Source organism: Toxotes jaculatrix, chromosome 7 (assembly GCF_017976425.1).
Source record: "Toxotes jaculatrix isolate fToxJac2 chromosome 7, fToxJac2.pri, whole genome shotgun sequence".
Taxonomy (NCBI): Eukaryota; Metazoa; Chordata; class Actinopteri; family Toxotidae; genus Toxotes; species Toxotes jaculatrix.
The window spans coordinates 27,335,549-27,407,637 of NC_054400.1; the positions used below are offsets into that span (position 1 = coordinate 27,335,549).

At 43.5% G+C, this 72,089-nt stretch overlaps 1 protein-coding gene across 1 annotated transcript; it reads right to left on the reverse strand.

The window, feature by feature from the left end:
- Positions 1 to 1,814: 1,814 nt before the first annotated feature.
- LOC121184486 (voltage-dependent N-type calcium channel subunit alpha-1B-like) lies at positions 1,815 to 57,189 on the reverse strand. The gene is given in 38 exon segments (XM_041042170.1): positions 1,815 to 2,457; positions 3,530 to 3,738; positions 5,870 to 6,098; positions 7,194 to 7,232; positions 10,117 to 10,236; positions 10,591 to 10,708; positions 13,868 to 14,049; positions 14,669 to 14,790; positions 16,867 to 16,974; positions 17,728 to 17,833; positions 19,981 to 20,077; positions 21,336 to 21,463; positions 22,025 to 22,175; positions 23,828 to 23,919; positions 24,077 to 24,129; positions 24,132 to 24,141; positions 24,367 to 24,483; positions 26,327 to 26,332; positions 26,936 to 27,019; positions 27,104 to 27,214; positions 27,723 to 27,887; positions 28,094 to 28,295; positions 29,936 to 30,073; positions 30,216 to 30,376; positions 31,732 to 31,828; positions 42,084 to 42,190; positions 44,304 to 44,363; positions 44,492 to 44,621; positions 45,248 to 45,368; positions 46,464 to 46,657; positions 47,677 to 48,425; positions 53,764 to 53,874; positions 55,035 to 55,102; positions 55,273 to 55,390; positions 55,491 to 55,563; positions 56,618 to 56,749; positions 56,835 to 56,947; positions 57,119 to 57,189. Coding segments are annotated over 38 exon segments (5,442 nt in total). The 5' UTR covers positions 57,185 to 57,189; the 3' UTR covers positions 1,815 to 1,902.
- Between the last annotated feature and the right edge of the window lie 14,900 nt (positions 57,190 to 72,089).

The window sequence follows — 72,089 nt, forward strand, 5'->3', positions numbered from 1 at the left end:
TTTTCTTTTTTTTTTGCCAGTTATACATGAGAGTATGAAAAAAATAAATAATTAAAGGAAGAAACAGAACGAAACAACAAACTGGATCCAGATATGTAAAATGTATCCACCAAAGCTGATGCTTACCAATGTTAATTTGAATCCACATACACGCACGTGCAAACACACATGCATGCACACACACATACACAGCGCCTGGTTTGACCCAAATACCCATCAAGAGTCAGACTACGTTACCCTTTGCTACTTTGGGTCCCAAATCAGACAATGCAGACTCTGTCACACCTCCCCACCACTCAGTCCCATCAGACCTCAGCTGACCAACGCACTCAGCAGCTCAAATAAGACGGGAGCTCACACTGGGACACCCTTTCAAAAAACAAATAAATAAATAAATCGAAAAGAAACTCTACACGGTGGTCATAGCAGGTAGCTGGCCAGGTCTACCATCTAAACATGCACAATGTGTTACTGGCATTAACGTAGCTGGACAAATATATTTATGCAGTTTTCATAGTGTTTCCACAACGTTTTTCATGGTTTATCAAAAACAAGAAAAATAATCAACTTTCATAAGGTCATTTTTTGATTCCTGTCGTTTAAGCGTACTGTAGGTATCATTTCTCTCCTTGCAGATAAGGCTTTCTGTACAACATGTTTTCCAGCAGAGCTACATACAGAATGAACCAAACACCTACTCCAAGTGTGGATGCATTAGAAAACAGCTGACATTGCATCTTTTTCTACAGTATATCTAAAAGGATAGGCACTTTGTCTTAAAACATCGCAAAGAAGTCTGTAAGAAACATTAGACCTGAAACGATGGCAAACCAGAAGCAGTTCACGTAAAACACACTGTGGTCTTTTTTTTTTTTTTTTTTTTAACGTCATACAAAAAAAAAAAAAAAAGACAAAGAAAAGAAAACATCTACAAGGACATATTTATAGAAAACAAATCAGTCAGTCAGGTACTTCTCACTACCACGGGCTGCTTCTCTCTTCAAGTTTGCAAGAAACATTTAACAGGTAAACAATCACCGCTGCCTGTGTGACAGCACTTCATCTGTTCGACTGACACAAAGGGAATGTCATAAAGGATTAGGCATAATCATAGAATGGTAGAGTCCTAAACTAAAGAACATCACAGCTATTTGTACAGTGTCATAATGTCTTTGAGGTTTTCCAACATTTGAAACTATCATTTCACTGAACTACAGAGCTGCTTTTTGTCCTGCTTCCATGACGTGCAGTGCCATCACTTTCTTTTGAAACTGCCATACTGACTCTCAAACGCACTTTCAGCTACTGTTTGATTCAATAACTGACTTCACGTACAGCTTAAAAATTAAATGGTCTGTTAGACTTTATGTTGCCCTGTTGGGTGTAATAATAATGTGGAAGAAGCAAGAGCGGCTGATAAAGAGAGCACGACTCATCTTGAGTCTGAAAAAAAAACTGATTTTGCATATGTGCCTCATCGAGATTTGACGGTACACAGAGTGGAGCGCTGTTGAACTCGTTTTATCATGTAGATCTTTGCAAAATATAGCTTGTGTATAGTCTGTGTTTCTGATGTAATGCAGTTTGAGGGTCGATATGGTGGTGTCAACAAAACACTGGTCAAAGCAAATCAAGGATAGCTACGGTAAGATATCTGATGTTGGCAAAAAGTCTACTTCATAACGCTATGTGCCCTTACAATTTGTTGTTCACATTCAAATATTACCCACTTCAAGTGTTCTCCCTGTTTAGATGTTCTCCCTAAACTTAGCTCTCCAAGTCAGGATTAAAATACAGCATTAAACACACACAGTGACAATGTAAACTAAAGCCTTCAAAGAAGATGATAAAACTCATCACAGTTCCTCAAAAATGCATTAAAAAGGTTGGTTTAAAGCCATGCTAGCACCATTCGTCCTCCTCTGCCTCCTGGTAATACCTGGGTGCCCTGACGCCAGAGCCTGGGCTGGTGTTGCCCCCGAAGCTGAAGTGGTACCCATTGGGCACCCCAAGGTTCTGCTGTGGAGCCGGAAGCAGGGCTCCCATCATGCGAGGCAGTGCGGTCCAAGATGAGCGTCCGGCACGGGGGCTGGGCGACAGTGACGCCACATCCTGGAAGACGTCTAGCTGGTCCCGGAGGCTGCCGTAGGGGCTGCCCAGGGCATCGCCATGGCCCCGGCCCAAGAAGGGCTCGGAGCTGATACGAGTGACAGGGCAGGGGAAGTGGCGGGAGCCGCTGTGCCGGAGGGCGTTGTGCTCCGACAGGCCGCGGCTCAGCCGGCCAGGACTCAGAGAGGCCTGGCTGGACACAAAGTGCACGGGGGAAGAATTGGCAGTCTTGTAGGCCACCCCTGGCCGTGGGGTGAGGGGGGTCTGGGGGAGCTGCCGACGTCCGCGGCTTGGCGTGCTAGAACTGGAACTCAGTGCCACTGGGCTGCCTTTAACCCAACCACTGCCCTAGATGAAAATTGAACAAGCAATTTGAAACGAGAGAACGATGAGCAAAATATATAAGAGAGGAAAGGTAAAGGGAAGGAAACAGGGACAGGGCCACCAGAGGGAGGAGAGGAGAGGAGAGGAAAGGAAAGACATCAAAATGTGATATGTGATGACACAGAACAAATGAGGGACAGAACAAAGGATGAAAGAACAAACACTAACGGAAAGGTAACGACAGACAGACAAAATGGATGGAAAATGATGAAAAGAGAAAGTGGGAAAAGAAGTGAAAGGCCATGAGAGGCTGCACTGAAGGCAGACAGAGGAGAAAGCAGTAATACGAGCATGCAGAGGGATCATCAGCCTTCAGTTTCCCTGCTTCTTCTCACTTTTTCCTGAACTGCCTCTCCTACACTCAACACGCTACCTGCACCATGCTGGTCTAAGGCCGCGCTGCTGCGTCAGTCATCATCAACATGCAGATGTATAGCAGACTGACAACGAGCTTGTATTAAGAAACACATCTGGTCAAAGCAGTTCACCTCTAGGACACATTTATGATGGAACTGATCCATTTACACACAGAGGCCTCTGAGGCCTCTAGTTTCACAGAGATAAAACTACTATGAAGTGGAAAGGTGGTGTGTGTCTTAATGGAGCTGCTCTTTAAGCTGGTTTACTTAAGCTGAAATCTCACATGGGTCATTAATATTCACAACAAAACGTACACACTGCAACATGTTTTGAAGGGGACCCTACCACACACCAACAAACAAACAAACACAAGCACCACCATGCCGTGTGTTAGCAATACAACATAGGCTGTGCCTGTGTAGCGGCTGGCCAGTTCCCTACATCGACATCTGCAGCCTGCAGGTAGATTTTAGCTGGTCTGGAGGTGGATGAACTGTAACAGTCACACTTCACACATCAGATATAACAGCATTAGTTTTAATCAGCCATCAAAACTGCTGTGAAAAGTATAAAGTATCATTTTGACCAATGGCTGAAACCACAGACCCTTTAGAAATCCTCTTCACCTGGTCTTAAGTCTCATCTGGCCCTACTCTACACGCCTGTGCCCTCCCACCTGCTTGTTGCTGGTTTCCTGCCCCTCGCTGGGGGAGGCGGCGCAGCTAGCGGTGGCAGATTTGGTGTGGCAGTGTTCCCGGCTGCAGAAGCGGTCGCAGGAGTAGTAGCGCTGCTTGTCCGCTGAGGAGTGGTGGTGTTTCCTCTCGTGGGAGCGTCCGCGATCGTGGGCTCGCTCTCTGGAGGCAGCTGGGTCAGACCCTGGCTCTCCTGGTGCAACCGGGGATTAGGAAAATATTACAGGGTGAAAGTGTACGTTTCTCTATTCTAGATAAAATTAGAGTTTTTGATGGATTTACTTTGGTTCTGGAGTGCCTGTCTACTTGTCATGGCATTTATTTCTGTTCAGTAAGAAATAAGAAGTTATTATTCTCAGCAGATATTTGTCACAGTAGGAAAAGCACAGGTTTCACTACTAACATGAACGATGGCTCTGTTCTGTTCCAGTGTCCCACTAAATCATGACAGTGTACCAGTATGGACAATACTAGGACCCTGAAACTGAAGCAGCTACATGGAATTCAGCCATTGTGCATTTGATCATTCACACACGTGCTTTTCCTGAGGTCACATGTCAAAATGAAAATGCAGCTGTGTGCTCTTGCAGGTGACGCAGGTGTATATTTGGGAAATCACTTACAAGACTGAGGTCCTGTTCAGACCTGGTATTAGCAAGAGTCTCAGGTGATCCGATCACAAGTGGACAGCTCTAAGTACAGGTGTGAATGCACCCAAGACACATTGAGATCCAATCAGTCAGACCATGTTTGGAGGCCACATTCTTTTTATATGAATGCGTCCTGTATGTAATCATTCATGTTCTCAAATCTCATAAGCTAACTTTGTCCACAACGAAATTTTCAAAAAAACTTGTCTGGAACATGCCAAGAAACAGATCCAGTCTGTATTGTAATTCTTTCTTGCCACTGGTTAAAAACAACAACAGTCCATGTTCTTACTTTTTCAGATGTTCGTCCACCCTCACAAGAACAACATTCTTTGTAAATGCTTAAAGTCTAATATAAAAAGAACCTAAAATGATAGAATACCAGATAAGAGGATCTTCAGTCCAACAATACTGGCCTCACTGTTTGCCTATAAACACCACTCTGTCTACACTCAGTGAGAAGCTGGTCCTTTGGACACTCTGTCCTCAGCTGAAGCAGAGAACTCTGCAGCAGCCTTAAGACAGACAGTGAAGGGTTTTTATCCCTTCTACTGACTGTTTTCCTTTCTCCACAGCTTCACCCTGCAGAGCAGCTACCTATTAATCAATGGGTCGTGGGGTCATGTCTTTCAGTCTCTTTTATCTGAGTGTGTGTCTGGAGCTGCCGTCTCACAGTCAGACCCAGAGAGACCACTGCTGATCTCTATCACAGCTGAGACCCTGCAGGGTCTCCACTCCACTTCTTTAACACCCTTACACATTTTTATAGATGGCTTATTACATGTGATCACATGTAGCATTGAATTTCATTTCTGAAACGCACCATAAACTGTGACTGTTAACAAAGGTTTAAACCAAAATGTACATTGCAGCAAACTGCACTGTGTCGTCAAAGTCAAGGACACTTATATAAAATGATTAATTTTGTCCAAAGGAAACATTTTGGGGAAATACACTTATTAACTTTCTGGCAGAGAGATGACAAGATTAATACCACTCTCATATCTATTCATTAAATTTAGAGCCACAGCCAGCAGCCCGTTAGCTTAGCATTAATACTGGAAAGAGCTAGCCTGGCTCTGTCCATAGGGGACAAACTCTGTCTCCCACCACTAAATAACATCTCCTTTACTTAACCTGTAAAAAATATTAAAAATGACAATTTACTGTTTGATGGGGATGATGTGCTGGACACTTGTTGCTTAGCAGTTGCCAGGCAACCAGCAGAGGCTCTCCACCAAAATGAGAGGGAGTGAATTTCCCAAAAAAGACCTTTGATAAAGTCTCTCAGGACTGACAACTGTTTCTCAACAACAAACAATAATGTAGGATTTGTCCAAGTATATTTGAATTCAGTACTAAATGCAGTATAACAGTTTATCAGCCCTGCTCACCTGTATAGTTACTTTACTATTTGACATTTTAGCATTTTCTTTTTTTATTGTATTTTAAGACTGGACTTTGGTTACAGGGCAGCCAGTGTGACTGTCCACTGACATTATTTCTGTTTCTTTTGTTTCTTCTATTATGTAACAACTGAACGATCAGCCACAACATTAAAACCAGTTACTGAGGAGACAGTCCTGAGGGTGTTTTGGAAGAAATATCCAACAAATGCGACTTTTGAATACACAGTGTGTTTGTGTGTTTGTGTGTGTGTGTGTGCTGACTAACCAGCAGAGGCTGGAGGTTGTCCACCTAGAGGTGTATCCAAAGACCTCTGCCTCTTCTCTCTGTCTTTATCCCTGTCTCTGCGGTGGTGGCAGCGGTGGTGGTGGTGATGGTGGTGGGGCCGCTCCTGGCTGGGTTTCTCCAGGGTGTAGTCCCTCAGGTTGACCTCCTGGGGTCGCTGTGGGGCCACAGTGGAGGCTGAGCGCCTCATGGGACTGGCATCAGGGACAGACTGAGGGAGGGAGGGAGGGAGGGAGGGGGGATAGAGGGACAGAGAGGGTCACTGAGCACTTGTAGTTTTCATATAGCTCCAGTTTCATACTAAGACTACACCTGATTCTTCTGAGTGCTCATTTGTTGACTCACTTACTGAACCCTCTGACACGCTCCACTGAGCAGGATCTGACTGTTCCCACTGCAGATGGTATGAATCCACATTAAAACACCAGAATTTTATTCACGATACCACGTGATTAAAGACAATTAAGGCGTGAAATGATATGAAAGTATACATAAAGTTTTAAAACAAATTGACTGTGCTGCCATATAGAAGAGTAAAGCTTTTAATAGCTTTATATAAGGACTGCAGCAGTGGGAACACCTGGTGCTCCTGCACCTACAGCTCTGACTTAACCACATTTCCACTGTACCGCTGAAGAATAAAGGAGCAGGTGTTTCATCCAAAGTGGAAGTTCCTTCATTAGCTAAAACAGACTCCCTTTGTTTACAAGGACTCGTTAGGAAACCATCTGAACTTGTTAATGTGTGATGAGATATATATACTGCACATACACATATATAATTAAGCTAAATATTAAGGAATTTGACATTAGATCCTCAACCAGAATTACATACCTGGTCAGAAATGTCGTAGGTAAGACTTAGATAAGAGTTCTGCTGGAGCAGTTTTAACTCATGACCTCAGGGTTTCAAAGATCCAGACTACAGCCCTGTCTGGATCCTATGTATTTTTGTGTCATGTTATTAGACACACAGAATCAACTGCATCAACAATGACAAGACCTATACAAATAGCTTAACATACGCTGGTAACAACAGATGCAGTGGCAAAAATGTCCTCTCAAATCCTGCCACTGGGGGGCGTCAAAGTTGGAAGTTTTCACATGCCACACAGAGGGGCTTTAAAGCTACGGGACCATACACGATTCAGGCTCATGATCCAGAATAATAGTGATTCTGGTTGTATGCTGGTGTTGGTCCATGTGAGTCCATGTGATCATCTGACATCACCATCTCAATACAATACACTCAATACAGGAACCATAAACAGGTATATACTGTAGGCTGTGTGACAGCATGTACGTACAGGTAGATGGATCCCTGGAGAGTGTCGTGAGTGGCCCCGCTGTTTCACAGGAGAGGAAGCAGAAAAAAACAGAACAGCAGAGAAAGAGAGGAGGGACATTAAGCAACATCAGCAGCAGCTACAGTTTTGTTCTGATGAAAGCGATCAAATCTTTCACTGACAGCCAACTTCTGTGCAGTTCTTATGTCATTAAAGTCGTTTTGTTTGTAGAAAAATGACACAATCCTGTTGAAAACTGATGCTTTACAGTTATTTAGGACAGAGGGGGGTAGTGGCAAGTATTACTGTCTGTCTTTTGTGATAGCAAGTGGTTACTTTACATATTTACATCTGGCATGTAAAATATGTAAAGTAACTAAAAATCATGGAGAAAAAACAAATAGGTATCAAGCTGCATTACCCAGAAACACTCAGGTACCTCAACACTGTATTTCAGTCAGCTACTTTACTGAACCATGTGCTGTTCTGTGATGTCTGTTGCAGGTTTCATCAGCTGCCAGAGAGAAAAAAAAATAAATAACGCACTGCACAGGATGAAACACAGACATTTTTCTGTGGGTTTCTGTCCAGTGCTCACTCTGTCTGCTTCTTTCAGCACATCCTGGACTCTGCCTCCGTGACTCTGTCAGATAACTCGGAGAACATACCAGTATCGATTCCCTCTGTTCTCGCCTGCCAGGCTTGTTATTTGGAGAGAGGTCGACCGGAGCATATCCTACAGATTAAAATGAGGGTTCGGCACATACTGTATTAAAAGGTGATGAAACTGCAAAAATCAGGATTGAATGTTCAGTATCACCTGGGTTAGAGGAACAGAGAGTGGGGCTTTGCTTTCTCAGCGACCTCACTGTGAACAGACAGGCCAGACTGACTGAGTCACTCAGGTTTCCCATGTCACCACAGCACAAAGAAGGATCTTAAAGAGCGCACAAAGAAGGATCTTAAAGAGCAGAACACGTCTTAACACATGTCACCTCCTGATCCTCAGCTCAAATTAAGCAAAAGAAATGCAATAGCAAGAATGACAGATAAACTCCTGCAACTGAGGAGCGGAGGCCCCAGAGTTCAGACTGCACGGTACAGTTCCCAGCACACTCCAGCAGCCGTAGGCAACTTCCAAAAGGCCAGCATTAATTGAATTGGCTAAAGGATTTCCTGCCCTCTGTTCCAAAAGGTGAGAAAAATAAGACAGCAAGTCAACAAGGCAACCTCCCGCCCCTGTTCTTTACATCCTTTCATTATTACTCTAGATTCTCTCACTTCTACAGTAACCCAATTACCGTCTTCCTCTCCCATGCATCTTGTGCCCAAAGCCATTTGGAGCCACTACCATCTTTTCAGTTGGCAGCAGGAGAAAAACAATAGTGGACAAACAGCTGGCGACCGGCCAGGATCTAATCAGATTACTGTAGACTTCTCCTCTGCAGCGAAAGTAGGATCAACAACAGCTCTTTCCAAATGGGCTGTGAGAGGAATGCACTTTAAATGCATGAATCGATCAATATCAACATCACTCAGGAAATGAGGGGCTTATTATATTTCTTAGGTTCTAGTGAAAGATTCATTTAGAGTTTTTCAGCCTTAACCGGATGAATAGTGAGTCCATGCTTCCATGCTGTTACAGAAGAAACGTTCTATGTGATGGTTCACTACACTGTTAGAAAAAAAAGCACTGACTGACTGTTGTTCTGGGTTATTTTCAGTAATGTAAGCACAGCACACTTTTCCTTCACTCACTGAAAATGTAGAGCTATGATAAGATGTGTTTAACAGCCCTCTCGCTAAAGAAAGAAAGTTCCAAACACTCTGGTGGTGGTAGAAGTTAACAGAAAGTTGTAGGTGTGGTACAGTGTTTCTTCAGTCAACAAAAACTGTGACAAAAAAAAAAGCAAATCGATTGACAACACTTTTTAAAAAGACAAACAAAGCAATAAACTGAAAAAAGTGACTTTTACAACAAAAACTATGAGGAATTTTATTACAAATTCTGTCTACAAATAAAACTGTGGGAGCAGATGAATGGACAAATGAACTAATCTATCAGTCATCATTCAATAAGCCATAACTGGCATTTCCCTTTGGAAATTAGCTTCAGCTTTATACACATGAACAGTACATCGGACACTGCTTCTGCAACTGAACCTGTTCCTAACAAATAAACTAAATACACTTAAAGACATAAATACATAATGAAGAACACATGAAGCTGCTGCAGACACCCTGCTAATGTGCTGCTCACAGCTCCTGTGTAATAAAGATGTGTAATATAACAGAAATATCACAATTGTACAGACTAAATGAATCTTTAGTCCCATTTAAAATTAGATAAAACATCTGAGGAAAAGGGCGAGAAAAAAAAGGACTGAGTGCTGGATTTAAGCAGGATGTTAAACATTTAAAACTTACTGCAGCTTTTCTCTAAAGGTATATTACTGCAAAAATGTTATCTGGCTGGCTTAAGTTGCTCATCTGAAGCTAAACCCAGACACTGAACAGTGCTTTAGTGAATATGTGAGTGAATCCAGCCTCTGCTCTGCAGACGAGAGGACAGGAGTGACTGGGCGACTCTGTTCAAGCAGCCAGAGTCTGGGAACGACAGGTGGATTTACTGAGGAGAGTCGATCTGTTGTATCACTGCAGAGCAGGATGACATGAGCACTGTGTGTGTGAGCCATTACATTCTGCTATGAAGAGGCACAGTGTTTTCTCTGCTAATCTCCCAACAGGCTAGAAAAACACAACATCAGAATTAAAAATGCAGGACAAAGATCTGACTAAAACTCTATAAAGATCTTTAGTTTTAGTTATTGACTGAAACAACTAAGATGTGACTATAAATAATATGCATCCTTGTCAGATGACTAAGACTAAAACTGAGTCTAATTAAGTTTTGAACACAAATGTGGAGCAGATGAGATGTTACCTGCAGCTCAGCAGTAAGGCGAGGCATAGAAGCAGCTCTGCCCTGGTTCTCCAGACCCGTGCCAGGGACTGGGATCGTACTGCTGGCACTGGTCTCCATCCTCCTCATCTCCACTGACTCCTGGACGGACACACAAACACAAGCCCATTAGCATCACTGGTGTGTGTAGGGGTAGGGTGGACTGAGAGTTACTTTTCCTCTTTACTTCTCCTTAAGCAGCAGATGTTAAACAGCCTGAACCCTGTGCTGATCAATGTTACTGTAATGTTCACACAAACTCTGAATCCTGCAAACTGCTGCACTTACACACAGGTAGGCTGGACTTAATATAATGACTCACTCAGTTAATTTACTATAGTGTACATTTCCACAGTACTAATTGCATCAGTACAACAACTAAGTCCTGTCACATTCAACAGGAGCAGATCAGAACATGTGTACAGTTTCACATACACACCACGTGTTGGACGGTACCTGAATGACGGCAGTGTCTGGTGTGTCCTCTGACGGGCCCCTGGATATGGTTCTCTTAGCCTTGGGTTTCTCCATCACCAAGGAAGGTGATGGCTTGATGTTGTGATCATGACCTGGCCTGTGTGTTATATCAGTCACAGCTCAGCATAATAATACTAATCATCATCATCATCATACAGTGTAAATCAGGTTACAGGGTTAACATTTTCACACTTAGATCTATATATATTCAATGTGTGAGCACAGTTCAGTGGTTTGAGTGAAACCTTTAATTGGATTTGAACCATCTATATAGCTATTATCCAATATTTGATACACACGGTTCTGTGAATATTATTTTGAATGAAAATGTGAGTGAAACAGTAAAAGCAAACCCACTCTTTGTTTAAGAAGCTCCTCTAGCATGGTAGGTTTTTCTGAGACCATGTTACATTGTGTTATATCATTATTACATTATCTGTATGATCTGCCTGTGTCTGTGGAGATTTACAGTTATCAATGTCACAGGATATCTAAGTCAAAGGCAAATGGTCTTTTTTTTGTACGTTTCACCTCCTGCGCCTTTATTTCTGACTGACTGACTGGTGCGGAGTCCAAGACACCACCACTCATCAGCCTCCATTCCTCCACCGGTGAGTTTAAAGCACAACACGTCGGCTGCATTGCATTATATTTTACAGATGCACTTCAAGCTGCTGCTGGCGTGTCAGCTTACACTGAAAATGATGGGTGTGGGTGTTCTGGTATATGTCAGACACTGTCGGTGTGTTGTTCTCATGAACAATGCACATCTTGATTTTTGCGACTCTGAATTCTCGGACACAAATACCAAGTGGCCTAATGACCCACGTTACCTCAACCACTCTCACTGGTTGTGTCCAACATCCCCTCCTTGTTTACTCACTCATTGTTCTCCATGTAGCAGACACTCAGATACTACTACTGCATACTACTTTTTGGTTTCATTGTGGGGAAAAATACATTTTATTTATAAAGCACTTTTCAAAACATAGTTACAAAGTGCTTTACTTAACAACAATAAGATAAGTAACATAAAATCTGATAATCTAGTGCATAGGGGGAGAGCAGCCAAAGCATGAACATCCCCACAGAGATTAAAGGCCTGGGACTCACCACCAGTCAGTCAGACCTGAAGCTTTTCAGATGAGAGGTGAAACGTCTCAGAGAATCTAAAGCAGCTGCCTCTGACTTAGCTCTCTTCCCCCGTTATACAGTACGCTCATTTATGTCTCTGAATGAAAAACATGTGAGCACTGCCAGAGAGAAAATACATACAGTACAGCAGACAAACTTGGATTCACATCCCCTGCAGTAAACCTTCTCATCTGAGCAGACGTAAGATCAGGATGGGAAATTAGCCTGAGCTGCTGGTTAAGAGCAGATCTGCTTCTCTCTCAAGGTTCAGTGGCCTTTAACACTCAGACTGATTTAAAGTTCAGAGTAGGAGTTACCCATCAACTCAACACTAAACACTGTGTGGATGAGTCATGAATTATCTGACAGTGTAGATTATAATCCTAAAGTAATCATGAGTCATTGACTTTGTACAGTGGCCCCTAAGGACAAAGCACATACAAATACAAAAAAAAACAAAAACGCTCCAGATATGAAAACACAGACAAAAGTGAAAACACAAACACTCAGGGAAACACGCTACAAATCCAGAAATGTGACAAATACAACAACACATGCAACACAGATCTGCTGCACCAGGAGTGCTCTGGAGTGATGGGCTTGATTTGGATAAATCCGACAGATTTATTTGCTTATGTCAATAACCTAACCCTTTACTAAAGTGGGATATTTTTTCCAGGAGAGGAAGTAACCATTTAGATTTCAAACATGCGGTCAGTTTATCCAAGTAATGTCCGTGTGATCTGACATTTTCAGACATTCGAGGAAAGGCCTTCTGGGTGAGACTAGCAAGACAGTCAGTGTCCTGTCTTATCTCTGCAAGTCCTCTGGTAATTTACAGCTGGCTCTGTTGTCCATAGCTTTTTGAAATACAATTGAATTCCTTTAGGATGATAAAATGTGGCCTCAGATTTAAATATAATATTTGTTGATGTCAGTTTATCTGAAGGTAAAGCTGAATACATAGTAAATATATGTGCTATTGGGCAGTTTAACAACATCTCTGTGGACTTTGGGGTTTTTATACAAACAAAATGAATAGAGGCAGTGTTTTCACTCATGGATGTCCTTTGTTCATAGGGGCCACAGTTACTGGAGAAGAGAATTTTACTGAGCCTTTACTGAGAGGTATCACAGTGGTCTCAGTGCAGCGGCCCTGACACGTACTGTAACAGGTTTAAGGAGGTGCACATTAGCTGCCTCTATGTAGCTAAGGAGTCTAAGCACAGCCGAGCAGAGAAGCATCAATCTGCATGTAGCACCCATCATACTTTCAAAAAGATCCAGTGGTAAATTGAACCTTACACCTGACCATGTACTTATGCTATATACTCCTGGTACACCAGGTTAAAGCAGTTGCAGGTTACAGTAGGTGCATAGTACCTTGTCTTAACTGTCAGTCTTGACACAGTAAACGTGAACGTAGGTTTTAGTTTTTATGTAGTAAATCCAGCTTAAATGTGTTGTATTCCTGTGCTAAATTACATCATACTGTTTGGTCTCCATGTGATAAACCTGATCTTAGATTTTTGTCTTGGTGTATTAAACACAAGACAAAAATGTACTTCAGTTCTCAGCCTCTGTAGATCAGGCACAAACAGTGCAGAGAGGATTTACAAGAGCCACGTGTCAGGATGGAGCAGCAGAAATATATATATATATATATATATATATATATGCATTAAATATAGAATTACAATGACGAAACATACAACTAAGCTTCTCTTTTTTCTGATATATTAAAGTGAGTGTGTTGCTGTATTTTACCTCATTACTAACATCAACACCATCTCCACCTCCTCCTGCCCCCAGCTGCTGGACCTGCACCCCCCCCCCCCCCTCGATGGCTGCAGTTTTTGTGTCTTTCCCATGAACATGCTTATCATTATGTCATCTGAATACACTCAGACTGTGACCCAAAAGTAAATATGTCCCTCAGTCTTTACATTTATATGGTAATTAAGAAGTGAAATTTTCAGCCTGGATGCAGTATTCTACACCAAAATCTAGTATTAATCTAAATGCTGGTACTTGGTTTGTACTCTGGATGCAGTGAACCCAACTGTAGGTTTTAAAATTCATGTGGAAAATGAAGTTTTAGTTCCTGAAGTGTTGAACTTACAGCGTGCCTCCATTGTTGAGGGAGTTGGAGCTAGGTCTGGTCTGTGGCTGGGACTTGGCATTGGATTTGGGCTGGGACTGAAGCATGCTGGGAGGCTCCACACTGTTTAACATCATAGGCAGGCCTTTCTCCTGCATGTGAGTCAGAGGCAGCAATGGCTTAAACAGAGCCCCGACCTTGCACTGTGGAGGAGAGATGGATGGCAACATGCTGAAGACATTCAGAGGCAGCAGGCAGAATATTGTCGGACCCAGATCTGACAGCGGGGGGCTCAGTGCCACCCAGATGTAGAGACTGGGGCCAGAATATTCATTTCTCGCAGTCATGCTTGTATGTAGCACTGTACAACTGTGTGCGTCTGTGTGAGTGTTTGTGTATGCAGAAACAAACGTACACCTGTACAGTAGATGTGCAAGGTTGCAAATAACTACCAACCAGCAGCCAAACGCAGATTCATCTTTGGCTGTGGCTTGTGAGTGCGCCTTCAATGCAAACTGGATCAATAGTAATGGGTAACCGATCACTGGGTGCTTTTACAGTGGAAATATTAAATTGGGGAAGCAGCTGATTGATTTTGTCATCCACCGCTGAACGGCTGGTGGATACAAAAGAATCTTCTTTGCATGTGTGTATGCATGCAGGCATACCGTCAAAGTGTGGGTCAGTGTGTGTGCATACACAGTGTAAGTGGGCGCATGCATCGGGTTTGCACTACTGCATCCAATGTGGGTGTGCTTCAGTGCATGTGTGTGTGTGTGTGTGTGTGTGCAGCTGCGGGTACGTGTGGTGTGCATGTTGTACCTGGGAGCCTGACGCGTTCTGCTGCTGCTGCTGCTGCAGCTGCAGCCTCCTCGCTCGATTCTGCTTGTAGTAGTCGAAGATCATCAGGGCTGCGTAAACCTTCCCTACCGTCAGTTCATTGGCTGAGGAGGTGAGGAGAGAGAGGAGAGAAGAAATGATGTGAGGAAGGAGGACAGTACAGGAAAGAAAGGAGGGAGCAGAGGAGGAAATTCTGCTGACTCATTCATCCCTCCCTCCTCAATTCATCTCTATTTGCCTGCTCGTCTCCCTAATGGTTTAGTTTTAAGAAAAGAAACTTCTTAATGAGTGTGATTTAATTAATTCACAGCAGGTAATTAAAATAGATTTTTAATGTAAACAAAAAGAGCATCATGAAAGAGCTGACTGAAAATGCCTCTGTGTAGTTAGGTGGTGAACACTTCTTACCAACAGGTGGCAGCAAAAGCAAAGCTCACAGCTGCACAGGAGGGTTCGTCTTTTAATGCACTCATGTGGAGGGACACATGCACAGGTACTCACTCACTGCACTGACCAAACTGTACTTTATCAAACCCTTTACTTTCACCTATACTCTTAATTTTAACTTAATTTATCAGAATTAACTATACTATACTACATCTTTAAGCCTTAACAGAAAATCTGCATTGAGACGGACTCTAGTAAACCTGGGCCTGGTGTCTGTGGTGTGTAGGTTTCTGACGTGGGTCTTTGGCTCTGAGTGGAACCCAGGAGAGCTGATTTGGCAGTGACATGGTACAAGACACAAAACAGGCTTGTGTTTAAGCCTTTGTAACTTCTTAGTCAGTAAACAAATGGCAAACAATTGACAAAAAAAATCTGTGGTATGGTAAGAAACTTTACTCCTCTGTAAATAAAAGACACTTGTAGTTGCTTTCTCAGTCGTGAGAGGCAACCTGAGATTTTGGACACTTGTTAATCATCATCATTTTGTCATCACTGACAGTTCCCACACAGCGTTTTGTCGTTTTGGACGTTTTGGTTGGACAATCGCTGATGTTGATCTCATAAGGAGAAATCAGTCAATCATCAGTGGTCTTCCTGGATTAACCCATTATTTTGGGCGGTGGAAGGGACAGACTACCAGTGGAAGCATTCACTACCTAATGGAGATTTACTTTATTCAACGTTCACTGTACATTTACTGAACATTTACCCAAAGTAACTGACACGTTAACTAATCCCAGCTTATCATTTTTACTATTTTTACTAGCTCATTCAGGCTAATAAGGCTGCCAGCTAGAGTGCACTCAGAGCACTGTGGCTGATTTAGTTAATCTTGAGCTCACGTGCAGATTTTTTTTTTCCCCTGAGACCAACTGAGTGGTTGAAGAGTAGGTACATTTTCAGGCAGCCAAGATTTTTTTTGGTTGACTGCATCTCTCCTCTACAGTAAGCAGGGAGTGATTTTAGACTCAGCTCTGGAATTTGTTCTGATGTTTGTTCTGAAACTTAATAAAGTTTTTCTAATTCTGATTAGTGCTGTACTGGATCTAATTTGTCTGAACATATGGAAAGTAAATCTCAGGAACATGCTTAAGCTTTCAGAGCGACCGATTAAAGAAAAGCTGAGTGAGAGTTTGCAGTGAGTTACAGCAGAGCAGAGACCACCTGCTGGAACAATACATCATGACTTCAACTCTCTATTGTATCTTGGCATCTCTGGGTTGGCTTCAGCCCTGAAGAGTGGGCTGTCACAGTCCATATCATATCAAATGTCACAGTCATTTGATATGATATATATATAAAAAAAAAAACATGAAAAAAATGTATAGGCGTGAGTATTTTTTTCCTGATTATCCATCAGGGGCTCTGACTGATGGTGAAGAGGACAAATCCAAAGCACGTCATGCAGAATAAAAACATCCACAACGCCTCATTACGTACTGTCACCATGGTAATAACCCTGAGACATCCAGGCTAATTACTTAATGATGAACTGTCCTTTATGAATGTGAGAAAAAAGATTAGATAAGGTGTGAAAAGTTACAGTTGAACTTTCACATAAAGACAGTTTTGTTTAATTAGTAAGTTAGTGCTCAGTGAAGAAAAGACATCATTTGTAGAGAAGTAAATGTCTCCCCAGATATAATTTATGTTACTCTACATTACGGAGAACGTCTTTTTAGGAGATCCAGATATTTAGGTGACTGTGATGGTGCTGATGGTGAAATGCTTACGTTTATGTGGCGTCACCAACAGGTCCATGGTCTTTTGTGAGAGGTTGGGCCACACTGTGGACAACTCCTTCTTTAACTCAGCGTCAGATAATCGCTGGGCTACCATACCTAAAAATCCAAAGAGAGAGAGAAAGAGAAAGAGACAGACCTTTAACCCCCTTTATCAAAGCACATAGTTGTGAAGGAGTTGTTCCTGAGACGAGGCATGAAGAGAAGTCAGTAAAAAAAAAAGCTGAGGCTTCAGAGGCAGTGAAGCCAGGAGAGAGAATCCAGCAGACACACCCAGCACAGCACAAAGACGTGTAATGAGCCCAAATGGGAGATTTGCAGCTCTGAGAACAATAAATAGCAGCTGGTTCTTGCACACATCTGTCACTGTGGTTGGGACTGGCTGGCTGCTAAAGGTGGCATTTCACATAACATCGCAGTGAGGCGCATTTTGGAGTTTGAGACATTTGAAGTCATTTGTTTTTTGCTATGACTTTATCAGTTATTTGGGAACATTTTAGGTGAACTGAAAAAAAAAACGGCATATTTAATAAAGTAGTTTAACTGGTGACTAACTATATATTCAACCTAAATAATATGAACATCATATTTACTTAGTTTAGTTCATCAGACATTAGAAGAAGACTGACTGTTCAGTCCACAGTCCATTGGTCTGAAATGAAGCTGTCAGGCTCCCATGGCTTCAAGAATACAGTTAATCAGTAATCACTCCTAAAGTACAATAGATTGGCTCCAAGCTACGTTTCTCACCTGCTACACCCTTAAGTACAGGGGTTTACACGCCACAGAGAATGCCTTTACATATGTCTATTCTACTCATTTTTATTATCTTCTGTGTTGCGTTTCTCTGACCTGAGGCCAGTTTGATCTCCAGGGCGGTGCGGATCAGGGCCATCAGGGTGGAGGTGAAGTGGACGGTGTTGTCATCAGCGATGGGCATGTTCATTTTGACGAGACGCTGAGAAGAGGAGACAAGTGGTGACAGACGGACATTAGACCACGACAACCAAGTTCTAACAAACAGCCCAGTCAGAACATACAGTCCACCCAGAGAAATCAATCTGTGTGCTGCTGTGATCAAATACCCTCCATGGATTCATTCTCTGAGCATAAAGGCGCTTTGCTAAGTTTTGTTTCATGTTTGAACTATGGCCGTATTGACAGAATGTTACTGTGACTCAGTTCAGCACACAAAAAGCCTTCTCTACAAGTACGTACAGAGGAGACAAACTGGACATTCACATTCACTGCTACTGGCTACAGTATGCAATACGCTGCAAGTCAAAGTGCACTGGTGCAAGACTGACATTGACCGAAAGAAAAGGTGAGAGAAGGCATGTAACGCATAACCATGAAGGTGCCTCGGCAGTCGCAGGAGCTCGACTCTGTGGTTGCCATCCTAACAATCGTCAACTTGGAGTTGAGGAGGTTGAGTGTGTGAGCTAACAATAAAAAAAAGTGTCCATTCCACCAAGCTTGGGCAGCCGTAGCAGGAAGACTTGGTTCATATAGGACTGATAGCAAGCACTAAGATGCATCAGAATGATGTGGGATTGTTGCTGAAAGAGTTGAGCTCCCCTGAACACAAAAAGCATTCATATACATGTGCTCTCAGTGGCAGTGCAGAGAGTAAGAAAGACCAGAGTCAGAATGAGACGGAGATGGAGAGCTGAGGGGCAAACACACACACACGCATACACACACCTTCACATATACACTATACAACCATGTTAATTTGCATATGATCACACACACACCCACACATACGTACACACAACCACAGGCTGCACAACCAGTTAGAGAGAAAGCAATACTAGCAACTAGAAACTAAAGACTAAATAACTGAGATCATAGATTGTACTTAAAGACAATCTTAACCAGGTCTTATCTGCAAACCTTTTTTACAGCATACGTGAAAAATTGTGGATATGGATCATTGGGTCCGTGTGGACTTAATACAACCTCCACCTGGTAACAACATGCAACCTGTATCTGGATTTGTTATCTCATCATGGGCCTTTGCCTTTACACCTGGTATCATCATCTGGATTCAGCTTGTGAGTAGATCTCAACACACATTATAAGGTACTCAGAGCTGGTAGGCTTTTTAATAAACACAATGGATCTGTTCAAGAGACTCATTTTCATCTACACCTGTTACAAAAGAAACAGCTGTAAGATGATGAACAGTCCAGTGAGCTTAAACTGGAATGAAATGGGTATATACATAATACGTGTATGGAAGGCAGCCCTGCTAACTAGGCTGATGTTACTGATCATAGCCAGTTGGGATCCTTGCTAACCCTACTGCTAGATCTGATCTGATCCCAATATGACCAGTGCTAATGATGATCACGCCTGATCCCCTGCAACATGTGGCTTTCCTGACTCAGATAAGACATCCAGATACCGATCACACATTAATATCAGGTGGAAATGGAGGCTTTTCTCATTTATATCAGTCAATGTTCAGCAATAAATAAATAAAATCAAAATCACAGTGATGTATTTTGTGGATGTTGTGCAGCAGTAACATTCTAACACGCAAACACACACACAACTTTTCCAACAGTGGATAGGCTGAGATGAAATGCGAGAAAGAATGAGAGGGTCGGGTAGCAAAGACAGAACCACACAGTGAAAATCGTATATAGAAAGAAGATCTTCCACAGAAAAGCAACAGAAGCTACGCACACACCCAACTACACACACATACACACACACACACACAGGCACACACACACTGCTCCACAAAATAAAACCCCAACTAGGGCGTACCACTCAAAGGAAATACTGACATAGGAGCAAGTTTCCTCCATAAACATAATATATCTTAGTTAACACGTCTTAAAGTTTTTTTCATTGAGCTCTATGCTGTTATCATTAGTGATGGGTCTTAGCCCCACACAAGCAGCTATGCTCAAAGAAACAGTAAAGACAGTAAAGATGAGGTGGGGGCTTACACCAAAAATATCAGAGCGCTAGCAAAAACAAAGTGAATAAACGAGGGAACACTGCAGAGCACAGACACTGGCTTTGAGTTCACGCCAGTGGAAGAAAGGTTGTCGAGCACAGGGAAGAAGGTAGAGGAAGAAGTGGGTCTACCTTGTAGGCGACTCTTGGCGGACATTTCTTTCCCAAACCTAATGGTGGGGACATGTGGAGCAGCATCTGATACATATCGAGGTACTTGATACGGCCACTTCACAGGGAAGGAAATCAAAAACAAACAAAACCCAAAACAGAGAAGGATGGGGAGTTAGAGAAGGAGGAGAGGAACAAAGGGAGGAAATCAACAAAACAAGAGAATAATGGAAAGGAAAAACAGAAATCTGTTGTTAATAGATTTCCTAAAGTGTGATGTTAGGTGGATGCCATCCTCGGCCACTGCGTGGGGGCACGGGGATGCATCGCTGTGGACCTCAGGATCCCTGAGAGGAGACATGGGATGGTGAAGAGTGAGTTTGGTGGGAGAGGGGAGGAGGGGAGAGAAGAAAGGACGATGGGTTGACCCAACACACAGGATGCTGATGGGAGGGAAGAGAAATGACAGCATTGTAACAGGGATGTCTGCCTCAGCATGCTTGCAAACATCCCACTGGTACTTCAACCAGGGAACACAGAGACAAAGGTTTCAATGCCAGCCCAAGCTCTGGTTTGGGGCTTTCACTCATAGCCTGACTTTCCTCTAGAATACGTCTTCATGTAAAGATCAAATCATACTCTTCATAAGGCTTTTGATCTGATTCAGCTGTGTAGCAATCGGGTCCTTCAAGACTTTCAAGGGTGATTTTCTTTCAAAGTCTTGAAGACTTTTCAAGACTTTTTCTTTCAATACTTTTTTTTTTTTTACATTTGAATCTGATAGAAATGTGAGGTAAAACATTTCTGCCATCTAAACATTACAGACAGGAGAAAGTAGGCATGGCAGGCGGCATGTTGGGACAATGCCGTGGCTTTGAAAGCTTTGTTTCCACTCCGGCATCATCAACCAAAGCCAGTCAGTTTGGAGGGGCAGGTGCTAGACTAAAGGCGATTTCATTGGTGCACAGCCATTCAGTTCAAAGTTTCTTGGTATAGAGGTACACAAAGCACCCTTGTGACGGAAATGTCTGGTATTTGCAAACCTTGTATGCTACCCTATTAGGGCAGTTCTTCCCTAAGCCAAGGGGGGGTGAGATAACGCGTAACAAATTGTACATATCCTTATAGGAAATCCGTCCGCTGTGGAAAAGAACAAGCACATAAATAAACAAACGTTCAGGACAGCTTAAAATAAAACAATGATCATCAGTGGGCTGACTGCATACAACAAGGTACAGGACTGAGGCCTGTGTATGAGGCCTCATTAAGTCACCTTAATCACAAACGGGGAAGAGAGGAGCAAGGTTAGGCTGTCTATTCCCTCCACTTTACTTTGTATTTTATCCTCTGGGGCTCAGAGGGAGCTTTGAACATACCACGCAGCTGGGTCGTACTCGGCCCAAACCCGGATGAACTCATCGAGGTGATGAGGTCCCAGGATGGAGGAATCTCTGGTTAGGTACTCAAAGTTATCCATGATGACAGCCACAAACAGGTTCAGCATCTGGAACACAGACATTAGGTTGGGTTTACACCTCTGTTCTGGTTTAGTGTTTAAAACAGTACGTTTGGAGCCAGATCAGTTCATCTCAGTGGCACCGGCATGATGAGCCGAGACGCTTGTGGAGGCAAAGAAAATCCACACATATCTTATGTCTTATCTTACGAACTTTGACGTGTCAATCTGTACGGCTGAACAATACCAACATCTTGACAGTGCTGACCACTGAGGGAACTCAGGTCCTGAGTGTCCATAGCTATAGTATCATAGGGCGGCTAGCTTGTTAGTGGTTAGATGGCTGTATGATAATATGTATGATTATAACAATGTAACATTAATATTGTGTATTTTGTTGTAAAATACACAATATTATTTGTGTATTATTATTTTTTTTTTATACTTTGCTGTAAAAAATATGATTGGACATATACAATAAGTCAAATTACATTTGTTTACACTCACTACAAACAAACCACAAGCTTTTGTCACTGTGACCTGAGACAGAATGAATCAGAGGCCACAGCTGTTACAGTGGCTACAGTGCTGGTGTATTTCAGTACTGACCAGGAAGGAGCACAGGAAGATAAAGGAGACAAAGTAGAAGTAGGCAAAATCACTGCCGCACTCTTTCCCATGGGTCCCTGATCGCTCGTCACAGGGTCGGCGACTCAGACATGATAACATGATCTCGTGCCAGGCCTCACCAGTTGCACTCCTGATACACAGAATATCACAGACACACACACACACACACACACAGAAGACACATAAAAAGACTGGCAGCATGTGACAGGTCTGTTACTGTTCAGCTTCAACAAATGAGAATTTAATTAGAGCTGAGTGATGTTAAATTAACGCCTCTTACAGAAAAAGTCAGATAATGCAGATGCTGCAGGAGCTGAATTAAAAATGTGCAGTTGGCTTGAAGCTAAAGTGAACCTGGCTGGCAGATTGCGTTTTACTGTGTGTTGCTGTAACAATGTTTTACTTAAAGATCCTATAAACCTGGTTTCAAATCTTAACACAACAAGCAACAAAAAACATCCTTAAAGACCCGGCTTCTGTGCTTCAGCAGCACTGTGCGTCTGTGGTTTGATCACATTTGACTGACGGGACAGAATTCTGATTAGATCTCAAAGTGTTCCTTCTTCCAACAGAGCAACAGAGGCCCAACTCAGCAAACTCCATCCACTGAGGAAGAGCGGTGCAGTGTAAACGTTGGAAATGAACCTTTTTTGTCACATTACTGTTTCTAGGGTTAAGAATGAACTCAGTGCTCTGTGTCTTCCACTGTTCTCACAAATTACAGTTTCAGTGGGGATGTATTGACTCGTTCTTAGTATACAACTTCTTAAAACTTCAGAATCTGCTGCCACCTGAGATCCCTCCTGGCAAGGGACCATCCAGCCCACTGAGTTTGATGATTTGCTGTTTCTCAGTGTATTCACCTCATGGCTGATATCCAAGTATTTGCAGAAATTCAAATGAAATGGATAATTTGTTTCAGAAGAAAAAAGGCCGCAAGTAAACAAGAAGCCAGGGCCAAATCACAAACCCGAACACTGACTGTTCCAATCATGGACGGTCATTTTAAATTCCCCATCAGCTTTAAAATGCAGCATCTATGTAACAGAGATGTACTCAGAGTTTGAGGATGTTTATCCGAGTATTACTACTCCTATGATTTTAGTGGTAGCAGTAAAAAATATTGCATTTGCATTTCACCTCGACTAGCCGCAAAAATGGTATGTTTCTTATACATGAATACATAAGTACTAATATTCCAAGAATACTAATACTGTAATTATTTAACCCTGTAGTTGTTTTGGGTGATAAACTTTGTTAATTAAGCAGGTCATTACCTTTAATGGATATGTAAGTCAAAGATCTGATTGTGCTGCTGCAGGTTAGGACCATAGACTAGTTTGTAGTTTCCTAAAGAATGACAATGGATCTCCCTCCTCTCCTGCCTCACTTTATAAGAGTCTCACAGATAGGATGGATTGTCTGACTGTGTCTTCAGGTCCAGAGTGTTTCCCCTCCAAGTTCTTGTACTTGTATAATGAGTCATTATACCCAGTGGACTAATTCTAGGTTTCTGTCCATGTTTGCTGAACACACACTACTGTGCCTTGTTTATACCTTTCCCTATAACTGCCATTGTAGCTGTGATATCATCAAATATTGATGAGGTACAATTTCATGTTTAAATAACACTATGGTTTTGGTTCAGCTGCTCATTACCTACTGGGCTGTTTGCCCAACTGGAAGGGATGACTCTTTCATGGAAAACAGTCTGTGTTTGGTCAAAGTGCTCTAACGTGCTCATGTGATGTATTTATGTTTATATAATAAGGCTTCTTATACCTGAACAGCAGCATGAGAGCCTGGAGGAATGTGCGGAAGTTGTTGTGGTGATTGATGGCTGTGTCCTCATTCAGGTCAATGTTTCCAAACACCTGCAGACACAGAGACACAGAGAGGGAAATGGATTTGTCCTGTCTTAGCAAGGTGCAATTAATATTTTTCATGTTTAAGCCACAACAATTTAATGATGTGTCTTAAACTGTATGAGTATCATGACCTCTGTGACCACAGCGGAGCGGCATCACGCACCTGCATCCCAATGATGGCATAGATGAAGAACAGCATAGCAATCAGCAGGCAACATAAGGCAGGGCCTAAAGGGAACAATGGGAAACCAAAACACACTTAATTATTAATATCCACTCTGAATTATTCCAGGATGTTTGAGTTTGCGTGTGCAGGGAGATACTGTACATGGCTGTGAAGCGAGTTTGTGAAAGTAAACTAGTCTGTGTGCACGCCAATGTGGATGCTAACATACACACACGGCATGTGTGTGTGCGTGTGCAAAGTGAGCGTGTGACACAGTGTGTGAGCACCTTGAAGGACTGGACGAAGGTCCACAGCAGGATGCGGATGGTGTATCCCTGCCTCAGCAGCTTGATGAGCCGAGCGGCTCTGAACAGCCTCAGGAAGCTCAGGTTCAGCAGTCTGTCCTGTGAGACATACGTGGGACATCAAGCACTTACCAACCAAATACCCCTCTCACCTCTCTGATTAAAACACACCCTTATCAGGGTTTCATTATTTTAAAAGTCACTTCAGCTGGTTACAGATTATCAGCTGGTGACGGGCACTCTGTGTTGAAGGCATCATTCAGCAAAGAAACTGTGTAGACTGTTGGCCCATCACTAAACATGACAGCCTGTCCCTGCTGTGAATCATTCCACACACCCCCAGAAGAAGAACGTTCTCATGCGACGAGCTGAGCTCACTGAAACACGCTGTGATGGCCCACTAGAGACAAACCCATCTCCTGCCACAGAGGAGCACTCCAATGATTCAATATTTCAACATATTATACAATTTTAACCATCGCGGTTAGTGCGACTGAGTTTGAGGAAACGGTTGTGTTTGAGGAAGCAACCCTGATGATGGCAGAGTCATCTCAGAGTAAGGAAGAAGGCTACAAATATAGAACAGATAAACAGATAAACTGTGTTTATGCAATATTTGACGTCTGCATAAGAAGCAGCCATGTGAAGATGTGAAGGAAGACGCCTGCTCTCTCTTCTCTCACAGGCTTCATCTGTGAAGCATTTTAAACCTTGTTCTATTGGACCAATGACCATCAGGACACTTTTCAAATGAACCCACTAATAAATGTGCTAATCATCTTCATGGTTTATCAGAATTCTGCTTCCAGTTTTACAGAACATAAAATGACAAGACATTAAGTGGAGACTCGTTTAATACCCATACAAATACCCATTTGTATGTAAAGGGTTTGCTCATAAAATCATTCATGCTGCTCCCATTGATGGAACGAAGAAAAGCTTAGAGAGCAGTGCAGGTTTGATCATTGTAACTGTGTCAGACTGATTTGATTTGATTTTCTTTGTGCAAATGAAATGACAGTTAAGTGATTGATTATATTATTGATATGTACATTTAATTTCTCTCTGAGTGTAATAAACCTTGTGCTGCTGCAGCTTTTCTGTTTGTTTTTTACAGTAGGTAAAATACGTTTCTCTGCACTGACGTCAGTTTCTCAAAAATCTTCCCACACTCCTCTTTACCAACAAGCAGCCTGATCCATCCTGACACTCTTGTGGCTGGTGATCCTAAACTTTCCCACTTCCTCTATGAGGTTCAGGAATGGAGAGTAAGGTGGAGGGGAAAGTGGCACTGTCCTGAGACTGGCTGTAAACCACTCAGACTGGAAGAGAATGGTGAAACAGCACAGTGTCCCATATGATTACAAAATGTTCTGGGTTCTGTCTCACCTGGCACAGGTCTTTGATAGAGGCCATCAAGGAATGAAACGAGGTGCTCGGTATTTTAAGGCCCAATTTGGAGTAAATGCATTTTTTAAAAATTTCTTTCCAGGTGTAAATGAAGCAGAACGCAGGAAATTACAGACTCATTCACATTAATTTTGTGTTATGTCTGGTTTAGAATTTGAATTTAACAACTTTAAGAACAGCATGTACTCATGTGCAAATGGACTGTGAACACAGAGTTAAGGTGGTGGATGAGTTTGAGTCAGAAAACAGTTCTGATCTACAGTCTGTCTGCTGTTGTACTGATCGTGTGAAGAGTTTTGAAAACATCTGTCAGCTCATTCACCGTGTGCAAGAAGAACCATGTTTGAAAAGGGCTAAAGTCGGGATATCTGAGCCTGTGTGACATCAGCTCTGACCATTCTTCTTAGTGCCTCTCTCATGACCTCCCCACATTCATGGCAGTACAATACTAAATAGCTGGAGTAACATTTTATATGTTAAAGAAAACACTATGCAAGCTAAGAGCAGAAGATGGCAACAGAATGTCACTCACCGTAGTCTAGTGATGTTTGGGACCAGGGCATGGCAACACCAGTGACGACAATCAACAAGATGAAAATGTAAAGGGAGAGAGAGAAGGACAGAAAAATACAGAGATATAAAGAGAGAGAGAGAGGCAGAGTAAGGACAACAGAAAGGAAGAGGGAGGAGGGAGAAGCAAGAGAACAGGAACAGTCATATTGCACAACATAAACTGATACAGGTCAACAAATACACACATGTAAATCTGTCAAAGAAACTGTCAAACACAGAAAACACAGCAGGGTATTTGTCCAGTGTAAAGCACGCATTAAAGATTAGTCTCTGAGCTGGATTCAGAGAAGCCCTCAGCTCCTGTATCAGCCCTGTATGATAAATCCTGCCTATTAACAACAGACTCCCTCACAATCCTCCCCTCTCCCTGCGTCTAAAGCGATCAGGCTCCCTGGACCACTGCCACGTGATTGTCTTTGCTGATATGGCTGGTTAACTTGTTTGCTGAAAGCTTGCTGTACAGACTGTCCCTGCCCAAGCTCATTACCATGAGAGCAGTGCTGTATGGAGACAGTGCATTCAGCCTTGTTGAGGTGAGGGTGCAGTGGGTGGGGAAGGGTGCTCTTACATTGATTTCAGTCACCAGGATGTCAGTGATGCTGCCCAGCACTGTCACAAAGTCAAACACGTTCCAGGCGTCCTTCAGGTAGTTCTGAGAGACAGCAGTTGAAAATCATTAGTTTTTGTTTTTTTTTTAATTCAGGACATGAAGCTGTGCTCGGTAAACGTTACTCACCAGAGGACCAAAAGCAATGATCTTGAGGATACACTCCAGAGAGAAGAGAGTGGTGAAGACTATATTGAGGTTCTTCAGCATCGCTTCATAGAACTCTGGAGCTCCGTGGAACTGAAAGACAGAGGTGAGGGATGATACAGGGCACACTTCTGCTCATCAGGTTTTCCTTGCTGACTTGTAGCTGTAAGACTATTAAAGGAACAATTCAACATTTTAAGAAATAGGCCAACTCGCTTTCTTGCTGAGAAGATCAGCACCAGCGATGAAATACATGACACACAACCTGTTATTTAGTGTGTTTATGAGGTGCTAGTTTGCAGACTGTCTTTCCTTTGGACAGACACAGGCCGGCTGTGTCCCCTCTGTGTCTATTCTTTAGTCTTCTAAGCTAAACAGCTGCTAGCTGTAGCTTCATGTTCACTGCACTGACCTGAGAGCAGTATCCGTCTGAACATCTAACCCTCAGGGAGAAAGAGGCTGTGTCTCAAAATGTCTTTTCTTTCCTCAAGCTAATGAATCCAGGACTGACTTCATAAAAGATCTGAACACATCTGAACAAGCTTAACCCACTATATCAAATCTGCATTTAATTATTAACATCTTCTTCAATAGTTCTTACCTTCATCATGAGTACCACAGTGTTGAGAGCGATCATGATCATGATGGAGTACTCAAACGGAGCTGAGACCACAAACTTCCACATCCTGTACTGGAAGGACTGCGTGTTCTCTGGCATGTAGCGTGTCAGAGGTTTGGCGTTTATGGCAAAGTCTATGCATGCCCTCTGTAACAAAGACAGACACCACACCTCTGCTTCACTGTCTCCATTCAAAGAACACATGTGTTACTGATCATTCAGATTCTGCACTGATGTGAGCAGAGGGAATCGTCTGTGACCCACGGTCTGTGGCTGGCTGTGCTCAAACGTCTCAGACACTGGCAGCCAAAACAACATAAAGCTCTGAGCTGTCTGTCATGTCTGTGCTTTACCTCGTTCTTCTCCAAGCTGCACTCAGACAGGGCCTTGTCTCCCTGCTCCTGGAAGGTAATGATGATCAGAGCGACGAAGATGTTGACAAAGAAGAAAGGGAAGACCACAAAGTAGACCACATAGAAGATGGACATTTCTATCCGGTAGCCTGGACTGGGACCCTGGTCTTCAAAGGTGGCATCCACAGAGTGCTTCAGTACACTGCAGGGAGAGAGGAGCACAACATGAAGTCAGGAGGTGAGATACAGTAACACGTCCACTCTGTAACGTTATGCTCCAATGTGGCAATACAGCTCCACAGACTGAGCTAAAATTCATATGTTCTAAAAAACTTTACCAAAAAGAAGAATCTAAAAGTCTTTTGTGAATGTGTCATAGACATGAATTAATTTTCAGCATTTGTTATATGAAGGAGTATTTTGCCTAACCGTGTTAAGTTGAAAGTTGAATTTTAACCTGAAAGTTAAAATTCAACTTTCAGGTTATTAGCAGTGAGGTGTATATCATTGACAACTGCAAACAGACCAGGAGGTCTTCAATAATAAGGTCCCAATGGACAAGTGACCACCCCAACACTGTCTTATGACTGAAAGGTAATAGGTCAGTGTGTTCCTGTTGCCAACACCATTCTCTCCTCCAGCTCAATCTTTTCCCAAAAATAACTCCGTAATATTTCAGCTGCACCTGCAAACAAAACCCTCCAGCACTTTCTGCAACATCTGAAAAGCAACATCAGAGAAAGAACAAAACAATTCCCTCCTTTCACTGTAGGATACTGCCAGTGAAAGAATGTGTATCTGCATCTATGGGAAATGTGTGGAAATATGGTTACCTGATGAAAAACAGAATGGGAAAGGAGGTGTAATACCACTGCTCTTTCATTTCGGCACAGTGTTTATGAGATTTTTAAAGACTCAAACCCAGTTTGATGTCACTTTGACATTATCAGAGTGATTTTTCTCTGATCGCTTCCTGTAGGAGGAGGAGGAGGCAGCTGTTTTCAGAGAGAAAGCTCTGCCATGTTTCTCTGGAGCTGGAGCTGGAGACCAAACCGGATCTAGTTAGACTTACAAGTTTATTTAGACAGCACTTTTCAGAAGCAGTGGGCACAGTTTGTTTCCCCAAAAAAAGTGGCCAAAAAAAAAAATGAATGCAGCTTCAGTATTTCAGTGTTGGGAAAAATCATCCAATTCCACACTGTCTGCCAAGATCAGGCTCTTAACTGAAGCTACATGCTGTTGAAATATTTAAACCAAAGACTCCATGTGCTTTTTCTTAATGGCTGCATCATTTAAGCAGATGGAGATATTCGAGATGACGTGACCTTAATTCTAAACACACGATCCAAAATTCAGCCTCAGATTTTGTGAATCTTTGGAAATTTGGGGATCTCCACTAGAATTCAAAATAAAGCTCTGTGGGACTGAACCATGTTTGGCTGCGCAGAGGGACTTTGTAAAGACTGGCCTACTGCTGGATGAGTGGGACCGAACAGGTTAGATCTGTGTGAAATGATCCTTCAGTCTGAGCCCAAAGGAAAATGAAGGCAAATCCATGTCAGTTACATACAGATGGATCCACTCTGTACAGTACGTTATCAGTATTTTAAGTTGAATATCTTCCCTTTATTGTATTTAGATTAAGTTTTTGTAGTCTTCTGTTCCTACTTGCATTTTCAATGATCCAATTTTCCCACAGGAACCGTTAAAGTAACATTTATGAATCCTGGGTGAATCCTATTTTTTAAGGCGTCACATTCACCTCAGGTGAGTGTCATTTCCACTCTGACAGCATCACACACGTCTTTAACTCAAAGAGGGAGTCACATCCACTGCACTTACGTTGGCCAGCCCTCCCCAGTGGAGACAGTGAAGAGCGTCAGGAAGGCCCACAGCACATTGTCATAATGGAAATCATATTTTTTCCACTCTCGGGTCATGGCAGCTACCTCATCTTTGTCGTAGTCCAAGAACTGTCCTCTGGAAGATATGAAGACATAAATACAGCTGAGTGGGTATAGACAGGCATGAGGTCGGGTTTTGACCACACCGACGTTCGATGGTTCACAGTTAAAAAGTTGCTAAAATAAAAAATGAGGAAGTTGGGGGATCTTAGACCAACTTGCAGTCCTTCTCCAGGCCCTTGGACTCGTCTGTGCAGAAGAAGAATTTTCCTTTGAAGAGCTGAACTGCAATGACGGCAAAGATGAACATGAAGAGGATGTAAACGATGAGGATGTTCAGCACGTTCTTCAAAGAGTTGACCACACAGTCGAACACTGCCTGAGGACACACACAAACACACACACACACACGTTTCATTTGGGGAATAAGTGGAAAATTATTTCGGAACATGACAAAACATGAAAACTATTACCTGTTTTATCTGTTAATGGCATTTTTCATCTGAATTTGATTCTATATTAATCTCAGTGATACAAACATGCACCTTGTCCCAATAATGGGACAATTCCTGCATTAGCATGTCATTTATAAGGCGTGCAGCTAATAATCAATTCACGTGTGTAAGATCACTTTGCAACAACTCAAACACAGGGAGGATGGAAAAAAACAAAATGGAGCTGAGAGGAACAAACAAAGAGCAGAAAGGCTCAGCTTTCTGAGAGAAGCAGCTTAACAGTGTAAGTTACTCATACCCTATGCTCAACAAGATACCAGGGGCCTCATGTAAGAAGGATTGCACAGCTTTCAGATTTCATCATAGCACTATCTTCTAGTTGTGCCAAAGCTGCCATTCTTGCGCAATTACGCGTGACTTCACGCAGCCATTTATAGGGCAAATTATAGGGAATATTTGGGGGAACATATTCTGTGTATAAACAGAGTTTCTCGACTTTGTATTTTGGCACTATCAAATGACAGAGTTTGCGTGGTGGTACGCACACTCTCACGGCAGCTCGAAAATTTGAAAAAAATCCCCGCAGAGTTGATTTTTGTACATCCCGACGTGTGCGTGGAACATTGGCAACATTTTGATGCGTACGCACCGTTAGTACATGAGGCCCCACATGTATTGTGTGTAGGGTACAGGTACAGCTGGGGTCCGGTTTTCACAATGAGACAGATAAACTCTCATCTGATTTAAAACCTTGTTTTTTTTTTTGTTAATATACATGTAACAGATTTCTGCATTTTGCAGTTCAAACAAGCATGAATGAAAACAGCTGCTGTGGTTTCTGCTGAGCTCATCCAAAGTGATGGACTTAGTTTCTAAGTTTTTTTGTTGCCTCATGAAACAGAGCAGCACTGATGCCAATGACCACTTCTACATTATTATATTTATAATCCAAAGGTAATAAACAAATAAATAGTCCCTCACAAAGGAACTATTTTCTGTTGTTTTGAAAATGAAGCTGTATATTTGAACTGAAGTGGGAACCAATGGGCTTGGAACTGAGAACCACAGGGAAGATGGAGTAACACTGTTCGTCTGTTGAATTTTACAGATGAGGTGGTTATGGTGTATGGTGTAATCAGCATTTTCCATGTATGTCACAGATAATTCAAACTGAAAACAGTATTGTGGCAGTAAGATTGCCTGCCTTGATCACAGCTGAGACCTGCTAACCCGGTTAAATGAACCAAAAACAAACCAGAGAACAGTAAAGGAGCAGAACCTTGAGCTTCGGCAGACGTTTGATGGTCTTGAGAGGCCTGAGTACTCGGAGAACCCTCAGTGACTTGATAGTGCTGATGTCTTTGCCTTTGGTCCCCCTGTGGAAAGCAGCCACTGTTACACCACACACATAATTATCCACACACAGCCTGCAGTAATCAGATCTGTCAGTATTACTAATACTGATAAACAGCACATGTAGCAGAAATTGGTTTTCAGACTTTAACATCGTAGTCAGAATTCATTTGTAACTACTTTTGAAATGTGGCAGGATATGAATCAGGTGTGTTTAGATCAGCTGGGTTAATGAGACACACAACAACAACAGGTTTTTCTGGGTATCAACAAAAACATCAATGAGAAAAATGGAAAGTCTGGGGGAAACACTGTTATGTAAGGTATCCTGGTTCATGCATAATGCTCCTAATGCACAGTGCTCAGGGCATCAGTACGAGTGTTAGGCTGGGCAGAGAGGAGGCCAATCTTTGCAGCCAGTGTAACCCTGTGACTGGCTTCCTATACGTTATCCTGTCGCATTACCTTGGTAACTACACCACTGATGTTAACCATTTGATATTAAGAAATGTAGCTGGCACTACTCTAATTTAATTTACCAAGACACATTTTCTTCTTCATACATGGATGAAAATGTCTAGTATTTCTAGGATACCATGGCGGAGAGAGATTTTATACTTAAAGGAACAGTTCAACCTTTTAGGAAATACACTTGTTCGCTTTCTTTCAGAGACTGAGATGAGAAGATTGATACCAGTGTTATGTCTGCGTGTTAAGTGCAGAGCTGGAATCATCACCTCAACACCTGTCTCACTGCCTGTCTTATGTTCAGCAACATTTTTTTTCAAGAGAATGAAGTGCTGCATTTAAGTACCATGCTAGAGGGAGGTGGTCAGGGTGGGTGGTAGATATACAAAGTGCAGGACTGGTCCACCTATGTGTGCTCACTTCCAGAGTCCTGCATGCAGCCATAGAGCAGTCTGGTTTCTCCCTGTATGGAGCTGACCATTCTGCCATTGTCTGACTCCATGTTAACAACTGCTGGTGCCTGGATGGTCACCAGCTATCACAATCCTGCTCTCTGGACCATGAGACCCCCATGTTTCAGATCCAGACCTTAGTGCCATGTCCAGGAGTTCTCATCAGCTAAAATAGTACAAGTACAGACTCCAGCGTAAGCAAAGTAATGAGATCATGGTCAGATGTGACAAACAGCAGGTTAATGGACAGCCTGGACTGCATCATCTGGGACGTTTGTACAGACTCTTGTTCTTTTACTGGTGAACACAGTGACGTCTTATTTCAGTTACAGTGAAGATGTTGCGGCCTCTCATCTAAGCCAGTGACTTTCTATAGTAACAGCAAACCCTGGTTTAACACGGGTCTTAAAGCAGTGTATGAGAACAAAATGCTGCTTTTCAAAGTGGAGATAAAATTCTGTATAAAGCTGCCAAATACTGTATGAAACAGAAAGAGCAGAGCAACAAGCAAGAAGGTAACACAAAGAGAAACTGGAGGATAGAATTCATAGTGGGGACGGTGGAGGGATGAGGAAATGTTTGCAGGAGATAACAGATTTGAAGAAGGGAAGGGACGAGTTCTAGGATAATTTAAAATTAGCCAGTAAATGAAATGAGTTTTAACATATTTTAACCTCTATTTTTAATGGGTTCAGGTCTGTCGGTCATCTCAAGGATCCAGCTGTGGTGCCTGGGCCTAAAAAACAGGTTTCCTCATCTGTATGTATATTGTTAACTGATTACAGTTATGAATACAGTTAATCCCAGAGAAACTCTTTTGAAGCTTCTGGATTCTTGACTTGTTGCAGGAAGGAAAACTTCCAACTTTCTGCTGAACCCACATACAATTAACTCTGAGCCTCCACAGAACTGGTGCCTTTCTCCACTGCTTTACACAAATGACTGGACAACCTGTGATGACTCAGTTAAAATATTTCAGTTTGCTGATGATGCCACAGTGAGGAAATACCCTCTGGGAAGAGGGTCAGTGGTAAACCTGTGGCATTTAAAGGTACATTTTGATTTGAGTTGTCTTTGTAATTATTTATGGTTTATGTATTTTTATTATGTTCAGGTTCTTCAACCTCCGAACTTTAGGTTGTCTTCTGTGTCTATTTTACTTTACAAATATGCCACAAGGCTGCAGGTGCATGAAGCAACAAAGTGCACAGGGAGAGAGGGAGAGAGAGAGTAGAGAAAATAGCAGAAGCTTCAGTATAAGTAAAGGACTGGTATTGGTCTTTACATCTAACTCTCAGAAAGAAAGGAGAATAAGCCTGTTTCCAAGAAACTGTTCCTTTCACAGCCACTTTAGAATCATTATGCACATTTTAGCCATATCTTATACCACAGAGTGGCCTGCAAAAACATAATCACTTTTTTTCTTTTCACTTTTTTCTTTTTTGTTTTTCCACTGTTTTCCACTGTGAGTAGAATATTCACACAGCAGCCCAGAGAATCACTGACTTTACCCTCTATTATAATCTACTATAAAGCAATATGTTGTAGAAAGGCCGAAACAGCTGATTCTATCAAAAACAAAACATCCAAAGAAACAATAAATGGTAAAATATGTATTTTACTATATTTATAATACATGACTGTATGGGGTTGGAGGGAATACGTTTAAAGCACACTAACTGGGGTATGTGAGACTAGTTGTGATGTTATTCCTGAGCACTAAACACTCCACTATACAGGCAGCCTCACACAGGGACATGCACCCCCCCCCCCCACAACCATTCAGCTGTGTGTATCATGTAATCCTGGTTTACATGAACAAGTCAGTGTGAAATCTGTGTGTGAACATGCAGTCAGTCAGGTAATTCACAGGAAGGCTTCCTTTGTCCTTTAGTTAAAGGAGGACTCCATTGTTCTCCATGCAAATCTGATCATACTTGAGACTGTGCATCAGGGATCTTAATCAACAACATGTCCAGTGGACACCTCAGTGATTAAGATCTTAAACTAATCTGCTACTGAAAAGGAAAAAAAAACAAAAAACTAAACATTTTTTTTAAATTTATCATGTCACTGTCTGGGGTGAGATGTTTGAATAAACCTCTGTGAGTTTCATCTTTGCAGTTTCTATTTCTTTTCTTCTGTTTATTCAGCGATTTTATGACTTTGTCAGAAACACACGATGAGCACAGAGTCTGATAGAAACTGATCAACTTACCACTGCACAGCAAGTAACAACAGATGCTTCTCTCATGTGTCTGAGGTGGATTTTCTAGGACTAGGACAAGCTAACACCAGAATTTGTCTATACTGGAGACTGATGGAAAATGAATACACGTATGTCAAAGTGACAACAATACCCAGAGCTCATTAGAGAATAGTATAAAACAGTATATCAGACTGACTCTCAACAACTCTCCCTGCCACATTCTTATGACACTAAAGCCTTTAAAGCCTTTCTTTTTTTTTTTTTTAACCAGTTTCAGCCTCTTACCATGAACGATGGGATCATACATGACCACAACATTCTCGGCCAAGGTTTGAAGAGTTGACATATTGATGTCATTGTGTTTTTGCTGGTGCTATTTTTACTGATCTGAAGTGGGCGGAGCTCAGTTGGACACCAAAAAGGATCCAAATGAGGATTTGCACTATTTGAATCAACATCCCATTACAGTTGTAGGGTTGTTACGTTTTTTTTTTTTTGTGTTAAAGTATTATTAAATAACTATTATATTTGGTGTGACACTAGATCCACTGTAGTTTCCTCCAGTGGAAGCTGCAAGGTCATCAACAGAGGAATTTGTAAACAGCTAAGTCTTTATCAATACAACATCCTTCGTGTCCTTCTCTGTACTCACAACACGGCAGAAGGCATTGGCTCCCAACACTACTGCAGTGTAATTCCAAGATAATAGTCCTAACCCGTCAGTTGTGGGGCATCAGGTACAAAAATAAACATCGGGCTAGTTTCCTCCCGTGTGGTGAGTCATCATGGAGGACAGTGACACAGCATCTGTGACACCTCACACCATGTCTTGACAAAAAGACGTGACATCCTTTTGGTTCCTGCTCTTGGTTAGTTTGCTCAGTAGTACATCGTGTTTCTATAGCTTTTCTGAATGGCCACACTCAGTGGCAGGGTAAAGTTCCTGCTGTCATAGAAAGACATGATAAACCATAGAAATGGGAATAAGTTAATGGATGCACGTTTAGCTTAAAGGTTCACATGATGCCGCAGTCATTTGTAAACATGTAAAGTGATGGTGGAAGCTGTGTGAAGAATAATAAAAAATAAAAAAAAAGCTTGAGATCAAGGTTCAAACCCTGTCTACTTCCTCATCCCATCACACCTGACCAATCAGATGCTAACTGACAGATTCAATTTCCATTCTCATTCTTTAGGTCACTGCCTAAATATCTTGACTGCAGATGAGGGCGGGAACACAGACAGACTGCCCAGCTCCTCCTCAGCCCAGGGGTCCACTACCACACCCACATTACTGCAGAGGCCACACCAATTCATCTGTTGACCTCACGGCCCATTTTACCCTCATTTGTGAACAAGACAGAGAGGTACTTGAACTGGCAGACCAGGGTGGTTTTAAAAAAGGGAGCTGATGGTATGTTCCAATTATTGCTGTAGCATATTAGACTGCTCAGCCTCCATGGGAAAGCTTATCAGTTATGGTGCCACAGGCTCTGTAGAAGCCCTAAAATGACCCTGGACTCCACAGCAATTAGCTCTGGTGTAACAAACAGCGTGGCATCCATGTGATACGATGACATGGCTTCTGTCTTCCTCTGTGGCCTTATGAGGTCCCTTTACTCCAATCACAACCACATGCAACAACTTCCATGCTCTGATGCACATTAGTCTAGCATGCCTTTACAGTGACCAGGGGGCCAGAGTGGTTTTAGACCAGACACTCACACATTTACAAAGAGGACTAAGGGAACAACCACATAAGATATTCTGATAGCTTTCAAAGAATACCCCTCAACACCCAGATACAGCCAGGAAACAGGAGAGAAAGTGAGATTGGACTAGTTTCAGTGGCTAAAATGTGACGCTTATGGGGATGTGAAGGTTCAAATGATAATGAGGACATCTGGCTCAGATGAGGCTGAGGCCACAACTGTTCATCATCATATTCCTGGACTGGGAACAGAGAGCTGGACCCTGAAAACAAAATCCCTCTTGCAACTCTCTCAACACTGCTCTGTTTTCACTTCCATTACAGTCCAGAGTCTGTTTGTCTCAATTTCTCCCTTTCACTCTCACTCCATCCTGCAGAGTATGGCCTGTAATATTCAGCAGGCCAGCTGCATTCAAAAATAATTTAAAGGACAGGTTCAGATTTCATTCATTGCACACTAGATATGAAGCATTACACTCATAGAAGCGGTAAAGTAAATATGTGTTAATGTACAGAAGCCAGTGGGCGAGACAACTGAGGCAAAGACACACGCATGTGAGCTGAAAAGGTTTCACATTGATTGTGTGTTCAACACCCACTGGCCATGTTCCTTAGTGTCCCATTATTTGACATTAGCCAGAGCTAATAGTGGGGTTCAGAAGTTGTTACTAGCTATCTTCACTGGCTATCTTCACTGTGGTGGTCATATGTAGCTTTCATTGCTGGCACTGTGTCGCAGCAACAAAATCAAACTACATGAAACTACCAGTGATTTTCCTCAGCTGTGTCTCACACAGTGAAATTTGTACTAAAAGCACTTTGTGAGATGAAAAGGCTTCAGCTGAACTTCAGAAAGGCATTTCTGCACAGAACAAGAACTGGACTCACTTCATGGTCAGTGTAGAGAGAAAGAACAATTACAGTAACCAGTAACCCTCTAAAACTACATATGACATGTGAGTATGAGAAAATCTGAACCAGTCCTTTAAAATGTTTGTTCTTAATTTTTTCAGGTTGAGTAAAAAGATAAAATAATAAAAGAACAGATTTATTATCTATTGTAAACACATTATTTTGGTTACATTATTGTATCCTATAGGGGGGAGACCGTAGTGTTAGAAATACTAAACTGATCTCGCTCTTGTATTATTGTATTAATAATGGGATGTGAGGTAAATAATCTTTAGCCACTCACATTTTCAACAGTAAAAATGTCCATATTTACACTCTTGGTGTCTTAAACAGCAGGAAGTAGCCCAGTTATCATACATTCCCCAAACAAGTGAAGGATTTCCTTCTATTCACTACATGTACTGTGGTTTTTGTTTGAGTGTGACCTCACCACAGTGAATACTGACGGCTGCTGCTACTCTTCATAGGATTCCCCGCAATGTATTCACTTTGCTTTTCTCAACCAACAATTATAAACACAAACCTATATTTTTTTTCTGTTTTGTGTGATTCATCATTCATTCACCTCCTAACAACCTTCCACTGGCTACCTGTTCTCCGTGCTGGCAAACACTGGCTGTATGTGTACTGTGGGAGGTGGGAGGTGTTATAATGCTGTTACTGTGGTACCTGATGTTACTCAGGTTGGAAGAAGGGAAATTCTGTGTGAACAGACCTGAGTTTGCTGACAGTGGATGTTGTGAACAAAGACACAAAAATATTGCTTTTTAAAGACACTGACCTCAAAATGACAGGTTTCATTCCAAGATGCATTATAAAGAATTTCTTTAAACTATTTACTACCACACTGATTATCACTGGCTATTACTGAAACTGGATACTATTAAAATAATTATCAAGTTCATTTAAAGAACTCTTCTTTATTGTTTATTGAAGTCATGATTTCTACTTAATAGAAAATAAATACAGGAAAATATTTCCACCCCAAAAAAGGGCAAAATAGCATTTTGGAATGAAATGGCCAAAACCATGGATGGTGTTGGGAGGCAGAGGCAGGTTTCAGTTGAAAGCTGTCAGACAGAGGTTACTGATGTGTTAAAACGGCATTTGATTCACTGTATGTATGGGTTTAATATATTATACATGGAGCTGATCTAAGCATAGGAAGAATGGTACTTAGAGAGGGTTGGATTTGAGGGAGGAGGGTTGGGGTAAGGTATGGGTACAGGGTGAGGAGTCAAGGAGGAGGTCGAGGTGGCATAGGAGGGTTCCCCACCTGGTCACACCTTGTTGCGATCTACTTGGGGGAAAACAGTGGTAAAACAAGGTACAGCACGTTTATGGATGCTTCACACATACAAACAAAATAAAGCATATGTTTGCATCAGATGACAACACCATAGTTTCCATTAATGAAAACAGATGTAAAACTGTTCATATTTTGGTTGGTAGCAGACAACTGTGTGAGGAAATCCCAGTAAAGAATAGGCCCCACAGTGGATCCAGCTACAGGCCACGTGAGGCCACGTGAGGAGAAAACAGCAGCTGTGCTTGGATGCTGAATGTGCCTGTTAGTTTTGGAGGTAGCCTATCACTGAAGTCAAACACAAATCAGGACTGTTGGTTGTTGAAACAGGCATTTGTTCAGCCCTTGTTCTGTAATTGTACGCTGCTACAACTTCTCAGTCTCAACCAAAACATCACATAATAAAAAGCAAATGCCAACAAAGGGCTAAACATGAGATAATCTAAATAATAATACTAATAATTCTAAGAAAACAAATAGAAATATCATCCCAGCCCTGAAAAACAGGTTATCTCTAGCACCTGAAGCTGACATTAAATAGCAGTATTGCACTTTGCAGCATCAAACATGAAATGCACCAAAAAGTTGCAGACTAAGCTCAACACTTTCGAGGTTCCAGTAGGTGAGATGACACATTCACAGATACAGTTCTGATGGAGATGCTATGGTTTGTTGTCCTTGCCACAGGCAGTCGATCAAATGGAAATCAGGCAGCCCGAGCTCCGGAGACATGCATGGTGAGTGAATGGCAGCTGTCAATCAAACAAGGCTTTCTATTTGTAACTGCCAATGTGGAAGTGACCTGGTGCCAAACAGCCTTTGCAAATAATTTGTCTGAGTTTGATTTAACCTGCTGAAGAATCTGAGTGGGACGAAGAACAAGGCAGAATCACAACCAAGGTGATCCTAAGTGTTCTATAGTAAATAAATCAATGAGCCATATATTATGAAACTGAATTTCATCCTGTTTCTTTTTCCAACCACAGAGATTACTGCAGATTAATATCACCCAAGGCATTTATTTTAAACTTTTAACATCCTGGGATAATGTCTCCTGATTTTCTGATCACAAATTTTAAAAGAAATTATCTTAAATATGCCAAATCCATTATATTGTCCTAAAACACCCAGGATAAAGCTGCATGTCTGGGTAAAAATTAAATGTAGAGCTCATCAGTACTAAGCATGGCAGGAAAAAACGTACTGTTCTAACATAACATCGTCTGGCAGCCTAGCTCATGTACTTGCTCATATATTTAAACAGTATGTTTTGACTTTTAACATCACATCAAAGGGCTTTTAGGATTAGGATGAAATAAAGTATCTAGGAAACAGCTGTCTGTGGTTGCTGGAATGTAAAAGGTAAAAGGAGCTGCTGATATGTGGTAACATCCAGGACCAGCTTCCACATACCATGGATGTGTCAGTCCTGAATAACCATTAACCCCACAAACCAATGTAGTTAGTTAATGATATGCTAACTCTTTTCCCTGTAACTAGTGCTAGGTTACCATGTAGATAGTTAAGAAGTTAGCATCATTTCATAAGGTCTTACTTATTTAATATTGAACACTTAGACAGGCTGTCAGTCCCTGAAAAGTTCTGTATATGAAAAAAAAAAAGTATTCACAAATGCTATTCAGCACCATATCCAAACCATATGAATATATCTCCATCTGCAGCAGGATGTTGAGTCACTCGGATACAGGCTAAGTAGGAAAGTATAGAATAAACTGAATGGAAATGGAAATGACGGGGCAATATGGTCATAGGGCGGTCATTAAAAACCTACAGCTAACAGCATACATGTCATAAGTCCATCTGATGTGCATGCTAAGATCACAGAGAAGGCTGATACTCCCTGAGACGTACTCATGCCCTGCGACAGCAGCCTCGGGTGAATTAATAACAGGGAATGTGAAATTGATGGTATCATTCCAGCCTAAGCAGAGCCGCGTCGAGGCAAAGTGCTGATGAAAATACTTCCCATCAGAGGCTCGAGGAAGCTAAGGATGATGAACGCGCAGGTCACATGCCCCTCTATAACAGAGGAGAGCATGGAGGAAGGACCTTTAGCCAAGCACATGAGGGTCAAGTACAGGAAGGTCTTAGGTGGACGACGAGATGGGAATCTGTCCCAGGCGCAACCGTGAACACTGCAAAATACACACCCGTCCACACAAGCAATTTCACTCCACATACTGCATTGCCTTACAGTCGTTTCAAGGGAAAATACACCTGCTGAACACCACAGCTGATAGTGATGCATCTTGTAATGCTTTAGGTTCAGGTTGAACTAAACCAATTCATATTTACTTTTCTGAAACAAACTCTGTTTTTTTTTAAATGTTTTTTACTCTTTTCTGTGAAAGACGTAAGACTGAATATGTGAGGAAATGACTTGGTTTTGCAGTGGGAGTCATGTATGTTTTCTCTCGCACATACATACACACAGAGAATGACACAGACAAGCAAGGTGAGAGAGATAGAGGAGGCATTACCCCATGAAGCTCCTTCACAAAGATCCCAGCACAGAAACAGGGAGAGGATCATGTCAATAAACACACAGCACAGCACAGCACAACACCACAACACACACACATAGACACTACTGACTCACAAATATAACGCAACAATAGAACTGTCACATAAAAGACTGTCACCTAAAAACACCATACTGATGATTATATTTTAGTCTTCTGACTGGGCTCTGTGGGTTGACAGTGTCAGCCTTGTGGATCCATACGATGACGTTTACATAACGCAAGCTCAGCCATCCAACCTGGGATGAGTCCATCAATATGACTCTCATAAAAAAGGGATGTTCACTAATTACTGGATCCACTTACGTTCAGCATCTGGCTGAACTGGCAGGGTAGCAGACGGACAGGGTCCCACATGTTTACAGAACTTGACTTGTAAGACATAATCACTTTGAACAAGCTTTTGCTCTGTAGCAGGGCTTTGCCAAAAGATGAGCTCACCTTCCTCTACTGTTTAATTACCTTCTGGTTTACAGTTTAAACACACTGGTCCTTTTTCCTCTATTGAACATGTGGCAGACTAAAAGCTGCACCACAGGTTTCTGCCCCCCCCGCCCCCCACCGTCCAAACATACTCCAACATTTCTCACTGAGGTTTGGTTTAAGATTTGGATTAACAACTTACAAACTGGAGACGACTCATTTTATGACAAAAAGGTAGGAGTTTTTGAACTTACGAAAATGCAAAAGCCACCAGCGCCCCACTGACCACTATGAAGTCCAGAATGTTCCACAGGTCTCTGAAGTAGGATCCAGGATGAAGCAGCAGGCCCAAGTCCACCATCTAAACCAAAAACACCACTGTTATGTCGTTTTATTCATTGTTTAATTCATTTTATTTTAGGATGTTTAATAGGATTAAATTTCAAATGATTTAAATCACCTTAATTCTGATATGGAACTATGTTATTAGACCTGTACTGGGTGAGTCTGCTATACTACTATAGTGGTTGATGATCACTGATTAGACTTAATTAATAATAATAAAAAAAAGTCATAAAGCATTTTAATATTAATCACATCAGACTTTTAAAGTCTGCTGTAATTAAAGTAAAGGGAGTGGAAGAAGCGAGGCATAAAGGTGCTGTGGGACGGGGTGAAGCAGAGGCTGTCAGCCTGCAGAGGGCAGAGAACAGGCGCAGAGGGAGAACGAAAGGAGCAACTTTCCTTGTGAGAATCCTTTCAAGCACACTGGAGGACAAGAGGTGCGGGAAGCTGGAAATTACCCGAAGCCGAGCTTGAAAAACTCAAAGTGCCGTACAGCAAAGGCAGTCCCATTAGGATCACCCAGCTGGTTCCTGTGAGGTGACAGAGGTCATCAGAATGGATGAACGTAGAGGGGAAAATTTTCTTTTCTATTATGGCCAAGAGGATGAACAGATCCAGAGGGCCAAGAGAGAGAAAGGCGAGCTGCATGTTGTGTGGCTGGATTTTAATTTTAATTTTTTTAATTTTTAATTTTAAATGCATATGGCTCTGTTCCCCAGCAACATTGCTCTGGAATTTTTCAACATGCCTGTTTGAATCAGAGGCTTGGTAGTGAAATGCTTCAAGGATGTTTGAATGTGCTGTTCCCTCCAAGATTTCACCACAAGCTGGCCACAGCCAGAAGTAGGCATCACAGACAGATTGTTGGAGGAGCGAAACTACCATCAGGACAAAGGCTTCTGCCACTGAGACGCTATATGGACAACATCACAAGCGTACTCCAGAAATCAGGATGCACATCATGACTGCTGAAGAGGCTAGATAAGCTTGTGATGCGCTGGAAAGAAGATCAAGCCCTTCAAGACGCAAAGTCTGTTTATCCGAAAAGGGATCAGAAGAGATGACATATTTTGCAGGTGGGGAAGAGATTCTCGGACAGGGAGACGGGGAGAGTAGCTCAGAGACAGATTTCAGATGGCCTTTCAAGTATCAACCAGAGCCAGCACCCTGGCAAGTATGAAGTATGGTGTTACCAATTCAATGTGCATTTCATTTTAAAATGAAAGAGGTCAAGCAGGCTGGAGGATGCTGTGAGGAATGATGGACAGCCCAGCTGTCTCCAGCACATCCTGTCAGGATGTATGACGGCAGTATGTTGAGGAAACTGGCTGAAGTGATTGAGACATGCAGGCAGAACCAAACAGCAGACCTTCCTCTTCAGCCAAGCATCTCATTCAGTTCATCAGGTCTGGTGAGAGTGCCAAAGGCCTCTGCCTAAGAGAATCAGCAAGACTCCTCACACCTGGGAAAGCAGCTCCAGTTCCTGAGGGAGACAACTGGCCCAACACAGAAGTCATGATACCATGAGAGGAGGGGTTAGAGGCTGCCGATGAGCGAAAGCACTCAAAGTACTCTGGCCTGGCAACCGAGTGTAGAGAGACTGGATGTTGGGCCTTCCTTCACCCTGAGGAGGCGGGATGCTGGGATTTGTCAACTTCTCAACATCTAGAGTTCTCAGTGAAATGGGAGTGACAGGGAAAAAGCACTGACAAGCTATTCAAGATCTGGCGGAAGAGGCAGTGAAGGGCAGCTTTTGGGTGTAGCTCAGGCAGAAGCATAGGAGTAGGGGCCCAGGAAACACCGTGGGTATCAGCAGGGGGGTGGCAGGGAGATGTACTGGGGTTAAAGGAGAGAGACATTTAACATTTATAAAGTGTTAATTTTGAACTACCAATGGGTTTAAACACCACTGTGTTAGAGTAATCAGTGACACACAGTAAATGATGATGATTTTAGATGCACTATAATTGTCACAGTGACGTAAGGTCCTGGCACTGACTGCCTCCCCGTCCTCTCCTCATTCATCACTTCAGTCTGTAGACAGTTTAACTCAAGAGGAAGAAAAGTGCAGTGAAAGACAAAGAGACACTGAGGTTATTTCTCTTTTAATGGTGCATGTACATGCTTACCTTTATCACCATTTCAAAAGTGAAAACACCAGTGAAGGCGTAGTCCAGATATTTGAGCACCTGCAGAAACAGAGACTGCATTAGCACTGCATAATGTATATGTACATATGTATAGGTGTGGAATAATCAAGTGTATAATATGCATGTAGTGTGCATTTGAGTGTATGTTTATGTGCACTGTGTCTCACATTGTTGCGAGGGGCATTTGTCCAGACAGGGTCCTCTGCTGCTAAAGCGATGCTGCTCATAGCTATGACAACCAGGATGGACATCTCAAAATAACGCAGGGTCACAATGTAGTGACACAACCGCCTCACCCTGCGGAGAAGAAGGCAGGGACAGACAGACAGACAGAGGGAGACAAACAGATTTAACAAAGATTGAACTGTGGCAGCAGCTTCTGTTTCCTCACCATTTATTATTAAAGTCTAAAGTTATTAAGTCTAAATCTTAGGCTTTAAATAAAGCCAGGATCTCAGTCACTTCATCAAGGAAAATGTTTAACAAAGACAAAACCAAGTTCTCATAATGACACCAAACTGAGCACATCCTTGCTTTTTCATTCAAGTAAGAAAAACAAGCTGTCAAACAAGTGAAGAAATACCAGGATATTTACTATACACAAGCACTGGAGGAATATACGATGGAAATCATGATGCAGATTAATCATTTAAATGTTTCAACAATACTGTATGAATGAAATGAATTGAAACACTGGCTTACAAGAGGCCACAGCCATGAATATAACCTCTCATCTGACTGTGTCGATATAACTAGATACTGTCACTCTGACTTCATAAATAAAGGTCATCTAAATCAGCAGAGAGCAAGTTTATAGATATGAAATAAAAGAGCTGCCCAGTCTCTGAAGGATCCGACTTCCATCACATACTGGAGGTTCTACAACAAAAAGTGAGTGGACAAACAAGGCTGAGGGGACTCACGGATTGGTCTGTCCAAAGATGAACATAGAACTGTAAGGCAGGATGGGTTTGGGTCCACTTTGACCGAGGTCCTCCAGGGTCTTCTCATTCATGGGCATTGTCTCACAGTCAATACTGTTCACTGGGAAGACAGACAGTTCAATTGCAGCAACAATCTGAGAACATGGTGGTATTGAACAGAGTGGAACAGAAATTAGATCTCTTCTTTGTCCTCTTCTAGAGCCCGTACACAGCCTGTAGACTCTTTACCATTAACATTTAACCAAACACAGGCTGTCACAGATACATGAGCAAATCAAAATTCTTTGCGATGGGAGTTGTCAGTCTCCAGTGACCTGCTGTCACATGTTTTGGTCATGTATCAGGATCAAGGTGCCAACCACAGACAATAATGTTCCCAGTTCACATCCAGTCCTGTGTTGCATGTTGCTCCCCATTTTTCTTTCCCTCATTTCCTGCTATCTCTATACTGACTTATAAAAATTTATTTAATATAAAGATCCTATTCTTTTCTATGGGGATCATTTTTCATATAAGCAAGAAACTGGTCATCTCAAATGGATAAACTCAACTTTTTGTGGTTTATTTCCAGTCCAATTTAATTTTACTATTATTACTATACTAGTTTTATTCATTTAATCTTTTTTGTCAACTCGCCATATACATTTTTATTTTTGCCTTTTAGAATTTCAGTGTACAGAGAGCTGTACACCACACAGTTTAACACCTGAATGCCAAAGAGGTGCAATATGATTGGCCCAGACGCCAACTCCAGGTCTGTTACAGTCCGAGGCTGGAGCAGATCCTGTCAGTGTGTGAGCTGCATGAGGGCGTCTCAACCTTCCCAGGTGTACAAACACATGAGTAATTAAGCCCTCTGTTTGGTCTCAGCATGCTGGTATCCCCGACATGGTGTTCCTTTGGCTCAGAGGAGTATTTCTTTTTGTTTTTCTTTTTTTGCAATTTTCTTTTCCCGTTTTATTTCTCATGTCTTTAAAACTTAGAAACTTAAAACAATAGAAATCAGAAAAAATAATTTCCTAAGGCCAAATATTCAATCACTATTCAATCTCTATGAAAGGGAAAAGACCTGATGAATATCTACATCTGTCTAATCTGTATTTGAATTCTCTGTGAACTGTTCTTGCTTTAACTGTGGCTATGAATAAACCTTCGAGTATTCTGAGTCACATTATATGTGCGGCTTGATACTGACTTTGTATGAGGGTGGTCTCTCCAGGTGGGGAGGTGATAGTCACAGGAGGAATTTGGATGGAGCTTCGGCCAGTTCGTTGGACATTCCGCTGTTTGTCTGAGTCCTCTGGTCCGTCAGGAGGCCAGTTGGCCCCCTTAGAGTCCTGCTGAGGGGAGATGGCTAGGGACTCCCCCTCTGAGTCACCAAACCTGTCCCTAGAACAGAGACAGGAGTTTAGATATTAATATACAGAATATTCTCAAATAACATCCCATTCTTAAGTCCCTTCAGGGAAGAAATGACTGTGCTACTTGTCACCACTGTCAGTGACATTTAGTTTGGCTGAATAAAAGCTGTTGGATCTGGATAAACATTTACAGAGCAGGAGAAACACCATTTTGTCACCTCCCCCGCCAAGCCTGCAGTCTCCCTTTCCCTGTGTATGGAGACAGGTCTGCTGGACTCAGAGCAGACCCCACCACCAGCTGCATCCCATCCTGCAATCAAGACTTCCACAAAGACCCAGCTCTGCCACTACCACCATGGTACCACTCTAATATATATTTTGCTTGTTGCCTTGTTGCTTAATCTGTTCTCCTCTTCCTGCAGTCCTGTCTGCCCCTGTCTCCAGCGGCCCAGCTTCCCACTGTCTGGACACTCTGGTGGGTTCAGCCCTGGCTTTTTCCCTAAGCCACCAGCCCAGTCCCACACGCTCCCAGCCATCCCCTCTGGCTCAAATCCCATCCCTTTAACCCTGCAATAAATACTCTTCTATTCCGCTCCAGTCTCCTCTCCTCCCTGTGTTGTGCACTTGGCTGGAAATTGTCCATAACTCATTCACGATCTGTCCAATCATCATAAATCTTGGTAGATATTTTCAGACTGGATTTGGGAGTAGGCCTACCAAAGCATCCTGAGCCTCACTGATAGTGGACGCCACAGATACCAAAAACATGTATCTCAAAACCTAGAGGACAGGTATTAACAAAAATCTGGAGTAACATGTTGTGTGGTGCATGTGGGCGTGGTCCGTGACTGTTACCAAAGAAAAAACAAAACAAAAAAACAAACAGATACTGAATGAATATTGAATGAATTCTTCACCACTAATCAGCTACAGCATGACAGAAACTACAACTGGCTTAAATGAGCTTAGAGCCCTCAAAGTCCCAAAGTCTGTTCAGAGGAAAGAGTGCTGACTGTGTGGTAGCTTTGATTTTTCAATCCTTTTTACCTGTGACCATGAGTCTTCTCTCTTTCGTTGGACTCCTCTCCCTCAACTGTGGATTGGCCCCTGGATCCATGAGTCCGATGTCTCCTCCTCTCTCCATTGGCACCGCTGTCTCCCCTGGAACTCCTGTCCCCATCCCTGTGAGAAGAACGTCCATCTTTGTGCCGGGATCTTCGCTCTCCCCTCCCTCCACTGTTCACTGTCCCGTTGCCCCCTCTGGACTGCCGGTGTGAGTGATGCTCTCTCTCGCTCGTGACTCCTCCACCTCCGCTGTCATCCACCGAGCTCTGATGGTGATGCCTCCTGCCTCCCTCTCGGCTGCGGGATCTCTCGCTCTTCCCCTCTTTGCCCCGACTGCCATCATAATCTCTGGAGCGACTGTGATGGACGTGGTGTCTCCCACCAGTGTCACCGTTATCATTTGTCTCCTCTTTATTTCTGGTGCGGTCCCTGTCTCTGTGGCGGTGGTGGCGGAGAGGCTGGTGAGGCACAGGAGGGTCGGCGGCAGTCTCAGCCTCCTCTGGCATGCAGGGCTTATGATGGTGGTGCTGGTGGCCGCCCAGCGTAGGCCCGTCGCAGGGCTCAACAAGCAGTGGCCGGTCGTGGTGGGTCTTGTGGGGGGCCGAGGACAGACGGAGGCGCTCCTCAGGCTCCAGTTCACTGTACAGGGCCTCACAGCTCGCCCGGTTCTGCCTCCTCAGCTGGTTGGCCCTCTGCTCCCACACCGACATTGTCTTCATTGACTTCTGCTGCTCCTTACTAAGGGAGGGGCAGAAGAAACAGACAAATCAAAACCACTGAAAACATTGACACCACAATACAAAATCCCATGTAAATTATTTACCAATCCCTCTACTTTGATATCGGTGACAGAGTTTTTTCACAACACTTGTCTTTTCTACAAAGGATTTAAGCATTTCCAATGGATACACTGGCAGGCACGGTTTTCTATTGAGTTGTGACACATTCAGTATGTATGTACTTTATACTTCATGGCACATAAAACCTGCAGTATATTTCATTTTATTTATATATGGCACACATAGTCCCTACATGCTTGAATGATTTACAGTATGAACAAGGTGCAATGGCGCTTTCAACACAGCAAACCACTGCGTTCACTTATCACAGTTGTACTGTGGAGAGGGCTCATCCATGGATATGTCTGAACAAAGGCCAAGCATGGCCACATAACCATGCTGTGACATGAAACACCTTTTTTTTTCTGTCAATGTCTGTGTAATACAGCACTGTGAAATGGCTGAATGCATGCACTGTTGACTCTGTGTGAACTTTTAACAGTGCTATCTCTTCACATTATTTTACAGTTGGAAAATGACATGTAACCATGCCATCTCTGAACGTGGCATTGGGTCAAATAAGTCAGATTATAGGGACAGAATGTAACTTTAGTCCATGCTTTCAATGCTCCATCATCCTGCCGTTACATTCTTCATACTCACCTTCTACATATGTAAAACTATGTAACACACTGCACTGTGATCCTGCTAAGAGGGTAGATGGACAACATGGGACTGGACTCACTGAATGAACGGGAAAGCCTGTAACATGGTGTGTATGACAGCAATGCAGGGCAGGTCTGTTTTATTTATGTGGTCTTGCTTTCAAAGGATGTAAATAATGAGAAAATGATTATGTATGTTTTTACGTATGTAATCATCATCATCACCATCATCCACCACCTTGCTAGCAGGCGGCTGGGTTTACCTCAGGAAGTGATGGACTGGGGTGCAGACATAACTCCTACAAACACATAAAGGGAGCAACATTGAAACAAACAGAGGGAGAGAAGGAATTTCAAAGGGACAGAAACAAGTTACAGACAAAAGCACAGAGGGAGCAAATAAGCTTCAGGAAACTGACGAGGGGAGAAACGTGTACAGTAGAGATGCAAAATTATACAAAAACTCCAACAGAAATTGTTTGTGCTGAGAGGGAGCAGGGTAATAATGGGGGGCAGGAGATAAAAATACTGAACTCTGAATGCAAACTTGTGCGGTTACAGTGGAAAAGAGCTGTGTAATGTTTGGCTTGACTGATCTGATTGACCGTTCATAGCATTATTTCACTATGGGATCTGCTTCCATTGCACTGAAGTAAACTATAGTTTTGCATAGTCTTTGTCGCAATGCAAGAGGCGCATGGGAGCATATCCCACACTGAGACATCGCACTCAAACTACTCATAGAACCAGGGTTGCACAAGTAACTGAAGAATGTGTATATATGTGCTACTAGCTGTCATTATTTATACAAATGAAATTACAGAACAAACAAATACTGAAAATAGTACAAAAATGACAGTTTTATGGCCAATTACAACACTAATTCTGTCTTTCAGCTGTTAGACCCTCAGTATCTGCCAGACCTAAAGCTGCTTTATAATTACAGAGTGAAGATGTGTGATCTGATCTGAGATTAGGGGGGCAAACCCTTTCTTGCTTGCTGGCAACAAATATTGGATATCACAGAATCTGCAGCCTAAAGAAGGAAACTCTTAGTTGCTTATCTCAGTATCACTTACTGAAAGTGCTACAACAATTTTGGAGATAGTCTGGTAAAGTGTATGCAATCTAGTAACGAATTATTGTTACAGTGTAATCTATGTATTTACACATGACCACAGTAGGCGTAAAGACACCTTAGTTGATGGCCAAGTGAAAGGTCACTTGACAGATTTCTACCAAATCTTAATGGTTATAAGGTTAATGAGGTTTCATTTAGTGCTTTTGTTGCTTTGAAGATTGTTGCATTTAACAATACAGAATATGGGAAACAACTCAATTTTTTAAAAATTGTTTTCTTATTGTCAACAAATCCAATGAAAAGATTAAAACCAACAGTATGCTAGCTTGTCTCGGTGGCTTTAAGCCTCTAGCTCATTGCTTACTGAAGACGTAAACCTTTAAACCTCACACCTCACAAATATATAATTTCATTTTTTAAAAAGTTTCAGTAATTTCCTCAAATAGCTGGTCACTGTGGTTTTTAGCAAACGTTACTCAATAGTTCATTTGTTGGAGACTGTTTTGGTGCACTAATCTGTATCCGAGGCAGCAGGATGGTGCATGTGGGATTGAGACAAAATAAAAACATTCGTATGAATGTGTGTGTGACCGGGTGAATGTGGCCTGTAGAGTAAAGTGCTCTGAGTGGTCGATAAGATCAAACAAGACAAGAGAAGTGCTACATAAATACTCTCCATTCATTTTCATGGGAATTGTTGACAATATGAAAATTCTATAAAATTTCCCCAGCAGCGTGAGTCCACTAGTGTCACTGTCAGCCGTCAAAGTCCCACATCGTTCTGACTCACCACAAATCACTGTACAAATAACAATGATAGTAACTGCTATCAAAAGCTGCTGTGTTTCTACTGAGCAGTCCCATTCTTTATCTGTAAAACACAAGCATACAGCTGACACTGCAGTTATAACGTACAACACATATTTACAACCAGCTTGGGAAATGAATCATATCACATACAGAATGAACAGTGATATGTAGCATCTTGAGATTTACAGAAGAAGAAGTGCAGTCAGTGAGAAATCGCTCTGAGACAGAAGGATGTGGATCACAGACAGTCAGATACTACCATCACTGACAAAGACACTTGTGACCCTTGTTGTCCACAGGGAAATAATGAAAACACAACACGTGCATGGAAATACTGAAACACACACACACACAGCTCTGTGAGCACAGAAGAGCTGCCACGTTCTTTTGGACAACTCACACAGAAGAAAGACATGATGACACCAGAAGAAGAAAGGGTTTAGCAGCAGAAGAGAAGGAATGAGAGAAGGATCATGAGAGGACTTTAAAAAGTGTATCAGAGAGGTAATAACTCACAGTGAGTTAACGCTGCAGATGGATGAGCTGCTAGAATGCGCGTTACCTCGACTGCGTGTTAGAAAACTGCACATGCACAAAACAAAAATGGGGGAGGGGGGAGGGGACATCATTTAGGATGAAGTCAGGGAAACAGCCAGACACCATTCGACATTTCTCTGCGTGTCCATTAGCTCCTCCCATCACATTTCAATGTAATGAACAGTCAAAGCTCAGAAACACAAAACTGAGACTGAACCAGAAAGGAAATGTCACACAAATGGGCCATCAGGGACATTTTGACTTATATGCTACAATGAGGAAGGGAAATACTTGTACAGCCCAGTCATGACAGAGTGGAGTTACACTGAAATCTATAAACACGCACAATTTCACTGAGTGGTGCAAAGGCAAACTGAATTGAATTATAGATGTGTAGACACAGAGTGGTGTGGATACAGGAATAATTTCATGGGTGGAGCTGAAAAAAAAAAATTCTTTATTTAACAAAAATTCTGACATTAGTATTAAATCCATAACTGATGCCAATGTCTCACTGTGTTTCTGTAGATAAGATTTCATTTAACTGGGCACACTGAAAATGCATCTGGTTTCAGTTGTGGGCCAGAACCTCCACTCACACTGACACAGTCTGTTTTCCAAACCAGTTCTCAAGTAGCCCTTGCATTAGGTTTGGAGTCAGGACCTACAGTCTCAAAGCTGCTTTTTGTTGTTGATATACTATCTGATATATTATCCCCTTGTAAAATTGTTATGGTGAACATGGAGCAGTGGCTTATTTACACATCCAGCAGACAGTGCTTCCAGATTAAAGGTGTACTGTTCCTTTTCCCAAACCTTCTTCGTTGCCGTGGAGAACTCAGGACAGCTGCCATGTTCTCCAAAAAAAAAAAAAAGCTCAAGAATTCTGTTTGAGGTTCAGCTCCACCAGTGAAATTATTTATGCCTGAGGAGCAGCAATCTTATGTTTGTGTTACACAACCTTTATGTTCACAAATGAGCCTTAACAGCTAATGCAATAATAACAGTTTGTTACAGAATACAGAGCAGTGCACAGACTATGTTGTCATTCTTCTACAGAAACACAACAGTATCTTAAGAAGAATGGACAGTTCACAACAATGCAATGTAAATGCTTCTGTACATCTTATGTTGACTGCTGTAAACCAAAATAATGAAACAAGGATAAATTAAACTGACAAGAACTAAAACAATACAATGACTACACCAATAAATGTATGAAATATCACTTAACATTATAATACGCATCATGTACTGCCTGGAGAATCTACAGTTAGTCCATAATTAGCCTTGTGAATGGTTATAATTAAAATTGCACAACAGCTTCAGTATCTTTGCTTCCTCTGAAAAGCTTTTTGTTAAATATCTGTCCATCCCAGTATCATATATGCTGTATGTCTGTGCCCATGGTTGGTTGTCAGAAATATAATGGGATCTCATGGGCGTACTGGTTGTTTAAGAGTGTAAAACATTTCTCATTTCACTTGTGAGTAGTATTTTGTCTGCTGATGTTATGATTCTTCTCCGGGACCCTGCAGAACTCTACAGCAGAGGCCATTTGGGAGGCAGAGAGCGGGGGATCTGCTTTGTGAAGAAAAGACTGTGTGGGTGAGCAGAGTAGCACTGACTTTCACTGGGACATTGACTCTGAGAATGTTAATCAACATCATGCTTCAACATGTGGCTGTCATCTGGGAAAAGCAGCCCCGAGAGCTAAATCAAACAGGGACCAAGTACGAAGATATCAAAAGAAAATTCTGACTATGCTGTCTGTTTGTCTAAATATTCTGCTTCCCTGAAATAAACAGGAAAAATAACGACCTAGAGATGTTAACATTCTGCTATATTTATACTGAATTATTGGAGGATTCTGTATACATAGCTGTTTTATATTTTTGCCTTTCATCTTTATTTTTTGCTCCCATTTTTTAGGCTAGGGTTAAGGGTTTGTGCCCTAAGCTAAACGCTAACCTGAGAATTGAATCACCGAGCAGGATGGACGTGTGCCCTGCAGAGTCATGAGTGCTGACATATTGGTGAACTGCTCTTTAGCATGGGTAGCTGTAGAACTAAAATTCCCAGAATTCCCATGTGTCTTTTTTTTTTTTTTTTTTTTTGTGGGTGAGAGCTGAGCAATAAAAGAGAAGAACAGAGATTTCAGAAAGGCTGGAACGAACATTAGATAACAGAGGTTGACTTACGCTGTGATGGAAATGTTAGCGGCTGACATGGGGCTGACCTCCTTTACCTCCTTGGCCTTCTGGAGGGTGAGTTTCTTATTGATGGCCTCCTCCTGCTCTTCCTCATCCTGGACAGTATTGGCAAAATACATACATACCATACATACAGTACAAATAGCACAAGTTTACCTGCTATTTTGATCAATTCAGTATAATAGTATATACGTTTTCGATTCACTCATTTCACCTACTCGCTTCCACTTTCCTGTTTGGAAGGCTGTTAAACTACTGTCAGTGAAACTCAACACTGCACAGATTCATGCAGTTTCACATCAGAACAAGAGTCTCAGAGTCTGACAGCTGGTCAGTGGACCTAGTTTTACCCTTTCCTGGTGCTTTTTAATGTTAAAAACCTGTGGAAAGTTTCACGGAGAGCAGCTGAACAGCAATCAATTTAAAAAGAAAGAAAGAAGTGAAATGAGTGAGTGATTAAAAACAATATTTTTATTAGAGCACAGAAAGTGAGAGCAGCAGAGGGCTGAGAATGGCATGACTCTGATGTTATATGATGCAATTAGTGCTGAAATAAATGTTAATTATACTAAAATTATTGTGAATTATTATAGAACAGGTGATTCTACAACCCTCCCCCCAGTTTTTCACCCAGCCCTGAACAACCACCGGTCTTTATCACTACTGGCCTACAATTCCAGACTGTCATTATTTTAGGAGCCACTTTTATGGAGTCATTTCATTGATTTTCTTCCGTTTTTATGAATAAGATCTGATTTGTTCTTACTCAGTATGATTTGTAACTGGACACAATGTGTACACAGAGATGCTGCAGGATTAATCAATAAGACTACAGCCTCTTAAAGAAGTCAGTGACACAGTGGATAACAGCTTCTTCCTCAGTGTGAGGTGTTAACAGCTGCCGATTATGTTGAGTTACAGAGGCAGCATTACATCAGTCATACTACAGTAGCCCACCCCCCTCCCCACCACACACACACACACACACACACACACACACACACACACACACACACACACACACACACACACACACACACACACCTCCAAAGGGAACAGTCTTGCGAAAACCAGTTACCCAAGTTACCCTCATATCCTATGAATATTTACTATGTTGTAAAGAAAGGGGATAAAAAAGGCAAGTAACTGTGGGATATGATTTAAGCTATATGACTTCTGCTGACGGCTGCTGTTGGGTAAGACAGTGCTACTGCCTCATCCCAAACCCCTATAAAGCCATAAAGAATCACTGTACCTTAGTGAGCTCTTGGGCATTTGCAAGGTTATCAACAGCGATGGCCAAGAACACGTTGAGGAGTGTGTCTGGTTATTTGTGGGTTCAGGAAAAGATTATAAATGTCTGATAAACACAGAAGCAGCGTTTATAATTGCAGCTGTTCTTCAAATCAATGATAAATTCGTTCACTGTGCTATAAGGCTGCCTGACAGCCACAAGGCCCAGTCGATCTGGATCGATCAATGGGGCAGGATACAGTTTCCAAAGAGAGTGAGAACGATGAAATAAATGGAGGAGAACATTCCCCCATGAACGCCCCCCTGCGACTCGATGCCGTGGTACATGACTGCGTTCCAGTCTTCCCCAGTTAGGATCTGCAGGAGAGACACAGGGCTGGTTTCTGAGTCTAGCTCAGAGGAACAAGCAGAGCAGGATGAAAAAAAAAAATATATGCATGATGGAGTTGACCTTTACCTGGAAGACGGTGAGAATGGCTGCTGGGAACGTGTCAAAGTTAGTTGTCGGCGTTTCGTCTTCAAAATTAAACCTGCAGGGAGAAAATGAACAGTCTCTGAATGTAATCAAACTCCAAAGCCATGACACAGTCACATTCACTCCTCCACCTACAGCTGGATCGGGCACTTTATTATCCTCTCCATTAGCCTGTTGCACATTATTCCAGTGCAATATATGCCCATTAGATTTGTGTCATCTGAGTGCCTGGTCTGTGTGACCTTATGGATGATGTCTGAGTGTTTATTCTTCTCAAATGGATGAGTTTGTGCTAATGCTGACATTTTGTATCTCTGTCTGTCTACTGGGACCTAATTACATCTCCCCCCAAAACCGAGGGATGCAAACAGAGAAGGCTGGGATGGCAGCAGAATCTGTCTTGTGCCTTCTGAAAATCTGAGAAAGCTTCTTTCTGTCTGAGTCTCATTAAAAGACAGCCACAGAGAGGAGAGAGGGAAAACTGCATTTGTTCCAGAGGCCTGCTCTGAAATGTGTTTTTATTTTCATCATATTCTGCTGGGAGTTTTTACTCCTTTAATTATTCCAAGATTCTTTTTAAGATTCAAGTATTCACTGTTATATTTTAAGACTTAATTTCTAACTTGTGTATATGTCCCATTATTTCAAAGTGCAGAGAGATGCTGACAGCGGCTGAGGGCTGAATCATGATGCTCTGTCCATGTTTCTAGAATAAGTGACAAAATATTATATTCTTCTTTAACCCTTTGACCTCTGGGCTGTTTTTGCTGAGTTTTTTTTTTTTGAGTTTGTAGTTATAACGTTGCTTTTTTTTTTGTTTTGTTAGCCCACTTTAACCTGCAGGAGTTAAAGTGGGCTAACGAGTGAGAGAATCTGTCAAACAGCCAAGAAGTACAGCTGTCACAGATGATGCTAACAGATAAGTAGCCAGATGCTGTTACACTGTCAAAGGATGGAAGGACGAGAAACTCACGATCCATTCAAATCAAATCCATTAAGCCTTGTTTTACCAGAGTCATTCTGTATGGAGTCAGTGTAAAGTCCCTCAAGATGGCTGTGTTTTATTTCTTCACTACGAGCAGCAGCAACATTAGAAATAAATTACTCACTGGCCACCAAACAGCTGCATGCCCAGCAGAGCGAAGACCACGATGAAGAGGAAGAGGAGGAACAACAGGCTGATGATAGACTTCATGGAGTTGAGCAGAGATACCACCAGGTTCCTCAAAGAGTTCCAGTACCTACACACACGGAGATACACTGTATGAACATATATGACATAATCAGTGATCCCCAGCACATAAACAGATATATGCGCTGACTCACTTGGTGACTTTGAAGATCCTGAGCAGTCTCAGAGCTCGCAGGACACTAATCCCAAATGAGGCCCCAGGTTTGATGGCAGCCCAGATCACCTCAAAAATACTGCCAATAATCACCTGTGAACACATTCTGATAAATACAGCTGGCAAGCACTTTATCCCAAACACTTTACTCTGCCAATAATCAAACACATTTTTCTTCTGAAGCAGCAGCAGCCCTGAATTACATGAATTACACTACACATGCTCATGCATTGATTGAACTCCCAGCCGAACAGGAAGACTCACCCCAAAGTCAAAACAGTTGAACGAGGAGTGGAAGTAGTTCTGGGGTCCGAGGCCGTACATTTTCATGGACATCTCTGCCAGAAACAGGCCCAGGAATACAAACTCAGCCAAGTCTGTCCAGGGAGAAGAAGAAAACATACAGATCAATGAGCAGGTTAAAAAGAGCCCTGCTGCTGATCTTCACTATTCAATAGAGCTGAGCTCCTGCTGCCTGTTCAGCTGTGCCCACAGCGAATAAGACGCTCAGATGAGTCCCACAACGTCAATGAGGAAACACACACACCTCAAAGGGGGGATGCCAGTGGGAATGACCTGAATCAGCCACATGCTGATTACTGAGTTAGGAACTTGCTCTGGTGGTGGTAGGTCTAACATTATGCTCCTTTTAAATTGATAAGTATTTATTGCATCCTTTAATATCATACATATTGTATAGCTGCTGTGCTGTGTATGTATATATTGTATGTTGTATATTGTAAGTCTTTACTGTACTGTATACTATAACAATTCATCAACAAGTGAGCCCAAATAGTGTATAGCTAATTTTTTAATTAGCTGAATAAACTGAAGAAGTTTTTTTTTTTTTTGCTGAGGGTGATGTTGTTGCTCATCAGCATTTTGGACCCATATAGGGAAAACACATTTTGGGGACTGACAGCCGTTCATGCAGCACTTTCCGACTTCCGGATTTGTCAGGAAACATCCCAGCACTCTCATGCTACCACACATATATGTAACTATAGTTGTCAGATGATTTGCATATAAGTCTCTCATACAGATCCTTGACAACCCTAAACAAAAGTACCACTCTCCCAACTCACTTATATGGGGGAACTTCAAATGCTCATAACTCTGGAACCGTAAGTCCTAGAGACTTAAGGGTGGTACCATTGGACTCGGGGTACACACAAATGGGGGGGGGGGGGGGGGGGGGGGTAGGACAAGGTCTCATGTCTCTATCTTGCTCCCTGAGGATGGGTCAAAACTGACCCTTGTTAAAACCCCAAATTTTGACTCTCCCAACTCACTTATATGGGGGAACTTCAAATGCTCATAACTCCGGAACCCTATGTGCTAGAGACTCAAGGGTGGTACCGTTGGACTCGGGGTAAACACAAATGGGGGGGTAGGACAAGGTCCCATGTCTCTATCTTACCCCCCTGAGGATCGGTCAAAACTGACCCTGATTAAAACTTCAAGCCCTGTACACTCTTGACAACCCTAAACACCAACTTCACCTTGAAAAAAAGTACCACAAAAAGGGGGGTCCAAACCACTCCTAAGGTTCTGAAACGTGCTCCTAGACACTTTCTGGGGGAACACTTTTGGCATCTCACACTTAGGAAAATTTTGACTCTCCCAACTCACTTATATGGGGGAACTTCAAATGCTCATAACTCTGGAACCCTAAGTCCTAGAGACTTAAGGGTGGGACCGTTGGACTCGGGGTACCCACAAATGGGGGGATAGGACAAGGTCTCATGTCTCTATCTTGCTCCCTGAGGATCGGTCAAAACTGACCCTTGTTAAAACCCCAAATTTTGACTCTCCCAACTCACTTATATGGGGGAACTTCAAATGCTCATAACTCCGGAACCCTATGTGCTAGAGACTCAAGGGTGGTACCGTTGGACTCGGGGTACCCACAAATGGGGGGGTAGGACAAGGTCTCATGTCTCTATCTTGCTCCCTGAGGATGGGTCAAAACTGACCCTTGTTAAAACCTCAAATTTTGACTCTCCCAACTCACTTATATGGGGGAACTTCAAATGCTCATAACTCTGGAACCCTATGTGCTAGAGACTCAAGGCTGGTACCGTTGGACTCGGGGTACACACAAATAGGGGGGTAGGACAAGGTCCCATGTCTCTATCTTACCCCCCTGAGGATCGGTCAAAACGGACCCTGGTTAAAACCCCAGATTTTGACTCTCCCATTTCACTTATATGGGGGAACTTCAAATGCTCATAACTCCGGAACCCTATGTGCTAGAGACTCAAGGCTGGTACCGTTGGACTCGGGGTACACACGAATGGGGGGGTAGGACAAGGTCCCATGTCTCTATCTTACCCCCCTATGGATCGGTGAAAACTGACCCTGATTAAAACTCCAAGCCCTGTACACTCTTGACAACCCTAAACACCAACTTCACCTTGACAAAAAGTACCACAAAAAGGGGGGTCCAAACCACTCCTAAGGCTCTGAAACGTGCTCCTAGACACTTTCTGGGGGAACACTTTTGGCATTTCACACTTAGGAAAATTTTCACTCTCCCAACTCACTTATATGGGGGAACTTCAAATGCTCATAACTCTGGAACCCTAAGTCCTAGAGACTCAAGGGTGGGACCGTTGGACTCGGGGTACCCACAAATGGGGGTGTAGGACAAGGTCTCATGTCTCTATCTTGCTCCCTGAGGATGGGTCAAAACTGACCCTTGTTAAAACCTCAAATTTTGACTCTCCCAACTCACTTATATGGGGGAACTTCAAATGCTCATAACTCTGGAACCCTATGTGCTAGAGACTCAAGGCTGGTACCGTTGGACTCGGGGTACACACAAATGGGGGGGTAGGACAAGGTCCCATGTCTCTATCTTACCCCCCTGAGGATCGGTCAAAACTGACCCTGGTTAAAACTCCAAGCCCTGTACACTCTTGACAACCCTAAACACCTACTTAACCTTGAAAAAAAGTACCACAAAAAGGGGGTCCAAACCACTCCTAAGGCTCTGAAACGTGCTCCTAGACACTTTCTGGGGGAACACTTTTGGCATTTCACACAGGAAAATTTTCACTCTCCCAACTCACTTATATGGGGGAACTTCAAATGCTCATAACTCAGTTAAAACTGACCCTTGTTAAAACCTCAAATTTTGACTCTCCCAACTCACTTATATGGGGGAACTTCAAATGCTCATAACTCTGGAACCCTATGTGCTAGAGACTCAAGGCTGGTACCGTTGGACTCGGGGTACACACAAATGGGGGGGTAGGACAAGGTCTCATGTCTCTATCTTACCCCCCTGAGGATTGGTCAAAACTGACCCTGGTTAAAACTCCAAGCCCTGTACACTCTTGACAACCCTAAACACCTACTTAACCTTGAAAAAAAGTACCACAAAAAGGGGGTCCAAACCACTCCTAAGGCTCTGAAACGTGCTCCTAGACACTTTCTGGGGGAACACTTTTGGCATTTCACACAGGAAAATTTTCACTCTCCCAACTCACTTATATGGGGGAACTTCAAATGCTCATAACTCTGGAACCCTAAGTCCTAGAGACTTAAGGGTGGGACCGTTGGACTCGGGGTACCCACAAATGGGGGTGTAGGACAAGGTCTTATGTCTCTATCTTGCTCCCTGAGGATGGGTCAAAACTGACCCTTGTTAAAACCTCAAATTTTGACTCTCCCAACTCACTTATATGGGGGAACTTCAAATGCTCATAACTCCGGAACCCTATGTGCTAGAGACTCAAGGCTGGTACCGTTGGACTCGGGGCACACACAAATGGGGGGGTAGGACAAGGTCCCATGTCTCTATCTTACCCCCCTGAGGATCGGTCAAAACGGACCCTGGTTAAAACCCCAGATTTTGACTCTCCCAACTCACTTATATGGGGGAACTTCAAATGCTCATAACTCCGGAACCCTATGTGCTAGACACTCAAGGCTGGTACCGTTGGACTCGGGGTACACACAAATGGGGGGTAGGACAAGGTCCCATGTCTCTATCTTACCCCCCTGAGGATCGGTCAAAACGGACCCTGGTTAAAACCCCAGATTTTGACTCTCCCAACTCACTTATATGGGGGAACTTAAAATGCTCATAACTCCGGAACGCTATGTGCTAGAGACTCAAGGCTGGCACCGTTGGACTCGGGGTACACACAAATGGGGGGGTAGGACAAGGTCCCATGTCTCTATCTTACCCCCCTGAGGACCGGTCAAAACTGACCCTGATTAAAAGTCCAAGCCCTGTACACTCTTGACAACCCTAAACACCAACTTCCCCTTGACAAAAAGTACCACAAAAAGGGGGGTCCAAACCACTCCTAAGGCTCTGAAACGTGCTCCTAGACACTTTCTGGGGGAACACTTTTGGCATCTCACACTTAGGAAAATTTTCACTCTCCCAACTCACTTATATGGGGGAACTTCAAATGCTGATAACTCTGGAACCCTAAGTCCTAGAGACTTAAGGGTGGGACCGTTGGACTCGGGGTACCCACAAATGGGGGTGTAGGACAAGGTCTCATGTCTCTATCTTGCTCCCTGAGGATGAGTCAAAACTGAACCTTGTTAAAACCTCAAATTTTGACTCTCCCAACTCACTTATATGGGGGAACTTCAAATGCTCATAACTCCGGAACCCTATGTGCTAGAGACTCAAGGCTGGTACCGTTGGACTCGGGGTACACACAAATGGGGGGGGGGGGGGGGGGGGGGGGGTAGGACAAGGTCCCATGTCTCTATCTTACCCCCCTGAGGATCGGTCAAAACTGACCCTGATTAAAACTCCAAGCCCTGTACACTCTTGACAACCCTAAACACCAACTTCACCTTGACAAAAAGTACCACAAAAAGGGGGGTCCAAACCACTCCTAAGGCTCTAAAACGTGCTCCTAGACACTTTCTGGGGGAACACTTTTGGCATTTCACACTTAGGAAAATTTTGACTCTCCCAACTCACTTATATGGGGGAACTTCAAATGCTCATAACTCTGGAACCCTAAGTCCTAGAGACTCAAGGGTGGGACCGTTGGACTCGGGGTACCCACAAATGGGGGTGTAGGACAAGGTCTCATGTCTCTATCTTGCTCCCTGAGGATGGGTCAAAACTGACCCTTGTTAAAACCTCAAATTTTGACTCTCCCAACTCACTTATATGGGGGAACTTCAAATGCTCATAACTCCGGAACCCTATGTGCTAGAGACTCAAGGCTGGTACCGTTGGACTCCGGGCACACACAAATGGGGGGGTAGGACAAGGTCCCATGTCTCTATCTTACCCCCCTGAGGATCGGTCAAAACGGACCCTGGTTAAAACCCCAGATTTTGACTCTCCCAACTCACTTATATGGGGGAACTTCAAATGCTCATAACTCCAGAACCCTATGTGCTAGAGACTCAAGGCTGGTACCGTTGGACTCGGGGTTCACACAAATGGGGGGTAGGACAAGGTCCCATGTCTCTATCTTACCCCCGAGGATCGGTCAAAACGGACCCTGGTTAAAACCCCAGATTTTGACTCTCCCAACTCACTTATATGGGGGAACTTCAAATGCTCATAACTCCGGAACCCTATGTGCTAGAGACTCAAGGCTGGTACCGTTGGACTCGGGGTACACACAAATGGGGGGTAGGACAAGGTCCCATGTCTCTATCTTACCCCCCTGAGGATCGGTCAAAACGGACCCTGGTTAAAACCCCAGATTTTGACTCTCCCAACTCACTTATATGGGGGAACTTCAAATGCTCATAACTCTGGAACCCTAAGTCCTAGAGACTCAAGGGTGGGACCGTTGGACTCGGGGTACCCACAAATGGGGGTGTAGGACAAGGTCTCATGTCTCTATCTTGCTCCCTGAGGATGGGTCAAAACTGACCCTTGTCAAAACCTCAAATTTTGACTCTCCCAACTCACTTATATGGGGGAACTTCAAATGCTCATAACTCTGGAACCCTATGTGCTAGAGACTCAAGGCTGGTACCGTTGGACTCGGGGTACACACAAATGGGGGGGTAGGACAAGGTCTCATGTCTCTATCTTACCCCCCTGAGGATCGGTCAAAACTGACCCGTTAAAACCCCAAATTTTGACTCTCCCAACTCACTTATATGGGGGAACTTCAAATGCTCATAACTCCAGAACCCTATGTGCTAGAGACTCAAGGCTGGTACCGTTGGACTCGGGGTACACACAAATGGGGGGGTAGGACAAGGTCCCATGTCTCTATCTTACCCCCCTGAGGATCGGTCAAAACTGACCCTGATTAAAAGTCCAAGCCCTGTACACTCTGGACAACCCTAAACACCAACTTCACCTTGACAAAAAGTACCACAAAAAGGGGGGTCCAAACCACTCCTAAGGCTCTGAAACGTGCTCCTAGACACTTTCTGGGGGAACACTTTTGGCATTTCACACTTAAGAAAATTTTCACTCTCCCAACTCACTTATATGGGGGAACTTCAAATGCTCATAACTCTGGAACCCTAAGTCCTAGAGACTTAAGGGTGGGACCGTTGGACTCGGGGTTCACACAAATGGGGGGTAGGACAAGGTCCCATGTCTCTATCTTACCCCCCTGAGGATTGGTCAAAACGGACCCTGGTTAAAACCCCAGATTTTGACTCTCCCAACTCACTTATATGGGGGAACCCTAAGTCCTAGAGACTTAAGGGTGGGACCGTTGGACTCGGGGTACCCACAAATGGGGGTGTAGGACAAGGTCTCATGTCTCTACCTTGCTCCCTGAGGATGGGTCAAAACTGACCCTTGTTAAAACCTCAAATTTTGACTCTCCCAACTCACTTATATGGGGGAACTTCAAATGTTCATAACACCGGAACCCTATGTGCTAGAGACTCAAGGCTGGTACCGTTGGACTCCGGGCACACACAAATGGGGGGGTAGGACAAGGTCCCATGTCTCTATCTTACCCCCCCGAGGATCGGTCAAAACGGACCCTGGTTAAAACCCCAGATTTTGACTCTCCCAACTCACTTATATGGGGGAACTTCAAATGCTCATAACTCCAGAACCCTATGTGCTAGAGACTCAAGGCTGGTACCGTTGGACTCGGGGTTCACACAAATGGGGGGTAGGACAAGGTCCCATGTCTCTATCTTACCCCCCTGAGGATCGGTCAAAACTGACCCTGATTAAAACTCCAAGCCCTGTACACTCTTGACAACCCTAAACACCAACTTCACCTTGACAAAAAGTACCACAAAAAGGGGGGTCCAAACCACTCCTAAGGCTCTAAAACGTGCTCCTAGACACTTTCTGGGGGAACACTTTTGGCATTTCACACTTAGGAAAATTTTGACTCTCCCAACTCACTTATATGGGGGGACTTCAAATGCTCATAACTCTGGAACCCTAAGTCCTAGAGACTCAAGGGTGGGACCGTTGGACTCGGGGTACCCACAAATGGGGGTGTAGGACAAGGTCTCATGTCTCTATCTTGCTCCCTGAGGATGGGTCAAAACTGACCCTTGTTAAAACCTCAAATTTTGACTCTCCCAACTCACTTATATGGGGGAACTTCAAATGCTCATAACTCCGGAACCCTATGTGCTAGAGACTCAAGGCTGGTACCGTTGGACTCCGGGCACACACAAATGGGGGGGTAGGACAAGGTCCCATGTCTCTATCTTACCCCCCTGAGGATCGGTCAAAACGGACCCTGGTTAAAACCCCAGATTTTGACTCTCCCAACTCACTTATATGGGGGAACTTCAAATGCTCATAACTCCAGAACCCTATGTGCTAGAGACTCAAGGCTGGTACCGTTGGACTCGGGGTTCACACAAATGGGGGGTAGGACAAGGTCCCATGTCTCTATCTTACCCCCGAGGATCGGTCAAAACGGACCCTGGTTAAAACCCCAGATTTTGACTCTCCCAACTCACTTATATGGGGGAACTTCAAATGCTCATAACTCCGGAACCCTATGTGCTAGAGACTCAAGGCTGGTACCGTTGGACTCGGGGTACACACAAATGGGGGGTAGGACAAGGTCCCATGTCTCTATCTTACCCCCCTGAGGATCGGTCAAAACGGACCCTGGTTAAAACCCCAGATTTTGACTCTCCCAACTCACTTATATGGGGGAACTTCAAATGCTCATAACTCTGGAACCCTAAGTCCTAGAGACTCAAGGGTGGGACCGTTGGACTCGGGGTACCCACAAATGGGGGTGTAGGACAAGGTCTCATGTCTCTATCTTGCTCCCTGAGGATGGGTCAAAACTGACCCTTGTCAAAACCTCAAATTTTGACTCTCCCAACTCACTTATATGGGGGAACTTCAAATGCTCATAACTCTGGAACCCTATGTGCTAGAGACTCAAGGCTGGTACCGTTGGACTCGGGGTACACACAAATGGGGGGGTAGGACAAGGTCTCATGTCTCTATCTTACCCCCCTGAGGATCGGTCAAAACTGACCCGTTAAAACCCCAAATTTTGACTCTCCCACCTCACTTATATGGGGGAACTTCAAATGCTCATAACTCCAGAACCCTATGTGCTAGAGACTCAAGGCTGGTACCGTTGGACTCGGGGTACACACAAATGGGGGGGTAGGACAAGGTCCCATGTCTCTATCTTACCCCCCTGAGGATCGGTCAAAACTGACCCTGATTAAAAGTCCAAGCCCTGTACACTCTGGACAACCCTAAACACCAACTTCACCTTGACAAAAAGTACCACAAAAAGGGGGGTCCAAACCACTCCTAAGGCTCTGAAACGTGCTCCTAGACACTTTCTGGGGGAACACTTTTGGCATTTCACACTTAAGAAAATTTTCACTCTCCCAACTCACTTATATGGGGGAACTTCAAATGCTCATAACTCTGGAACCCTAAGTCCTAGAGACTTAAGGGTGGGACCGTTGGACTCGGGGTTCACACAAATGGGGGGTAGGACAAGGTCCCATGTCTCTATCTTACCCCCCTGAGGATTGGTCAAAACGGACCCTGGTTAAAACCCCAGATTTTGACTCTCCCAACTCACTTATATGGGGGAACCCTAAGTCCTAGAGACTTAAGGGTGGGACCGTTGGACTCGGGGTACCCACAAATGGGGGTGTAGGACAAGGTCTCATGTCTCTACCTTGCTCCCTGAGGATGGGTCAAAACTGACCCTTGTTAAAACCTCAAATTTTGACTCTCCCAACTCACTTATATGGGGGAACTTCAAATGTTCATAACACCGGAACCCTATGTGCTAGAGACTCAAGGCTGGTACCGTTGGACTCCGGGCACACACAAATGGGGGGGTAGGACAAGGTCCCATGTCTCTATCTTACCCCCCCGAGGATCGGTCAAAACGGACCCTGGTTAAAACCCCAGATTTTGACTCTCCCAACTCACTTATATGGGGGAACTTCAAATGCTCATAACTCCAGAACCCTATGTGCTAGAGACTCAAGGCTGGTACCGTTGGACTCGGGGTTCACACAAATGGGGGGTAGGACAAGGTCCCATGTCTCTATCTTACCCCCCTGAGGATCGGTCAAAACTGACCCTGATTAAAACTCCAAGCCCTGTACACTCTTGACAACCCTAAACACCAACTTCACCTTGACAAAAAGTACCACAAAAAGGGGGGTCCAAACCACTCCTAAGGCTCTAAAACGTGCTCCTAGACACTTTCTGGGGGAACACTTTTGGCATTTCACACTTAGGAAAATTTTGACTCTCCCAACTCACTTATATGGGGGGACTTCAAATGCTCATAACTCTGGAACCCTAAGTCCTAGAGACTCAAGGGTGGGACCGTTGGACTCGGGGTACCCACAAATGGGGGTGTAGGACAAGGTCTCATGTCTCTATCTTGCTCCCTGAGGATGGGTCAAAACTGACCCTTGTTAAAACCTCAAATTTTGACTCTCCCAACTCACTTATATGGGGGAACTTCAAATGCTCATAACTCCGGAACCCTATGTGCTAGAGACTCAAGGCTGGTACCGTTGGACTCCGGGCACACACAAATGGGGGGGTAGGACAAGGTCCCATGTCTCTATCTTACCCCCCTGAGGATCGGTCAAAACGGACCCTGGTTAAAACCCCAGATTTTGACTCTCCCAACTCACTTATATGGGGGAACTTCAAATGCTCATAACTCCAGAACCCTATGTGCTAGAGACTCAAGGCTGGTACCGTTGGACTCGGGGTTCACACAAATGGGGGGTAGGACAAGGTCCCATGTCTCTATCTTACCCCCGAGGATCGGTCAAAACGGACCCTGGTTAAAACCCCAGATTTTGACTCTCCCAACTCACTTATATGGGGGAACTTCAAATGCTCATAACTCCGGAACCCTATGTGCTAGAGACTCAAGGCTGGTACCGTTGGACTCGGGGTACACACAAATGGGGGGTAGGACAAGGTCCCATGTCTCTATCTTACCCCCCTGAGGATCGGTCAAAACGGACCCTGGTTAAAACCCCAGATTTTGACTCTCCCAACTCACTTATATGGGGGAACTTCAAATGCTCATAACTCTGGAACCCTAAGTCCTAGAGACTCAAGGGTGGGACCGTTGGACTCGGGGTACCCACAAATGGGGGTGTAGGACAAGGTCTCATGTCTCTATCTTGCTCCCTGAGGATGGGTCAAAACTGACCCTTGTCAAAACCTCAAATTTTGACTCTCCCAACTCACTTATATGGGGGAACTTCAAATGCTCATAACTCTGGAACCCTATGTGCTAGAGACTCAAGGCTGGTACCGTTGGACTCGGGGTACACACAAATGGGGGGGTAGGACAAGGTCTCATGTCTCTATCTTACCCCCCTGAGGATCGGTCAAAACTGACCCGTTAAAACCCCAAATTTTGACTCTCCCACCTCACTTATATGGGGGAACTTCAAATGCTCATAACTCCAGAACCCTATGTGCTAGAGACTCAAGGCTGGTACCGTTGGACTCGGGGTACACACAAATGGGGGGGTAGGACAAGGTCCCATGTCTCTATCTTACCCCCCTGAGGATCGGTCAAAACTGACCCTGATTAAAAGTCCAAGCCCTGTACACTCTGGACAACCCTAAACACCAACTTCACCTTGACAAAAAGTACCACAAAAAGGGGGGTCCAAACCACTCCTAAGGCTCTGAAACGTGCTCCTAGACACTTTCTGGGGGAACACTTTTGGCATTTCACACTTAAGAAAATTTTCACTCTCCCAACTCACTTATATGGGGGAACTTCAAATGCTCATAACTCTGGAACCCTAAGTCCTAGAGACTTAAGGGTGGGACCGTTGGACTCGGGGTTCACACAAATGGGGGGTAGGACAAGGTCCCATGTCTCTATCTTACCCCCCTGAGGATTGGTCAAAACGGACCCTGGTTAAAACCCCAGATTTTGACTCTCCCAACTCACTTATATGGGGGAACCCTAAGTCCTAGAGACTTAAGGGTGGGACCGTTGGACTCGGGGTACCCACAAATGGGGGTGTAGGACAAGGTCTCATGTCTCTACCTTGCTCCCTGAGGATGGGTCAAAACTGACCCTTGTTAAAACCTCAAATTTTGACTCTCCCAACTCACTTATATGGGGGAACTTCAAATGTTCATAACACCGGAACCCTATGTGCTAGAGACTCAAGGCTGGTACCGTTGGACTCCGGGCACACACAAATGGGGGGGTAGGACAAGGTCCCATGTCTCTATCTTACCCCCCCGAGGATCGGTCAAAACGGACCCTGGTTAAAACCCCAGATTTTGACTCTCCCAACTCACTTATATGGGGGAACTTCAAATGCTCATAACTCCAGAACCCTATGTGCTAGAGACTCAAGGCTGGTACCGTTGGACTCGGGGTTCACACAAATGGGGGGTAGGACAAGGTCCCATGTCTCTATCTTACCCCCCTGAGGATCGGTCAAAACTGACCCTGATTAAAAGTCCAAGCCCTGTACACTCTTGACAACCCTAAACACCAACTTCACCTTGACAAAATGTACCACAAAAAGGGGGGTCCAAACCACTCCTAAGGCTCTGAAACGTGCTCCTAGACACTTTCTGGGGGAACACTTTTGGCATTTCACACTTAGGAAAATTTTGACTCTCCCAACTCACTTATATGGGGGAACTTCAAATGCTCATAACTCTGGAACCCTAAGTCCTAGAGACTTAAGGGTGGGACCGTTGGACTCGGGGTACCCACAAATGGGGGGTTAGGACAAGGTCTCATGTCTCTATCTTGCTCCCTGAGGATGGGTCAAAACTGACCCTTGTTAAAACCCCAAATATTGACTCTCCCAACTCACTTATATGGGGGAACTTCAAATGCTCATAACTCCGGAACCCTATGTGCTACAGACTCAAGGGTGGTACCGTTGGACTCGGGGTACACACAAATGGGGGGGTAGGACAAGGTCCCATGTCTCTATCTTACCCCCCTGAGGATCGGTCAAAACTGACCCTGATTAAAAGTCCAAGCCCTGTACACTCTTGACAACCCTAAACACCAACTTCACCTTGACAAAAAGTACCACAAAAAGGGGGGTCCAAACCACTCCTAAGGCTCTGAAACGTGCTCCTAGACACTTTCTGGGGGAACACTTTTGGCATTTCACACTTAGGAAAATTTTGACTCTCCCAACTCACTTATATGGGGGAACTTCAAATGCTCATAACTCTGGAACCCTAAGTCCTAGAGACTTAAGGGTGGGACCGTTGGACTCGGGGTACCCACAAATGGGGGTGTAGGACAAGGTCTCATGTCTCTATCTTGCTCCCTGAGGATGGGTCAAAACTGACCCTTGTTAAAACCCCAGATTTTGACTCTCCCAACTCACTTATATGGGGGAACTTCAAATGCTCATAACTCCAGAACCCTATGTGCTAGAGACTCAAGGCTGGTACCGTTGGACTCGGGGTTCACACAAATGGGGGGTAGGACAAGGTCCCATGTCTCTATCTTACCCCTCTGAGGATCGGTCAAAACGGACCCTGGTTAAAACCCCAGATTTTGACTCTCCCAACTCACTTATATGGGGGAACTTCAAATGCTCATAACTCCAGAACCCTATGTGCTAGAGACTCAAGGCTGGCACCGTTGGACTCGGGGTACACACAAATGGGGGGGTAGGACAAGGTCCCATGTCTCTATCTTACCCCCCTGAGGATCGGTCAAAACTGACCCTGATTAAAAGTCCAAGCCCTGTACACTCTTGACAACCCTAAACACCAACTTCACCTTGACAAAAAGTACCACAAAAAGGGGGGTCCAAACCACTCCTAAGGCTCTGAAACGTGCTCCTAGACACTTTCTGGGGGAACACCTTTGGCATTTCACACTTAGGAAAATTTTGACTCTCCCAACTCACTTATATGGGGGAACTTCAAATGCTCATAACTCTGGAACCCTAAGTCCTAGAGACTTAAGGGTGGGACCGTTGGACTCGGGGTACCCACAAATGGGGGTGTAGGACAAGGTCTCATGTCTCTATCTTGCTCCCTGAGGATGGGTCAAAACTGACCCTTGTTAAAACCCCAAATTTTGACTCTCCCAACTCACTTATATGGGGGAACTTCAAATGCTCATAACTCCGGAACCCTATGTGCTAGAGACTCAAGGCTGGTACCGTTGGACTCGGGGCACACACAAATGGGGGGGTAGGACAAGGTCCCATGTCTCTATCTTACCCCCCTGAGGATCGGTCAAAACGGACCCTGGTTAAAACCCCAGATTTTGACTCTCCCAACTCACTTATATGGGGGAACTTCAAATGCTCATAACTCTGGAACCCTAAGTCCTAGAGACTTAAGGGTGGGACCGTTGGACTCGGGGTACCCACAAATGGGGGGGTAGGACAAGGTCTCATGTCTCTACCTTGCTCCCTGAGGATGGGTCAAAACTGACCCTTGTTAAAACCCCAAATATTGACTCTCCCAACTCACTTATATGGGGGAACTTCAAATGCTCATAACTCCGGAACCCTATGTGCTAGAGACTCAAGGGTGGTACCGTTGGACTCGGGGTACACACAAATGGGGGGGTAGGACAAGGTCCCATGTCTCTATCTTACCCCCCTGAGGATCGGTCAAAACTGACCCTGATTAAAAGTCCAAGCCCTGTACACTCTTGACAACCCTAAACACCAACTTCACCTTGACAAAAAGTACCACAAAAAGGGGGGTCCAAACCACTCCTAAGGCTCTGAAACGTGCTCCTAGACACTTTCTGGGGGAACACTTTTGGCATTTCACACTTAGGAAAATTTTGACTCTCCCAACTCACTTATATGGGGGAACTTCAAATGCTCATAACTCTGGAACCCTAAGTCCTAGAGACTTAAGGGTGGGACCGTTGGACTCGGGGTACCCACAAATGGGGGTGTAGGACAAGGTCTCATGTCTCTATCTTGCTCCCTGAGGATGGGTCAAAACTGACCCTTGTTAAAACCCCAAATTTTGACTCTCCCAACTCACTTATATGGGGGAACTTCAAATGCTCATAACTCCGGAACCCTATGTGCTAGAGACTCATGGCTGGTACCGTTGGACTCGGGGCACACACAAATGGGGGGGTAGGACAAGGTCCCATGTCTCTACCTTACCCCCCTGAGGATCGGTCAAAACGGACCCTGGTTAAAACCCCAGATTTTGACTCTCCCAACTCACTTATATGGGGGAACTTCAAATGCTCATAACTCTGGAACCCTAAGTCCTAGAGACTTAAGGGTGGGACCGTTGGACTCGGGGTACCCACAAATGGGGGGGTAGGACAAGGTCTCATGTCTCTACCTTGCTCCCTGAGGATGGGTCAAAACTGACCCTTGTTAAAACCCCAAATATTGACTCTCCCAACTCACTTATATGGGGGAACTTCAAATGCTCATAACTCCGGAACCCTATGTGCTAGAGACTCAAGGGTGGTACCGTTGGACTCGGGGTACACACAAATGGGGGGGTAGGACAAGGTCCCATGTCTCTATCTTACCCCCCTGAGGATCGGTCAAAACTGACCCTGATTAAAAGTCCAAGCCCTGTACACTCTTGACAACCCTAAACACCAACTTCACCTTGACAAAAAGTACCACAAAAAGGGGGGTCCAAACCACTCCTAAGGCTCTGAAACGTGCTCCTAGACACTTTCTGGGGGAACACTTTTGGCATTTCACACTTAGGAAAATTTTGACTCTCCCAACTCACTTATATGGGGGAACTTCAAATGCTCATAACTCCAGAACCCTATGTGCTAGAGACTCAAGGCTGGTACCGTTGGACTCG